The following is a 72,089-nucleotide window of genomic DNA, read 5'->3' on the forward strand; positions in this document are numbered from 1 at the left end:
GGTGTCATTGAGGTCTCATTTAAGTGTATCAGCTGTGATGCCACTGTGATGTGAACTGGACATGTGTGTCTACAGTATGTTCCCTGAGGTGTCTGGGAAAACGCGACCAGGCCAGCTGTGTCACAAACCATTCCTCAGCACCACTCCTGCCCTTCAATATGACCTTTTCATCTCTGCTGGCCTCTGCAAAGTCATCTGTGGTGATGTGCCATGGATGGAATTCAATGCCACACATGTTGCTGAGGTCATGAGAAGCTGAGTGGAGGACAGGGATTGACGAGGACAGGGATTGACGAGGACAGGGATTGATGAGAACAGTGCTGCTCAGCCTCATTTAGGAAATACGATAAATTGACAGATTAAAGTTGAAAAATTATGCTTGAGATGTTTACTTCAGTAAAGTTTTATTGACATGATATTTGTTTACAGTACACTGTCATTCAAGCGAATGTGTTTCGTAATAAAGTGAAACTTTGAGCTGAACATAATTCTATATGCTGTATTTTATGAAAATGTGATGAGATCCAGCTGTGAACATCATTAACAGCAGCACTGCTCTGTGCTCATATCCTCAGTGAGACATGTGTGTGCTTTTGTGTATGTGTGTGTGTGTGTGTGTGTGTGTGTGTGTGTGTGTGTGTGTATGTGCGTAATACCTGCCAGTCAACTTGTCACTTCATGTTTATCAAACTGTGTAGAACTGTTGAAACACTTTTGTTCTTGTTGGGTTGGGTGTGTTGTGGTTCTAGCGACAGTGCACTCCAGCATCCTCGTTGTGTTTACAGTTACTAATTCCAACTCCTGCGTGTCGGCAGTTAAAGATGTCAGACTCAGTTCCTAAACATTTTAGGTCATCCAGCCAGATCCTCCCAGAGCCTGCAGGAGAAGAGCAGGGTTACAGTGAGACCTGCATTTATCAGGTGCTCTTTTATATGTTATCATTGTGAATGCTTTACAATTGCATCAAGAAGTGATAGAAGCAGTAGTTTTTACTTAAAGTAATAGTAGTAATACAATATCACAGTACAGATGCCCATTCCGGTTGGCCGCTGAAGGTAGGTTTTGTTTCACGCTTCTACACCAAAAGCACCAACAGAGCTGTGCTATTTAATGAGTTAGAAGAGAGAGAGTAAAAAGCATGTCTCATTCATGTAGTTGCATGCTTGGTACTTCCCAAACACATGCATTTTTACTAAAATGTTATGGTTTCAAACACATTAGTATGCATGGCCCAGTAGTATGCCTGAGCACATGCATGCCTTTGAAGTCTGCTCAAGTGAAGCTCATACACATGCAGTTTCATATTGTACCACTTTAACATATTGCAACATCACATCATAACATTTGAAGGAACATGTGTGTGTTTGAAAAGCATATAACTGTTTACAAACTTGTGTGGAGTTTGTAAACATGGATTTTGGTGCAGTTTTGTTTGCAAGTTTTCTTCACAGATTGACAGTAATGTGGTGAGTTATTGTTATATAAATGGCCATTTTGCAGGTGAAGTATACTTTCAAGGGTTTTGTTAAACATTAGAGCAGATAACATGGTGCACAGAACATGATGTGATGGTGGCAGCAGACTTCTTACCCGCGCTGGCAGTGAAGGTGGAGATGACGCTTTGGAAGCCCAGCATCCTACAGATCACCTGTCCGTCCACAGTGTCAAAGCTGTCGTCACACACGGTGCCCCACACCCCATTGCGCCTCACCTCCACTCGTCCGCGGTATTTCCCCGGCACAAGACGAACGTTCACTGTGATGACACAAAGTTGCAGCTGTTGAAATTTCCTTTTTTTTGCTGAGATTTTGGACTGACATGTTAGACAGCGCTCTCTGGGCCATGGTTGACATTAGGGTTAATTGCATTGAAAATAAAGAAACAAATATTTTGTATCTCGGCTGTCAGGTCAGTCATGTGCCGACTTACACTCTGGTGCATTTCCTTGGTCCACCTTGTCTCCTTTGGCACCTGGTGGTCCGGCAGGACCTGTGGAGGAAAAATAGTCAAATCCATCAGCTTAGTGTGTCATACTGATTGTTTCACCATTATGGGTCACTTTAACTTGAGCTAACTACAAAACTAACTGGACTGAACTATCAGTGCAGCAGGCGGCTCTGTGGCTCATTGTCTTTATTTTGTTTAGCTCAGCAACAGGTGAGTGAGCTGGACACTCTGACAGATGTAAAAGAGGAAGCCATATCTACAGCTCTTTACTCAGTCTTCACTCACCTGGAGAATAATAACAGCTACATGAGGATGCTGTTTGTTGACTTCAGTTCAGGAATCATCCCAATCTCTCCCATGAAGCTGATTGAAAAACATATCACTCTGGGCTTCAGTACAACACTCTGCAAGTGGATACTGAATATCCTCACATGAAGACCCCAGAGAGTTCGGATTGGCAGTCACAACTCCTCTACATTAGTGCTCAACACCGGAGCCCCCCAGAGCTGTGTGCTCACCCCCCTCCTGTTCACACTGTACACCCATGACTGCACTCCCAGACATCAGGAGAACTCTATTGTGAAGTATGAGGACGACACCAGTATAATCATTGGCCGTATTATAAACAACAATGAGAGTTCATAACGGGGAAACCGACAATCTTGAAGAGTGGTGCACAAAGAACAACCTACTGCTCAACATCAGAAAAACCAAGGGGCTGACTGTTGATTTTAGAGATGAGGCAAAGACACACACCTCTGTCTACATCAGTGGAGCTGAGGTGGAGCAGGTGATAGGCTATAGGTTTTTGGAATTACTATCACTGAGAACCTGTCTTGGCCATCACACATCACCACCCAGGTTAAAAAAGCACAGAGAAGGCTCTATTTCCTATGGAAACTTAGGAAGGCTGAATTCCAGAGCAAGATCCTGGTTAACAGAGGAGCAATAGAAACTGGAAACATCACATAATGGCATGGTTCGTGCATGGCCCAGGACAGAAAGGCTCTACAGCGGGTGATTAAAACCACCCAGAACATCACTGCTTCCCATTTACAGAGCATCAGTAACCTCGGTGAAGTGAGGTGTCTGCACAGAGCCCAAAGGATACTGAAAGCCGGCAGCCACCCCAGCCACAGTCTGTTCACCCTGCCGCCATCTGGAAAAAGATACAGAAGTATCCGCTGCAGAACCACCAGACTACAAAGCAGCCTCTTTCCCCAGGCTGTGAGACTCCTCAACTCCTCCTTCGATGCCAAAAAGATGTAGCAGGATTTAGGATCACCTTTAAATTCATTTCTTTTTAAACCATTTATAAGAAAAATTACAATAAATCAACCGTATATCTTCAATTAAAAATAAAATAAAATAATTAGCACTATAGATACTGTATTTATAACCTTTTATCCACATAGTTTAACCTGCTATCACCAGCTTCCCTTGTTCAGGTCTCTGCTCAAAAATTGACTTTTTTCAATGTAGAGTATATCCATAATATGAATAATCAAGGTCTTTAACTCAGCACAACAAATGAGAGATGAACTTGAGAGCTGTAAGCATCAATACAGATGGTACTGGACCAGATGAAATGAAGGAACAAGACAGAATAAATGGAAAATTTTGTCCTCGTCTGAAAAGACGTTACAAATTGAAATAATGACGCATTTGCTCAAAGGCTATAGGAAACCATAAAACAGCATTCATATATTCATTCATTTTCTGTAACTGCCTATTCTGTTAGGGATCGTGGGGTGCTGCAGCCTATCTGAACTGACAATGGCCGATAGGTGGGGTATAACCTGGACAGGTTGCCAGGCTGTCACTGGGCTGATAAAACAACGTGATAGTCACCTGTGAAGCAATAGATGCTTTTAAAATGAAGCAGAACACAATGGTAGAGCGCGAAGTAAAGAAATTCTGAGGCGAGATATTGAAATTGGCAATTTATAGGTACATTTGTGCACCCTCTTTGGCTTCCAGGTAACAGTGAAACTCATCTTAAGTCACTTAGATGTCTTTATAAGTAAAAAACAACAGTTTGGGCTCTATTTAAAAAAAAAACCAATCTATCAGACCTATTGTGTAATGTATTTCCACTCACAGAAAATGATAAGTGCACTGAATGAGCCTTTAATGGGGTCAGTAGGCCACAATTTGCTGACGCATATCTTTGGGTATAATTGACTGACTCAGCCAGCAGATGGAGACATAGAGTTTGGAAAAACCATGGGGAAAAACAGCTTTCTCAGTACATTTCCATGATGTCACAGCCCCCATGCTTTCTCCTCTCAGCCATTAAAAACCCATTTAAACTTGTAGATGCTGTGTTTTGGGATTGTGTGAATACTGTGTGGTTTAGGTGGAAGTGGCTAATCAAACAATGTGTAGCGAGCTATATCCTTGAATGTTTAAATGCTCTTGGTATTATCATGAACTCATCCCTCTCTCTGTCTGAGTCATACACACACAGTGAAATACAGTCCTGTGGCAAGATGCACTAAACTCAACTATAATACTGTGCATGCACAAAAGCAGAAATATGCACACATATTCTATGTAAGATTGATAAAGCCACATGGACTATGCTGTTTTATTAATCTCACTTATTGTGGAACTGGGCCCGCATGCATGAGCTCATTTTCATCAGGTAGCTATAAATGAATGTAAAAAAGAAATTCCCTTAAACATGTGGTTACGTATCAATAATTATATATGCTCTGCCACTCATCACACCAAGCAGTGAGATATACCAACATGTTCTTGTCCCAAGTCATCACATGTTTCCGCTTTGTTGTGGACTTCAGTGTCCTCATATTATGCTCTAGGTATCCTTCTGTTTCTGCTGTGTTCTGGGATGCTGCCACCTTGATGTCAACATGACAAATGGACCTGCGCTTACAATTTGGGTTCAGTATCTTGCCCAAGGATACTTTTACACATTGATTGGAGGATTCGGGAATTGAATCACCAAGCACATGACCCGCTCTACCTCTGAGCAGTAGCCACCCTGAACACATGTCAACACATGCACATGGTGGAATGACACCGCAAGTAGTTATGTCTAGGCAACAACAGCACATGGACACCAATGCCTGAGCATCAACAAACAGACACGCTGGCACAGATGCTTAGGTTTAGGCAACAAAGTCACCGATGATTAGGACTGGGCAAAAGAGGCACATGGTAAGGTGTTAAAAAAAACATCACAATTAGACAGGATGTGAACACATGAAAGTCTGGGGCTTGTTAGATCCCTCCACCACCCCTCCTGCCCACCCTATATGGACTTTTGTGCTCCTTTTATTACATCATTATTGGCAGCGTTTCAAGCTGCCGCTACCCTGTGGTATATCATGCGGACACAACGGGGTCTGCCCAGCCGCGTTCTCATCTGACGCCGACTGTCCATGTATCATGATGCTGTGGCGGGTGCCGGCCTATCACAACAACAAGAACATTCTGTCCGGCCGCAGTCTCAGCTTGATTTGCAGCATATCATTCAGCCGCAAAAGGTGGGTTGTGGTATCAGGGTCTTATGCCAAAATCACTGAAGAAATTACAATATAACTAACTGTGTTGCAGCAGTGAGCTTTGCAACAGCGTAACAGAGTTCACTCATCACCCTAAAAAATGTTTAACTAACTTTTTAAATGTGCCTTTGATTGATATTTGATGTACACTGCAACCTGCACAATAATAAGTGAAATTAGCAAACACCCTTAAAACACGTTAAACATTTCTCACCTCATGTTTAAGCTCCTCTTATCATTCCAGCTGCAGCTATTCCAGCTGAAACTGTGTGTACACTGGTCTGAGTTCTCATCCAACTCATGAAACAAAGGTTGATACGTGGGAAATGGTGTCTCAATGGTTTTTGTGCATCCATATAATCATCACATATGGAAGAAACATAATTCTAAATCAAGATTTCTTTAAAACACACTCACCTTCAGTTCCATTGAAGCCTGGAGGTCCAGGTACACCTGATGATAACAAAATGACATCTTACTAAAAAGACATCACTGACATGTCTCCTTAGATCTTGTCTTCACACTAAATAAAAATGAGTGGATTAAGTCTACAGTTTAAAGTTCTTGCCATTTTAAAAAGCAAAATCAAAAATCAGAAAATCTTGTGAAGCTCTCTATAGCTAAGGAGCCCGGGAGGTGACATCAGTATGGTTTTACTTTTAAAAATGCATGCAAGCTTTCTGTTTCCCACACCCATTTACAAATTGCACATGTGTTTTAGTAACTTCCACATGCATCTTTATTTAAAAAGCATGCACAATTTAGTAATTAGTGCACGTGTTTTGTTTATCTAAGTAGCATGAAGAATAAACACAATCCTGACACACAAAAAGGCTCCATTCCTTAGGAGTTCTTTATGAAGAGAAAGCCAACAGGCTTATTCTGTGGTTGGAAACCATTTAAGTGAGAAAGAAAAAAACAGATTTCAGGATGCTTTTGTTTCCATGTATTGAGTCAGGTTTGATAGAATCGCCATAGTGTTTCTTATGCTTCAACCAATATTCAAAGCCTTACCTGGGACCCCAGGGTCTCCTTTTTCTCCCTTTGAACCTGGTCCTTGATCCCCTGGGAGCCCAGGTGGACCCATGGGACCTGCATCCAAACACACACACACACATATCAGATAATGGACAGTAGTTTCTATTATTTGGTGAACATATGTATTTCATAAATGCAAGCTGTGCAAATTTGATCCATCATCATGTGAAACAGTGCTGTGTCAGCAATATAACAGATAATCAGAGAAGTTAAAGGAGGAAGAGAAACTGGACTGTTTCATGTGCTAGCTGTAATCTGCTGATACATTTTCCAATCAGGAAGTGAGTTTCAGTAAATTCATTTGCTATCACTGTGAGTCAGTATGTGAGTCATCCAGCTGGCTCCAAACACAGTATGAGGAACATATTTTCAGATTTTTTTCCCCCTGAACACACATGCTCCCCTTCAGTACTACCTGTTTATTTGGATAGCGCATTTTTCAAAAATAGCTTTCTAATGTATTTATCTATCTAATATATACTAATTAAAAACAAGACTAATGAGCAATGTAAACAGCGTCCGCCTGCATCATGTTCCGGCTCTGTCCCAGCTGCAGGAGATTATCCATGCTATGCTATTTTTACACTCCAGTTCTGCTTTTACCCAAGCAACTCAAATCTCTGCTGAATAATAATAATAATAATAATAATAATAATAATAATAATAATAATAATAATAATAATAATAATAATAATAATAATAATTTAACAATAATGATAATAATCATAATAATAATTCTATTGCGCCTTTCATAAAAGAAAAGTGTAAGAAAATAACGCAATGAAAGCTTTACATGATAAGAGATAGAATAATCATACAAATGGGTAGAATGCCACAATTAAGGAAAATAGGATGGAAAATTAAACCCACATGATAATAATAGTAAAAACTAGCTTTAAAATAGATTTACACTTGAGCCTGTAATTGCCTCAAGCAACAATTATGGGTTCAAGGCAAAACAAACCATTAGAAGTTAAAAGCTTCAAAGTACATGAACTTTGACGATATATAGCCTGCATTAAAGATAACTAATAGGTTTTATGACAATCGGAAAGAGGCTCATTTATTTACGACCAAATCTCATTCATGTGAAACCCAAATAATCAAAACAAAACAAAACAAAAAAAACAAAAAAAACAAACAAACAAAAAAACAAATTTCCTCAAGGCCATGACTGCCCTATAATTCATCCATGTATGCTCCTTTTTGGAAACAACATCCCCTTATTGGTTGAGACCCTTCCTAAATCCCGTCCCCTTTTTCCTTGTGTTCCAATAACAGTTGAGCAAGCTTCAGCTTTTACCTTTCCTGCTGGATTTAGCTTTATGCTGCTCAAAAATACTGAAAAGACAATCAAAATCTACATGGACACATTACATTATTCACATCTGAAGTTAGTTCATTTTAGCTGAATGCTAGCTAACTAGCTAATTGATGTTTAGCTAAATAATCATGGTCAGCCAGGTTTGCTTCTCTCCTCATTTATGAGACATTAAAACAATTCTGGAAATAGACAGGTACTGCTGGTTAGTCAACAAACATTCCCTTGTGTATATTATCTTTATAAGGCTGCTTTCTACAGTAGAGATTATTGTCAGGTCAGCACCATGCTCTGAATAGAGTGCCCCAAGGATGATGTTTTTCTGTAGACACAAAAGTTCGCTCTCGTTCATTGATTTTTCCATTGGATTTTGGATTATTGCATTAAATAAACTCTGTGACAAACAAATGTTTATGGTGCTTGCACGTTTTGTTCAGCAAGATCATGACAAATGAGGATTGCTTTTATGATATTTAAAGCTTAATGTAATTGCCAGAAGCAAAAAGCTCACTGGCTGCCAATGTTGCCATTACAACAATGTTAAAAGGGAAACAGTTACATTTAAGGCTTAACCAGGGGTCAGGGTCACTGTATCAATCTCATAATTGACTGTATTCTACAACACTAACAAGCTATTGATTAGTATAAACCTTTTTTTCAAAGTAGGAAATGTACACTTCATTACATTGTATTATTGCATTCCTAATGCAAGGTATGAGCTGAGTCCAAATTAACTTGTAAATGTAAATGTTTAGCATATAGCCTTACATTAATCTTGATCTAATACATCAGTAAGCTAACATTTATTTAACACAAAAAGACAAAGTACAGCTGCAGTGATGGGAGAACCATATGTTTCGCAGTCATGTGTTGAAGAACCAAAGGTCCAGGTGGGCCAGAGTGCCCGACAGCATCTTATTAGCCAACTCATGACTGTCCAAAAACAACATAGTTTCAATGGAACTCCACTTTCTGTAGCAGTCTAATTTGTGTGTGTATTCTTTAAAAACTCATCATATTTAATACAGCTTTGAGTATAAATACATGTACATCATTCCACATATAATACAAATGAAACCCACCAGTTTGACCAGCAAATCCTGGCTCTCCAGCTTCTCCTTTGACTCCCATGTCCCCCTTTGGTCCTGGAAGGCCAACAGCACCAGTGTCACCTGTAGAGAAGCATACATACAGCTGTGTGATCTGCCGATGGACTGGATCTTGTGCTGTTCAGCTCATCAGCTCATACTGAATAATGCACACAAACAAACCAGTCAGGAGTCACTGACCAAGTCTACACTTTGAACTTGTTGAGACACAGGACACATGTGGCTGACGATACAACCTAATAATAGTGTGTTTACCTCTTTCTCAAGCCAAGATTTTAAAAATATAATAGTGGTTATGACTCCAAGTGCCCCTAAAGAATGTATTGTATTATATGTAATGTACATTTCCTTTGTGATTATTTGAGGAACTGTGTTGCTTTGATAACATCTTTGGCAAACTAAATCTACAGGCATGGAAGCTAAGCATTGTACTGCTTAAAATCCCTGTCAGTAAGTGCTGTCTTACAGCAAGGTAAAGTGGTGAAAATCTTCTAAATATAGTGTATATTTAACTATCATTATTTTTTTTAGGTAGCTTAAAACTAATTAATCAAGGTAGAGTTACAGCACTCAGCACTGTTTGATGTATGTGACACGGCGATTTTCTTGGGTCATTATCATAAATTGTAAATTTGATCAAGGAATTTTGTTTTTGTTGTTATTGTTTTGCAGGGGTAGTGTGTAGTGATGTGAATGTGTGTGTGTGTGTGTGTGTGTGTGTGTGTGTGTGTCAGGGGAGGGGGTGTCATACTGGAAAACATCTGCCTCAGTCTCTGGTAATTTGTTGGATTGAGTAAGTCCAGCCCTGATAGAGATTTCACACAGGAAATGTCAGGCTAAGTTGCAAGGGTATGTGAAATAATGGCTGCAGCCCATCCATCAGCTGCTTTTCATCAGCCGTCTGACAAGAGATGACAGGTCATCAACGCCGGATCATCGACAGACCTGCAGCTGAAAGCTAATGCCTCCTGCTGCTGCACACATATGCACCTTAGCTAAATAACTTGTAACCAAATGAACTTTTTACAGATAAACTTTTACTCTGCATGGTTTTGAGGCTCAGAGGTCAGTGTGAGGTTTGAACACTGCCAGAATTACACATTTAATTCTCTGTCAGAACCCCTCTGATATCACAGCATAAGCTGTAGTTAATGTTCAGACGGTGCTGAGAAAAATGTCATCCCAGTTACTCAGCGATCACAGCACCAGGAAATCTGTGGCTGCAACACACAACCACATTTCTTATATTTAATGACTCGTAACTTTCAGCCTCTAATTCAGTTTTGCTTAAGGCTGACTCACCTTTAAGGCCCCTGTCTCCTGGCTCACCTTTGGGCCCATTTGTACCCGGAGCACCAGGCAGTCCTGAGGACGAACACAGAAGAATTTTAAGGGTTGATAAACTCTGCTTCCACAATTCTTTTCATGTTGTTACAGTTTTATGCTTTGCTGTTCAACCCTAACAGTTAAACCTATAATATGTCCTGAGGCATGTCTATTGCACGTCTGTCCGTCCTGGAGGAGGGATCCCTCATCACCCTCTGGGACGAACCGTGTTTTGTGATAATGGGCTTTATAAATAAAATTGACTTGATTTGAGGTAACAGCCAGAAAATGCTCCTTGTGATCCATGCAAATTTTCCACGACTTCAAGCACATACACGCACACGTGTGGTACCTGCTGTGAGGCTGATGTTGGTCAGTTTGCCCTCCAGCTTGTGGGCGCTGTTGTTGAGCAGCTTCAGGTCGGACTTCAGATGGCCCAGCTGACCCTCCTCTCCACACAGGCTAGTGACCTGTTGTCATGGCAACCGACACAAACATGACTGTGATGGCTAAACTATACTGTGAGTCATGACCACATTAAATGAATTAAAATGAGCCTGACAGCGACACAATGTCATTTTTAAAAAGACGATTTAAATCAGTTTTAATCTTATTGATGAAAATGTTTAATTCATAAGCAATACATCACATCCCTCAATATGCTCAGGGGATTTACCACCATGGCCTTGGTCTAGTGTTACCAGTAGATTGCTGAGTTTGATATTTCTGAATCAGTTCATTTAATGTTTAGCTGCTAGTGCTGATTTTGTCCTGATTGCCAATACCAATCGAGGTATGAGCATGCTGTCACTTTGACAACTTCTGCATTTCTAAATAAATATATTCAAAGAATTTTCAACCTAACTCCCCAAATACTGAACAAACATCTAAAGAAACTAACAAATAAAGTGAGGGCACCAAGTATTGGCAGCTGAATAAAAAGAATGTTCATAAATTATGATATCAGCAAATCCTTATGCCAAACAGGTTTCTGCAGATTGCTCCCTCTGACTCCAGAAAAGATCTCATATCTTCCCAGAGGTCCCTCAATCATCATCAAGAGCAACAGAGTATGAGAGAGCCTCAAGCCAAATGTGAGGGCTCACTCTGTTAACCAATCCACAAACCTGGCTGTAGCATGTTGGACATGTTGATTTTTTCTTATCTGTGTTACGTAGTTTACAACTGCAGGAAAATGTCCTCTACCTAGACAGCTTGGACAATGGGACAGTTTTTTCCCCATTTATTAGATGGATAGGCTCTGAATGCAGGAATTTAATCCAGTAAACAAAGTTAGTGTTCCATACAATCACATTATCCATTTATACTGAGGCACGTTCAAACAGGTTATTATGGACTGTGTTTTCACAGAGATCCCTAGATAGTCAGCTGTGACTGTGTCATTTCTGTCATCATGTCACTCAGCACTTAACTTCTGCATTTTGTGTTGTGAGTCATGAGGTCAGATTTGAAAATAATAACTGAGTATCAGCCCAAACCAGGAGGTGGTTTCCAATCGACCACAGCAAATAGAGCCAGCAGAGAGACCGACTTCCAGATTAGCACCTCAGCTAACTTGAATGGCAGTCTAAAAATGTAATCTTGCTGGAGAAATAGTCTTTCTGGGCCAGTATGCATCACGAGACCGACTCAAATGGTGTAATTTCACTTTTGGCCACTATGTAAATTTTGCATCATTGCGTGGCGCACTTCCTTGGGGAAGCAGCTGTGTCTGGCTTATTTTAGCTTGATTTAAGCATAGTGAGGGTAAGTCAAGCTAAAATAAGCCAGACACAGCCGCTGCCATTTTGTGGTGTTGGAGTTCCCACCAACCCAATTTATTTATTTATGGTAAATATTTCAGGGTCTTACCCTTATTTTTTGTAAAAGTAATCTGCACTGAAGCTCTGTGTGTGTGTTTTTGTGTGTGTGTGTGTGTGTGTGTGTGTGTGTGTGTTCAGCAAAATGTTAGAAGGACCTGGCTCTTGAGGGCCCATAGGTGGCTCCTTAGGGTCTTGGCTTCTTGGCTGTTGTTGTAAACCAGGGTCTGGATGTTGACATCTTCCATCTCTCCGCCCTCAGGGATGTGATTGGACGTCAGCTTCTCCAGCCGGGGGTTAGACAGGAAAGACTGCAACGAGGAAACTGGGACAGAGAGGAGAAAATGGGGTTGATGCTAGAATGGATCGTCCGGAGGGAGGTGGGCGGGAACTCTGCTGCACGTCATCAAGTTCTCACAGCAGAATCAACCAATCACAGCAGCGCTTAGTTTCTGTCAGATTTTTTAAATATGGAGCGCACCAGCATACGAGAGTGCACTGATTCATACAGTAACCACATATGCTGAACTCACACAAATCAAATGTTTAATTAAAGCTGCAAGCAGTGATGAAAGGGCCCTCACAACCCCACATATGTCGGTTACTGGTGGTACTCCAGCTAAAGAGGTCGTTCATTTCTGTGAAAGTCAGATACATTATGAGAGTTTGGACCCTGGAGTGAGCTTTTTCATATGGTGTAGTACTTCCAGTGGCCACCAGGTGACAGTGGAGGAGATCCATCATTTGTAGACCAAACCATTTAAATATTATGTAAATCCAATGGTCATTGTCCCTCATGGTGGCACTATTACGACTAGTGAATATTGTCATACAGATGTGTTCAGGGTGGGACCCTGAGGTTTCAGGCAGATCGGACAATGTACAACAAAGTTACAACAATTTCCTGTTTTGTCGCAAAATCTTTGATCATAACTTTCAATCGGGAAGGTCTTAAGATCATACAGACAGAATTTCAACTGGATCCTATTAATTGTGTTGGCCAAGATCATAAAAGTATAAAAAAAAACGATATTTCCTGTGGCCACTAGGTGGCACTATCACAACTAGTGAATATTGTCATACAGATGTGTTCAGGGCGGGACCCTTATCAAACCAAAGTTACACCAAAGTTACAACAATTTCCTCTTTTATGGGAAGACATCAAAATTGTACACCACATCACAGGAAATCTAAAAGTTTTGCACAGACCTGTGATAACTTTTAATCACCAATGGGTTGAGAATGGACACACTACATTTGAAGTAGTCGGATTAATCCTGTAGGACAAGATGGCAAAAGTACGAGGCCTGAAAAAACCTGATAATACATAATACATAATGCATAATACATACCGAATTTCATAATTGTGAAACTGGTGAAACCGGCCATTGGAGATACACGTTAGGGAGCGTTGTGGAGCCATTTTGCCACAGCCATTACCGAAAGCACCAAAGTATAAAATTTTTCGCCAGGCCGAACATGCATAACAAGATTCATGAGTTTTTGAGCATGTTTAGACCTCCAGAAATGCGATTAATTTGCGGAAAAATAATAATTCCTTGCATTCCAAGAGGATCCTAGCACCATTTGGTGCTCAGGCCCTGAATGTCCAGACCTGACTTGACTTAAATCAGCTCAAATTTAGTGTCCCAAAACATTTTTTTAACCGCTTAAATGATTTGTTATGTTGAAGCTGAAAGAGATATCATATGAAGAGCAGAATGTGCTGTATATAAGAGGAGTTACTTAGAGCACAATGATGAGCATCGCTGCCTCAGAAATTCATGATACCAGTTGACATTTACTTGGGTATTTTAGCTAGTTGGTTACAATTTAAGGTAGCTTTACTTGGGTGATTCCATTAGACTATTTTATACTTGTATTTTATTACCTTTCAGTGGGTAATATTGTACTTTTACAATAGATTTATTTGACATTAATTTTAATCACTTTTAATGGAGATTTAACACGGCAGACTTATCAAATTTCTGAAAGAGAGTGCAGTCAGATAACCTAAAGTTGACCAACAACACTAGCTAATGTGATGTTACCCGGCTTATATAAAATGTTAGCTAGAAATCATATGTTTACTGGTAATTTCTCCACCTTTGTCAGTTAATGCTGCTCCACACTGTGAGTAATAAACTCTTTCTCCACCTAATAAACGAATTTAACTCTGCGGAGTAATAACATTTCTGAATGAGAATGATGCAGACAGATCATAGACTGTATGTAAAGACACAGATTAACAGTTATAGACAGTCTGTGAGTCACATAAACTGAAAAGTCTGCTAGAAACTACAGGCTGCTGTGATTGGTTAATTCTGCTGCGATCCATTCTAGCATCCTGAGCACACTTTATCACTAACTGCATTCACTTCACATCCATAATAGCATCAGATTGACATCTTGTTTGTGAAAATAAGTCCATAATACAAACTGGTATACAGATAGCTATGATTCTGCATTTTGCATTTAAAAATAAATCTGTGACAACAATAACAAAATCTGTGTGCAGTCATACCTTTATAGATGAGAAAGGCATTGAGTGCAGTCTGGAATATGAGGTAAACAACAACCACATACAAACACCACTGTCTTCTGGGCCTTGCTGGCTTCAGATCTAAAACACAAACATGAGAACAGGATCAGACTCCTGCAGCAAACTTACATTTTTAAAAGTCATGTCAGGAGACAAAGAGTAGCCGAGGTCATTCAGCTGATACAGAGGCTTTATAAATTTGCAAAGCTGCCAGCATGAAACATTTGGACAACTAGAGGGAAATGTCAGCTGTCAATCACAATAAAAAGCTGAAGGGGGATGGAGATGAGTTTCTGTTTGTTGGCAGAAAAGCCGAAAAATTGACACCAGACTAAAGTAGTTGTGACTGAGAGGCAAACTACTGTCCACTCTGAAGGGTTCTGAGGAGCCTGTGAGGATGAGAGGCGGCAGAAGTCTACAGGTTAGTTAGGAATATGTATCTTTATACAACAGTTAGTTCTGACCAAGCAATATGATTGGTCAAGAGGCATTCCATGAGTGCTGATAAATGAGTACAACATCACTGAGACTGTTCACCTTTAACTCTGCATGTATCACTCCGCTTCACAGCCATTAGAAACCTGTTACTTAGTGTAAGAATGAAAGTGGGATATGTTTTAAAAGTGGGATATATTTATAGTATGCTGTAAGCATAGGTTCAAAGAGCTAGTTGGCACTGTTCACATAGCTGTCAGTTGGTCATGTTTAGGGAGTAGTAGGGGGCGAGAAAGGATGGGAATTTTGAAGTGTGGTTTGAGCTGACAGTACATGCATTGAAGTTACTAAAAGTTATGAGGAAGCCAGGGAGGGAGCAGCTATGAAAGACGGGATTTGGTAAACCACCGTTCACTTGGAGAAAACCAGCTGTTACAGAGGTTACAAGGATGTGCAGTGAGACAGGGACACACTTGTCTGACACTATCCAAAGTCTGAGAGACACCGTCACACACGCACACGCTGCCTGATACGAGATCAAAGTGATACACACACTGGAGATGAACTGTCTGATCAAACTAACTCATGTGAATCTCACAGGCAGCCAAAGTGTCTGTTAACAGACTCTGATTTCACTGAAAACACAGACATAAATGTCCATGATACTAAGCAGCTGGTCTGTGCATAACATGAAGACCGAGCTAACACAGATTAGCAAGCAGCGTGCAGGAAAATGTTTTTGTGTTGCTAGTCAACAGCTGTCACGTCCAGCGGTTGCAGAACTGTTTGTGTGGCGGAGCCAAAAAAATGATTAATTAAACAAACAAAGCATAATCTTTCGCTTGTTACTATTTACAAATAAAAGACGCTTGTAGAACTGTTGTATAAAAGCAATATCACATTTGAAGTCGTGTGTTGTACTTGTACATCATCACAGCTGTGATTATCTTCTACCTATCTACGACCGATTCACAGCCGTGATGATATACAAGTACAACCTCACTCCCTCTCGAGTGATAGTCTATTGCTTAAACGAAGCAGTGAAAGAGGTAAGGATATTTTGTTGCTTAATTATACAACAGTTAGTTCCGACCGAGCCCAGTCATCCCCTTGTTTTTTTTTCTTTTCTTTTATAAAAACTAATTTCCCAGGTAATTTTTTGTACATTTTCAGGTTTCAAAGGGTTAAATGGAAGCAGAGAAAGAGTAGATGTTTTCACATCTTGAGCTGTTACACCCACCCTGTCCCATAAAAATTGAGTTTACATCTAACTCATTTACTTTTTTGTTGTTTTTTAATTACACAAATTGCATGTTCTATTAACAAGATTAGGAGATTCTATTCAGAGATGTGTTTTCTGTGCTCCTGATTGTTAAAAAACTGCTACTAAAAGTCGCTTCAGTGTCAAGAGACCTGTAGAGCAGATGCTCCTGCTGTGTCCAACAGGAGACATAAAACAGTGCTACCATCTACTGGTCACAGCTGACACTCTCAGCTATAGCTCGTTCTGCTAGCAGAGTGAATACTGGATTTAACATTCATCAGGTGGACACAGCACAACTCCAAGAAAATGCTATGGTTTGTCTCTGTCTACTGGATAGGGGACTATTTGTTAACACATTAGCACAATGCGTTTATAAGCTGAGGTCTAATCAATGTTAACCTAGTTGATTTACTTCCCATCACGTTTTAATAACATAGTTTGGTAAAAATGTTCTGAAAAATAGTGCACACCAAGAAATGTTAACTAACGCTTTGAGAGAGGTTTATCTGCTCCCGAGCCTAAAATGAACCAAAACCACAGATCAGTAACTTCAGCAAATTATAAAGTGTCCATGTCTCTGTCCAGCAGCTCTCGGTCTCTCTTCAAAGCGATCAGCTCTCTGTCAAATTTGACCTGCTCCCTCTCCAGACTCTGCCACTCCCTCCCTTGTGAGCAGCAAAAAAGAGTTTTAGACAGAGTGGTAGATGATCTGGATGGCCGGAGCCTTGGCAACATCAAGCAGTTGGCCAATCAGAGCGCTAGTTGCTGTTCAGTATGGCTTGAATTGTGTTTTAGTTGACAACAACAAGAGCTAGAAAATGGAAATCCTAAAAAGAAACTTTGAGTGTTAGAGCAAGAGCTAATGGATTTGTTTTGAACTACAGGGTTTCACAAGGATCTGTTCTCTCTCATTCTTCTTACTTTCTATATTTTTATGCTCCAGTTCTAATTCTGTGTTGTAATATCTTTCCACTTTTATGTGGACTGTAAAAGCTGACAAGTTTATTTTACTTAATATAATCTTGGGAACCAATTGTCTTGAGTAAGGAAAGAAAATATAGCTATTAATTTTAATTTAGGTTTACTTTATTTCAATTGTTAAGTTTACACAAAATTTAGCAGCATTTGTGAAGTTGTTGCAACTTAAAAATGACAAGTGAAATTACCTTGTTCCTTCTATGTGTTAGCAACTTCAGTAAATGTTAGAAAAGTTAGTCTGACTTAACTTGATCATCACAAAGAGAATTTAGCCAGTGATGAAGGTAGGATATCTGTCAGTTCTGTTTTCTTAACATGTTTAAGATAATACAGAATACAGATATAAAGCTCAGTAAACTTGGTTTACTGAAGTTGCTATAACTTGTAAAGATTGATTTAATTAAATTTGTTGTTTCTGAGTTTCAACAACTTTACAAATTAAGTAAATATAATAAATTGTAAGTCTACTTAACTATAGGATATGAAGTAAACATACATTAAGACTATTAATTACATTTACTTACATTTTCAAGGCAATTTTTTAAAGTAAAATCAACTTGTCAGATTTGATAGTGGACACTACTCTCAGACATGATAATCTAAGCAATAAACTAACCTAAATTACTGCCTGGACACTACAGGCTGGACATGGCCATGTGGTTAAGGTGTATACCAAGTACCTGTAGAAATAAAAATGAAAATAGAACCAGACAATTATGTTTTTACTGTTACCCCCAAGAGTCTTGAAAAACACGAGGTAATATTTCTAGAATTATACAGATCTGATCATTTGAAAGAGTTAAGAAATTAATCAATGCTTCTATTCATCTTGCTGCTGCTGAGGAGCTGAAGCCCGTCTGCAGATGCTTTAGAAATTCCAGCCTTTCAGGTACAACAGTGAAGAAAAAAGAACGGTCTGATATGTTCTCTCTCCCAAATCAGAGCCCAAACTGTATCTGTTTGCTTTGAAAGGTTTGATATTTCCTGCCTTACTACTTACCATCAGGCTGGAAACTGTAGAGATCCGACCTGCTGAATGACAGATCAAAGAGCGGGTTTGTCTGGGTGCAGGAGACGTGGTCCACAGAGGATTCCATGATCTCTAGAGTCCAGAATACCCTTCACTTCTTACTTCAGGAACTCTTATAACACACAGTTCACGATGTCAGGAAACACAATTCAACCCGTATTGCAAAAGAATGAAAGAACTCCCATGCACCCAGATTGAAGCAAAGGAAGGAACTACATCAGATTTGTAGCTGAGGTGGCCAAAATTAAGCAGCAGAGCAGCCAGTCAGAGCAGCTGCTCAGGAGAATGAGGAAGTTGTTCCTCTAACCACATATGCAAGAAGGCCTTGCAAAACAGTGACAGAAATAAAGTTCAGTATTTTTCATTGCAGTTAGAATGACTGGGGAAGTTAGTATGGACAATTTATTATTAATTCAGCACCCTAGATTTTCAACAAGTCCTAAAATTTACACAACTAAACATATTATGGATTACCTCCAAAATCCCCCATATGATTGTTAAATTAATCTCTGATTGAGGTATAGGGAACAAAAACGACTTGGTTGTGAAAGATTTTCACTGCTCCGTGAACACAACCTCATTGACTGTTGCAAAGAGACATTATCACTATGAAAATCAGACACTTTAAAGTGTTGTGTGACCTACCAACACTAGATGAGGTTCACTGACATTTAGATATTGTTTTATTAATAAGTAGCATTGTTTGATAATTCTTGCAGAGCTGCTGTGACTCCAAATTAAAAGACAAGCTGTGCAGATTTATACACAAGGAGCAGCACAACTTTATTATTTCAGAATTAAAGAGTTTAGTTCTATCTTCTCTGTCAAGTCTGACTGCATTAATCTCAGCAGAAAGCCACTTGCTGCTCTAATTTGCAGAATCTGCCATGTAAATACACTGCAAAATGTGATAAGTTAAATCTACTTTTAAAAAATCTAGGAAACTGATTGCCATGAAAATTGTAAGTAAGTACAACTATTATTCTTAATTGATATTTACTTTATGTCTAAGTGTTGAGTTAACATAGAATTTTGTTATATTTATTTAAATGAGAAGTTTATGAAATCAGTCTTTTTAATTGTTACCAACTTCAGTAGCCGTGATGTATCTGTGTTCTGCTGGTTTCAAATTTGTCAGTCATGTTTGTATTTTCTTAAACATGTTAACAAAACAGAACGCGCAGATCTCCCATCTTCATCACTGGCTAAATCCTCTTTGTGATGATCATGTTAAGTCAGGCTAACTTGGTTTGGTGAAGATGCTTACACTGAGAAAGAACAAGGTCACTTCACTTCACAAAATTAAATACAGCTAATTTCTGAATAAATGTAAAACTTTGATATAAAATAAACACAAATTAAGACAAGACAATTGGTGTACATGATAACTTAAAGTAAGGTCAACTTCAGACATTTTACAGTGTAGCAGTGCATTAGGTGCAGGCACATTGGGCTGGGAGATGACACTGATTGGTTGAATTCATGTTATATCCAAAAGACACCTGTGATTAATTAACCCTTTGTAACCTTGACTTCTTTCAAAATTATGGGAAGTAGGCAATGAGCAAAAAACAAAACAAAACAAAACAAAAAAAAAGAAACAAATTGGGAGGGGGGTGGGGGGCACATTATATGAAAATTAATAACAAGAAAGTTAAAATAAAGAAATAAAAAGTACAAGATAATGACCCATAAAAAATTCTTAAAATGTATAATTTTGTCACATGATCTTAAATATGCAATTATATTATTAATATACTTTTTCCATTTTCACAAGCTATTTTAATAATCATTTTCTTAATCTACTAGCTCATGCAGTTGTGAAACATTTCTTACAAAGTTGCTAATTGTCTTTTTTCCCACGTTTTTGAAAGAAATCACACCAATTTGCTCAGGGTTTAAATACAATGTAAAAGGTGTCTGAAAGAAAAAAAGTGATGTCACTCCAGGTTACAAAGGGTTAAAGGACTAAACACTACCCCTTTGCTCATTGCCCTGTACTTGATGCCCAGATTAAGCTCAGTTTAAGAAGCAAAAATAAAGTTAATCTTGCCCTAAATGCGCCTGTGCCATGCACTTTAGACCATGCAGACAAATCTTTATTCATGCAGTCTTACTGATCAAATGCCCTGTGCTGTGATACATTATGAGTTCATATGCAGATGGAAAAATGTCTTGTTTCAAAAAGAGGGGGAAAACAGAGAGAAGTCCTCTTTCCTCTTCTGAGCTTCCATTATTCCTGCTGTCTCAGCCCTAATTTCTGATTTAATGTCTTCTTTTTATTTTGTTTTCTTGTCATGCTCTCACGTTGTCTTTCGCAAAGTAGGAAGTGAAACTCATTCTGTTGCATTCCTTCCTTCAATCCTTCAGTTATTGTTGTGGATAAGTGAAGTGTGTTTGGACTGAAACTTGGAAAATATGTACAAAGTGTAAGTGTAGAAATGGTGTAAAAGTTTCAGATGATCCAGTGGACCGTCTCCTACAAGACATAACAGATGAAACAAATAACTCTTCACACTCCTTTATACACTTCCTTTGCAATATTTTACATCACGTCATAGACGTATGACAAGCAGCTAAGCTTCTCCAAATCAGTCTTTCAAATATTATCCTTTTTACAGCTGACACATGTCATATTTTTGACCTGTTCAAGGACTTTAGTCCCCTTGATGAAGACATGTAACTTGGTCATGAACAGTGTGCTCTTATTTTGAAATAAAAGCAAAATGAGTAAAATTGAAACATAACAATCAGCTTTTCTATGCTTGGCTGAGATGTGATGCTGTGATTCCATTAGGGAGAGGTTTACCGCTGTTTCTGGCAGAAATCTCTTCATTCAGTCTCTTCAACCCAAACCAAAATCTTTTTTCCCAACCCTTCCCAAGAACCCCCTCCTCTGACAAAAAACACTTGTTCAGTAAACTTGTCAGCCCAACGCCTATGGGGGAGGTGTGCTGGTATCATTCCCCGCATGCATGGGGCAATACACTTAACTGAGGTAAATCTCATTTTATGTATTCATGCATTGTTACAGGTGTTATTTTTTCCACATTGTGTGTTTCCTCCATTTATACTATTTAAAATCACCAGTTCACTTAAGTTTAGTTCAATTAAGCTTTATGGGCATAAATGTTCAAGTAATTGCTGAAGCAAAATGACATATTATTTAATAATTAATAAATAATTACAAGGTATCAAATACACTTTGAATAGACATAAACAAAAACATGTAGAGCTACAGGTGATTAAAAAAATACTAATACAACAACAGCAATAATAATAATAACTTTATATAGCACCTTTAAAAAAGAGTTTACAAAGTGCTTTGACAAACAAGGACAGAAAAAGCAAGAAGGGCTTCTTGACAATAATGCCGAAGTGAGGCCAGACAAAGTTTGAAGTAGAATTAAACAAGAGAGAAACAATTACAAAACAAGAATAACAATAACAACCCATACCAATATACAATTCAAAGAATAAAAGCAGTATACACAGAAATAATAGTTCTATTGATAAAATTAAACACGATCACCTTTGGATTTAAGCCTCATCCGTGGAACGGCCAGAAGGACCCCATCTGAGGATCTGAGGCTGTGAACTGGCTCATATGGGATCAACATTTCTCTTTTGTAGCTCCGGGCCAGACCCAGGCAAGCTTTAAAAGTAGTCACTAAAATGTTAAAATGAATTCTAAAATGAACAGGGAGCAAATGGAGGGAGGGTGATGTTGGTGTGTGACTGCTGGGTCTTGTCATGAACATGCTCTAAGGCAAAATCACACATTGTTACCAGGGTGAACTAATCCTGTTTATGCTCATACAGCTAGTTTAATTCTTAAAGGCATGTTTGAGGACTGATTTGTTCCTGGATGATGGTATCTTGAAAAAAAAGTGTACAGCTAAATTTTCATAACAAAGACTTATATACTTATACTTATATATATACTTATAATATAGTCTGAGGTAGGAAAAAGGTCTAGGGGAAAAAGAAAAAAATAGGGGAAAACTATATATATGATCATAATTACATATTTAAAAACATATTACAAAATTGTTATATTTTAAGCACTATTTTCTTAATATTTTTTAAACTTTCTTTTTCTTTACTTCATTTGTTAAATAAAAGAAAAATCAGGTAATTTTCTAACTTTTTATTTCATTTTTTTGTGCTAATTTTTGGGTAATTTCTTCATTTGTTGCTCATTGCCCTTTGTGTCATGAAGTTAATTCTGACTATTCTGACTGAGTATTACGGTTGGGGGATTTTTTTTTTTTTTTTTTTTAAATTCACGCGCTGCTCTTTCCGCGCGCTAGATGTCGCTCTGATACAATGTTCTCTCTCTCTGTGCTCCCTGCAGTATTTGGCTGTGGATCACTGACGGCCTAATGAAGCTGATGAGGAGTGTAGCTACAGTTGATGTTATGCAGCTTCTATGACGTAATTATGAATAAGTCATGCCTGGCAAAGTTGCTACATGTTCCTAAAATATGGACCTATATTTCACAGTAATTTGATTTTAATTACCTTCTGTTTCTCATATAATTCTCAGCCGTTGTGTCATCGGGTTACAGTCAGTGAAAAGGAGCAGACACTGATACCTTTTCATGTCCGGGCCTCTTCTATCACTTCACAGAACAGACACATATGATATCAGGCTGAAACAGGAAATGGAGTTTAAGATCTACGCTTAACTCTACAAATGGGATGCCCTAAATTATTTTCAAAGTAAAGCTATCCCTTTACAGTTACCTGCCTCGCCTTGCTGCTGCGATCTCTGATCTCTACGGGGAGTTTCCAGACTCTCCACAGACGTGTTGAACTGATTGCCTGCGTTTCAAACAGCAGCATCCTCAATAAAGCCTGCGCGCTGCAGACTGTCACATTAAGAATTTTAAAGATGATGACAGTGCAATGATTTTGAGTTTGGTGCGTTTAATTCCGTGATTTGTGGTGAAGTCAAAGTTTCACCTGCGCTGGAAGAGCTTTACTCACCCTTATTATTATTATTATTATTATTATTATTATTATTATTATTATTATTATTATTATTATTATTATTATTATTATTATTATTATTATTAGGCTATCATTACTATTATTATTATTATTATTATTAGTAGTAGTAGTAGTGGTATTTCCCTCAACAAAAAAAACATAAAAATGTATGCTTACATCATTCAATTCAAATTCACTTTTACAGCTGTAATATTAAGGCTGTTTTATAAAGACAATTTTATACAATTTGGATTTATTTATTTATTTTCACGACAATGGGTCTGTCCCAACAAATCTCCAATAGTAAAGTTAAGAGATGACACCATTCCACAACAAAAAAAATCTCGTGTTTACACGATGTAGCCTATTTATTTTAAAGGGATAATTGATAAATACTGTTTCTGGCTCCGTTTGGATCCATTAGCTCGTCTGTTGCTGCTCTGCTTGCAGTGACACAAAAGATGATCTCACATATTATCTTAATCTGCAGTAGAAATGGCAAAACCCTGTCTGAATCTCCAGCCTTCCATCAGAGGAGCTGACCCACTAACAAATCTCCATCTCCACACTGCTCTTATCAGCCTCACCTTGCAGTGTGCGTGTGCGCGCGCATGTGAGTGTGTTTGGTTTGCAAGGTTTTTAATCCCAGCAGCAGCTTTACGTAGGAAAACACTGTTTCCTTTTTAACTGACTGACACTTTGTGGTGTTTTGGCGGCTTATACATATAGGCCTATTGCACCTATTGCAAACTGTAATATATATATATATATATATATATATATGTGTGTGTGTGTGTGTGTGTGTGTGTGTGTGTGTGTGTGTCGAAAAAATAATCAGTCAGGAGTAAAATATACGGTAAACACCAATGGGATTAGAAAGATGATAGAATAATAACAAATAGCATGAAGTAGCCACTTTAGGCTATACAAAGCACAGAAAAAATGAAAAATGCCATACCACAGTTCGTTGTGTATAATGCAGAAAACAACCAAAACCAAATTAAAATCCTGCCAAGTCAAAGTAATATAAATAGTAATAGTAGTAGTAGTAGTAATTATAATAATCATAGACACATTGAGTCCCACATATAATAATTATAGAAATATTATAGTGACACCGTAGGTCTTAAAAGAGTTTAATAATTTGCGGAGGAATATTTAATCAGCGAACGCCAAACAGGTATTGATTGTTTTTTTTTTTTTTTTAAAAATGAACATGAAAATCTCTTTACAAAGACAGCAAAGGCGTTTGCCAGTCCTTGGTGTTGGAGGCGCATCACTCAGGCCTCCAGCTTCACATGAAAACAACAGAAATGAAACAAATAACAACAACAACAAAGGCCTTAATCTGAATTCCACGGATGAAGTTGTCCTCTCTGTGTCCCAGGCTGCGCAGACACTTTTCTATTAACACCTTGAAGCCGCGCCTGTGCAGCGCGGCAGTCTCTTCTGTTGCATTTATTATTCTATCGGCCACTTTGCGCGCACGTTGATGAAGTGTTTGGCGCGGTGACGGTGACAGAGCCTTTGAGCCGCTCTCCTCCCGCAGCCAGGTGATGAAGGTCCGGCTGATCAGGCGGAATACACGGTAATTAAAACCTATAAATTATCCGCCGCGCCTTCTCTCTCTCACGGAGAGATAAGAGCGGCTCTTCCGGAGCTCGGCCTGGAGAACAATACCGGCTGACAATGGTGGCTGCACCTCAGAGAAGAGCAGGGGAGGGCGGGCTGTGGATCAGACCTGGAGGCGCAACATGGATGTTAAATGGGCATATATGAAGATGCAGACAGGAGGTGCACTCTCTTTAGTTTGGATACAAACGGAGATGGTTTGTTCGCAGCTGTAGGCCTGTGTGTGTGTGTGTGTGTGTGTGTGTGTGTGTGTGTGTGTGTGTGTGTGTGTGTGTGTGTGTGTGTGTGTGTGTGTGTGTGCGATAAACCAAAATGCCCAGCACATCAGGTATGCACCGTGGGCTCCATAAAAGCTCCTCTCTCTAAGATGTTTGGAAACAGGATGTTTAAATTGATGGGAAATCTTTTTTACAAGAAAATTCGGGAATCAAAGCGAAATCTTGTTTCGCACGCGAGCGTTTCCCACAGTGTCTCTTCAGTTAAAGGCCTGGAGGTGAGCATCTGAAATTCATCCAAAAAACACCAGCAGACAGCCACGGGGATGATGTTTGTGTGTGTGTGTGTGTGTGTGTGTGTGTGTGTTGGGGGGGGGGTAAGATGTATCAGATACACCGTAACACGCACGAAGGCACGAAGGAGTGATAATCTCTTGTTTGGTTTCTGTGTGAAGTCTGCGCGCTGCTCCACAGCTCCCCTTTTGGCTCAGAGACGCCTGACATTATTGGACGTCGTCACCCCTTGTCCAAAAGTGTCCCAGTCGGTGATTGGCCCGCTGCGCTTTGGATGTTATTCATGTATCTCCGGTTGGTGTGTGAGAGTGTGTGTGTAAGTGTGTGTATATCCGCATGGTGATGTGATGTGAGGACTTTGAAGATCCGACTGTCATAGAGCGGTGAAAAGCTCTGGTTGTGTGAGAGCAGTGCGCAATTGCAACCGTAGCCGGTCTTATAGTAAGCCACCGACCATGACGCGCAGGAGCGCCTTTACGCAAGCAGGATGTCCACAGTTTGCGAATAATCACAGCAGCCAGCAATATTTCGGAAAGAAAATAACTATGTTTTAGTGCCTCCTGTTTTCATATATTGGATACAAAGCCAGGCCCACTCAGTGGATTGAGAGAACCGAAGCTACGTTCTTCAGAGCAGCCGCGATGGAGGAGCAGCGGGATCTGAACAGCACGGATAGCAGCGAGGGAGAGAGCGTGTCTCCGTCTCCCAGCCTGCCCTCTCCGCCCATACTGCCTCTGCAGGTCGGCCAGCAGGCCCACAGAACCACCAACTTTTTCATTGACAACATTTTGCGGCCGGACTTCGGCTGTAAGAAGGAGCACGGTCTGGGCCCGCGGGAGAGGGCGCACACCTCCGGCCGGGAGCGCGTCCACCCGGTGGTCATCAGGCCGAGCCTTCCCGGGACACCGTGCCAGGACTCCAACTGCAGCAGTGACAGCTCTTCGTCTTCCGCCTCCTCCGCCTCTTTGGCGAGTCCCAAAAAGAGTAACGGCGGCGGCGGAGGAGGCGCACCTGCCTCCACCGGGAGCGGCGGCGTGAAAGCCGAGGACAGGACTGGCGGCGGGGCCGCGGAGAATACGTCCTCCTCGCTGGTGGTGCTCAATGGTACCGGGGCGCCCACACCGGAGAGCCAGCCGCTTCTGTGGCCTGCCTGGGTCTACTGCACCCGGTACTCGGACAGGCCCTCATCTGGTAAGACCAGAGTTTCACGAAAAAAAACAGCTCCACAGCTTTAATTACACCACAGAAATTGTTATCTATTTTTATTCTGATACAAAGCAGCAGGAAACATTTATATATGGAGCCGTTTTCCCCTCAACAAATCAGGATAGTTCTAAGAAAGTAAAGCAGCAAATAATGTTTCAGAATTTTGGAGACCACAAACTATTATTATTACTATTATTTAACATTATCATTCATCTTTAAAACCAACATTTAAATATTTACTTCATCTTAATATCAAATAAGTCTGCCGAAATAGGCTGTTTTTTAAAGAACACGTGTGTAGTAAAATGTGTTTATGTTGTCAGAGTTAATCTTAAATTATATTTCTATGATTAATATAGCCTAGTATAATGTTTTTTTCTTAATCATTTTATTATTTAAATCCCGAACTTGACGTGTCGTTTAGCACACTGCAGATTTATATATATATATATATATATTAAACGTATAACACACGCCTCATCACCTCTGAGAATTTAATGCAAACTAAAATTTATATAATTTATAATTTACATTTTGATTTGACCTTAAGAACGCGTTGATAAACATTTGTAACATTAACAACAATCTTTCAGCAGCCTGTGCGATGCGTCAAATTTAACAGAATGAAAACAATGTCGTTTTTTCCCGCCCTCTTTGTACATGTATTCTTTTCTAACGCGTCTCTTAAACTGAATCCTTGTATTTAAAATATAGACTGACTGAATATACATATATATATATAATTATTTTTTTTAAAGAACTATTATATATGTGTCGAAACTTTCAAATAGAAAATAAAAACACGGCTGAGCTTCGGAGCATTATCCAGCAGGTTGAGTCAAACACGTGTTCTTCAGTTGTCTGATTTATGAATAATTTCACTCTCTTTGTGTTTTGTTACATCTCAACGCGCACAGTCCCAGCGCTGTGGATTCTGAGTGTAGAGATGACAGAGGAACAAGCCCGCAGCTTTGGGCCGTGTGTGACACGTGTTTTAGTTCAGGGACTTGTTTAGATCGACATGAGACATTTCCATTGATATAAAGTCATTTCCTGTCTGAGTGAAAATGTGTGATTGGATGTGAGTGTGTGAGAGTGTGTGGAAGTGTGTGAGAGTGTGAGAGTGTGTGGGACCTGTTGTCCGCTCCGTGCCGGCTCATGCAGGTGAATATATGAGGTGCTAACAGTAAAACATTGCGGAATAAAACACAATGGAATTAAATGTAGCTAAATAACGTCTCGGGGCCTCTCTGCATCCTGCAGGAGACATTTTGAATTCATTAGGCGCCTCTTTGATTTGGCTCTGACTTCAGCACAAATCAGGGTTAGTTTCAGCAAAACACAAAATAGAGTTCTAATGTGTAAAATACACCGCGACCCTTACGAGGACAAGCGGTTACAGAAAATGACTGACTGACTGTGTAAAACACACCGAGGCTTTTTCTCTCAGAAACGCTTCATTTGAATAACCTGACTGACTTTCTGTTACTAGATGAGCTCGTGTGTGTTATTATTAAGACACTCGCCTATAATGAATCACGTGTTTCAGTGTCGAATTTTGTTCATTTGCACGATAAAAAGAAGCCCATTTAATATATATCAAATACACATAGTAGAAACACACACTGAGTTGAATTTTAAACGAGTAGTGCACATACTCCAAATTCCAGACATGATAGTCTACTTATATTAGTAGAAACTGTTGTTTGAATGTGTTATAGGGCCGCGGCGCTATTGCGCATTATTTGCCTTTATTAGAAGTCCGCGTGATGTAGAGTATTTATTTAATTTTTTCACTCTGGATGATTTTTAACTTTTAGTTTTCAACATTTGCATTATGTCTAATTGTTTTCCAAATCTATAAAAATATACATTTGTAAGAAAATGCAATGAAGTGTTTGCGCTTTTCACTCTGGCAGTTTTCCCACTATGCGGCTGCCTCTCCGTTCAAAATTATACACACACACCGTATTTAGATTTACGTGTCTACACCTCTCAAAAATAATGCACAAATTGTGTTGCGGCTATTAATAATTGCTGAACACGTGTGTGCTGTATTCATCCATGCAGTGACAACAAGACAGTAATAAGGAGTGTGTTAACGGGCTGCTGCTCAGCTGGAGCTCACAGCCTGCAGCATCACTCACTGCTCTGTTGCTCTGACGCACATCAACACTTAGTGCACTGTGTTGTTGTTATTATTATTATTATTATTGTTATTATTATTATTATTACTATGTCCACTACCACAGTTAGTAATATATATATATATATATATATATATATATATATATATATATATATGTATGTGTGTATATATATATAGATAGATAGATAGATAGATAGATAGATAGATAGATAGATAGATAGATGTCCGACAATTCAGTATAATTAAATTGACCTGAGAGTTGTGTGTGTGTGTGTGTGTGTGTGTGTGTGTGTGTGTGTGTGTGTGTGTGTGCAGGCTACACTGCAGGCAGGCTGATATGAATGATTGTTGATGTCCAGGGCCCGTTTGCTCGTATCTGTGTCCCTCAGTAACAGTAGTTTTTCAGTATGCGCTGAATATTTATATTTCCGCTGTCCCGTCCTTTCGCTCTTACTGCAGGCCCAAGGACACGGAAACTTAAAAAGTCGAAAAGTGGCAAAGAGGACAAGCGGCCGCGCACGGCCTTCACGGCCGAGCAGCTGCAGAGACTCAAGACGGAGTTCCAGGTGAACCGGTACATCACGGAGCAGCGGCGGCAGTCTCTGGCCCAGGAGCTCAACCTCAATGAGTCCCAGATCAAGATCTGGTTCCAGAATAAGCGGGCCAAGATCAAAAAGGCCAGCGGCTTTAAGAACGGCCTGGCGCTGCAACTCATGGCGCAGGGACTCTACAACCATTCCACCACCACCATCCAGGAGGACAAGGAGGACAGCGACTGAGGAGCCCCGGCCCCGGCCCCCGGCCGCCGACCCTAAGTCCTGGGCCCTGGGACCTGGACAAGACAGTGCGCGCTCCTCCACACACTCTGTACATTGTAAATACATATGATCTAATTTAATGATGAGGATGGGGAGGGAGAGCTGAGCGGATCTTCATCAGCGGCTCTCCTCCTCTTCTCCTCCGTGTCCTCCTCTTCAGAGGTGACTGTCCAGCAGAACAGACTGCACCCTTGGACTGACCTGCCACCGCCAAACCAAAGATTTTATTGGAAACAGAGCCTGGACACTTTCAAAGACAATAAAGAGAAAAAAAGCAACATCCCTCATTTATTTCTGTGTCCCTTGAGCTGAGAGTCCAACGGACCCCCCAATCCCCCCTCCTCTTCCTCCTCCACCTCCCGCCACAGCCCACCCCGGCTGTTTATGGGCTGTTTCCCCTTCTCTCAGCTCGTGTTGCTCACTGCGCTGCTGCTGCACACACCGGCCCTTACACAACCAAATACACCCAAACCCCGCGAGAACTGCACGGCCTCCATCACACTTTAATTTGTTTGTTTCTCTCAAACATCAGACTCCTAAGAACTGTAATAATCCTGCAGCACATTTTACAGAGATGTCACACACATTTCTATTGACACGCAGATAGCAACAATGAGACAGCGGATATTTTCAAATCACTGCTGAGCGCGAGACACACACAGGAAGTCCCCCAGGATTATTACATGAATATTACAATGTCAGGGCACTTAGCATTGTGAACTTTTATTATTATTATTATTATTATTATTATTATTATTATTATTATTATTATTATTATTATTATTATTATATCCACTACAATTGTACAGTAATAATTATGCCTTTGCGCATGTATTTGGGAAGAGAGAGGCTTTAAAAAATGGGAGTTTACATTCTACAATTTACAGTCAGATTGGTTGATGCTGATTCCGGTTCGATGCCAAATATTTTCATTTGACAATTTCTGTCCGATCAGTATATTAAACAAATAAAGGATTCTGTATCCTTACCAGAATCTTTGAAACAAAATATAGACCGTTCAGAAATTAAAAATTCGTGAATAACAGGACAAATGAAATGTGATGTGTAATTAGAAAAAAATGCAGATTGTTTTGTTTAGAGGGCTTTGGATCATGAATTTAAATATCCTATAATAATGCTGAAAGACACAAATCAAAAGAAGATACACTGTAAAACAAATGGTTTCTTCTTACAGTGTATATCGGCGTTTAAATTCTTTAAACTAATAAGACATTGTTCACTTTTCTGTAGATTCCTGTATATGTGTCAGAAAGTCTCGTGACTTTATGTTTAGTCTTTATCTGACACTCATGCAGCTCCATCATTGTCTTGTAATGATGTTCGAGTCCACGGTGAATTTGGACTGAATCTTTTGTTTCCACATTTTCTCCGGATGTCTATGATCCCTCTGATGGTGGCCTCAGGATTAACACAGTTCTTACAGAGGGTTGTATCCTCTACAGAAGGCTCACACTGCACTGTGCAACAAATCACACATTTGGACCGCGCGCGTGTGTATGCATCGTGTCGTGTGGTGCTGGCTGTTTTTGGGCAGGTGAGGCTGCAGCGGCCTGCAGGAGCAGCACAGCAGCAGATCTGTGATATATGTTAGCGGGGGAATATATTCTGTACATTTAAACCATGTTTCCAAATAAACACTTTTATATTGGAAAAAAAAACATTAGGAAACACACTGACCCATTTTTTTTTTGGGCGGGTGACAACGAATATTCAATTAATAAATACGGCGGTGTGTGTGTGTGTGTGTGGGGGGGGGGGGTCGCAGCTCATTGGTTCAAGTGAGTGGGACAACTGAATCCATATTCATAGGTCTTTAGAAGGGAGGTGAATTTACACTGCGAGACGCGCCGCTATCAGCGCTGTTCAAAGCGTTGCAGAGCATGAAATTGCCTCTCCGTCTCTGTGTTCACTCATTTCATCAGCCAGCCCTCTGCAGGCCGCAAACACAAATATAGAAGATGTGAAGGTGCAGGACAGGGAGGCTTCCTTTGTGTGTGTTTTTGAGACACATGTCCACGGCCTGCACCTGTCCACTGACTGCGGCGTAAAATAACAAAGCAGTGATGGACAGAAATGAATCAAGCCGGCTAAGAGTTGCTCTGTATTTTGAAAATTCTTTTATTTTTAAAAGGTAACACCGCAAATGAATATAAACACAAAATATTCGATCCTATTTTCTCCTTTTTTTTTGAAAAATGTGTTTTCACATATCCGACTTTTCCTCCTCAATTTACAACTGTCTTGCCTCCTCGAATGATACTAAATAAAACTCAGTTATCTGTCGGATATCGTTATATACACTTACTTTCTAAAAATCACATGTTTAAATGCATCACAAATGATTGAAACCGTTTAAATACAGATTCAGATAATCATCACATTCATTCGTTTCTTTTGTTACTTGGTGCAAGACACAAAAGCCTCATTCTGCATTTAAACAGTGGATATTTGGAGGATCTGATGTTCACAAAGATGTACCAAAAAGAAGCACAAATATTTAACATATAACATGTTTATCTGAAACGGTAGTTCACCGGTAGATCTCTGTCAATGCCACTCTCCTTATGCAGAAATAATAATACGCGTGTGTGTGTAGGAAAAAAAAAAAAACTTAAAAATGAAAGAAAAGCAGCAACCTGCAGCCAAAATAATCCCTCCCTGTTTTTTTAAAATTATTATTATTTTTCATTTCTCAGCTGTTTTGATCTGAATTAATTTATTGCTCTCGTCCTGTTACTCGGCTAAATTACAGGAGGAGGCTTCAGAACATGTCTTTACTTTAGAGCAGATCATTATTTACTGAGAGAGAGATGAACACGTGATTTTAAGGTGCCAATAAGGAAAAGATATTTGGAATAGTGAAAAGCCCTCCAGTTACTTGGACAAGTAAATGAATCATCACTCTTAACTTCCTCACACTGTTTGCCTTAACACAGACCGAAGCTAGCAGTGTTTGCCATGCAGCACACTGACATGTTTGTGTTTCTGATGATGTGATTTTTGTATAAGGAAACTTTATTTATTCTGCACTAACTGAAAATTGCTTTTATAATTTGCCAAGATAGATAGATAGATAGACTGTAAAATCTGACAAGTTGATCTTACTTTTCACAAAAATCTAGGAAACCATTTGCCTTGAAAAAAAAGAAAGAAAATCTAACATTTTTTTAGTTATGTTTATAAAACTTCTGTATGTAAGATTAACTTAAAATGTTGTTGTTTATACTTCATTTTGTGAAGTCATCTTCAAAATGACAAGTGAAATTAACTTGTTTTTTTTCCTAAGTGACTGCAACTTAATGCCAGTCTGACTGAACTGAGGAGTTGTGTTTACTTGCAAGTATTTAAGAAACTGATTGCATTTGATAAAGTAGCAAACTGTCAATCACACTTTTACATTCTAAAACAGAACTTGCTAAATTTACAGATATCCTAACTCCACGTGCAAAATCCTCTTAGTCATTGCACAAAATACATAAAACAGTTAAGGCCGACTAACTTGATTTACCAATAAACTTTAGTTGCTATCATTTAATGAACAAGTTAATTTCACTCATCATTTTTTAGTTGCAACAACTTCGTTAAAAAAAGTAAATACAATTAAATTTAACTTAACAGTTAGATATTAAATAAACAGAGATTAAAACTAGTAGTTATAATTTACTTACCTTTATTAAGGCAATCAGTGTCCTATTTTTTCAAGTAAGATCAGCTTGTAGTGACGGAGTAGATAGATAGATAGATAGATAGATAGATAGATAGAGAGAGAGAGAGAGAGAGAGAGAGAGATAGAACAGTGTGGTGTCCTGTATGAAGCAGCTTAGAGCGTCTCAGATGGTAAACTGAGAGCCGTGTTGCTGACAGCACTGTGTAATTATTTTGGCCCAAATTACTTATCGAGTGAACATCTTCCTGATGAAACCCGGCTATTTCCTCCAGCCTGCAGGTCATCTGTCATCCGGAGCTTCATACTTCCCTTATAGGAAGAGTTTGTCTCTTCTGTAATCACTCTGGAGCCAGTCCAAACAAAGTATAGCCCCCTCTCTTTCTTTTTCTTTAAAAAAGAAAGAAAGAAAACAGAGGGTAAGAGTAGGCTGAGATCAATTTGTCAAATTCAAAGGTAAATGTTGTGACAGGCTGACTGGATCTTTGCCTCTACCTGTTTTCTTGCACTCTGCTGCGGCTGGCCTCAGATCTACAGGGGAGAGAAGGAGAGTTTGCTTTGCGGGCCTCTGTAATTATCCAATAGAAACAGAGAGAGGATAATATAATTTATTCACATGCTCCAGCCCTGCTTCTTCATTCCATGCATGCATAATTGCATATAAAAGCATGTGTGTGCATGTATGTGAAAGCACAGAGTGGGATGCAAATTTCGAAACAATTAGACAAAGTAACATTTCCCTACCAATTACACAGCACAGGACTGTGTGTGTGTGTGTGTGTGTGTGTGTGTGTGTGTGTGTGTGTGTGTGTGTGTGTGTGTGTGTGTGTGCAGCAGTGGACTGTGTTTATACATGTGAAGCAGAGGGACTGCAGACAGTGGCCACGCAGCCGGCCCTGCGGCTACAAAGCAGCTTTAATTTACATGCAAATGAAGGTAATAAACAGAGTGAGTGCTGCTGTCCTCCCTGCTGATCAACAACTGTGTGCATGTACAATATCAAAACACACACTGATCTATTCACCACAAATCAGACAAAAAACTCTGAGATGAGGTGTCTCTGCCTGCGTGGGTCAGAGATTACAGAGGTTTACAGAACGGTAGGACTGCGTTGTTTTCGTTGTACCAGTGATTTTTCTGGTTAAAACAAGAGATGATTAACCCCTCAAAACCTGGATTGATATCAGTTTTCTTGTGCTGTGTTCAGATGACTTTTATAAGCTATGTCAGTCTTCGAAACCTTAACAAATTGGTTTGATTTCTCTCAGAAAAATTGAAAAAAAAAGGCAATGATCAATGTGGCAAGAAATGTACCACAAGAAATTAGTAAAAGGTGACAAGAAAATTACCTAAAAATTAGGGTTGCTCGAAAATTATCCAAAAAAGAAAAAACGTTTATAACCATAGCTAAAATTGTCTTTACCAAAATATATTAAATAAATGTATCATTATAGGTCATTTTCTTGATTGTTTTTGTTATTTAAGTTATTTAAGGGTTAAAGTACAGCTCTCCTCATGTTTTCTCACCAAATCATAAAAAAACAAGCCAAACAGGATTCAAACAGAATAAATATCAAATCTGGTTTTAGAATTCAATTCAACATTTACATTATTCTAATTATTCTGCTCACCACACTGCTGTTTTATTTATTTTTTTTAGTCAAAGGCTAAAACCTTACACTTTGATGTCAAGTTGGAATTTGTCCTACACTCGCATATATCCATTACATGTTCAAATTTGTGAAGTCAAAAGGTTTAATTTTTAAAAGTCAAAAAGTCAAAGTCAACTTTATTATCAGTTCTGCCATATGTACAGGTAATAGGCGGGATTAAAATGGTCTTTCCCCTAGACCCCCAGTGTAAGCATGCAAGTAAACAAAGTAAACAAACAATCAAAAGAATATAAAGTATAAAAAGTAAATAAGTACCACATAAAAAGTAATAAATTACAGTTAAAACTTTGAGTATAGATCAGTAACTTCAAATGGGATGAATAGTGCAAATAAATTAATTAATTATATATTCAAATGTTTTATAAAATATAAAATAATTATAAAAACATGTTTTTGTCAACATCTTCAAGTACTAGTAGAAGGTTCTTGGTAAAAATCGAATAATAATAATACAATTTATTTGTATAGCACTGATCAAAACCAACATTACAAAGTGCTTTATACGTAAATTCACAGCAATAAAACATACACACACACACACACATACACACACACACACACACACACACGTGCACACACACACAGGAATGTACCTACAAAAACAAATAAATATGTTTAAAAAAAAACAAAAAACTACAAACCATGGCATTATGAAAATGACATCATGTTTTCCTGCAGTTAAGCAGAGATCAGCAGCAGGGTCATGCTGCCTCTTTCAGTTATGACTCATTTGGGGATTTACATCAAAGCTGCATGTGGTCAATATTTTGTTCTAAAATGCAACATCTTTTTATTGGAAATATTGCCAACAGATATCAGTGTAACAGAGCCACAGAAGATTCTGTACCCTGAAGAGGTGCGTGTTTACATGCTTGATCAAAGGAACACACTCATCTGTGTAGCACTGATCACTGCAGCATACAGTGGATCATATCATAAACACCACTGTCTGATTTCTGCTCATCCACTTTGTATATGGCTCTGACCTTAGTTCAGTCCGGTGTTAACATCCTGCACCCATCGACTCATCCGTCCTCTGTGATCCTCAACACACACACGTGTAAAGGCAATGAGGTGATCGGATGCACACACAAGGAAAGACTATATACTCATAGAGGCTTGTGTGCATGTGTTGCACACACACACACACACACACACACACACACACACACACACACACACACACACACACAGTAGCTGGCAGTGGTGGGTGGTGCAGGAGCAGGCAGACCAAAACTCCACATGTCTCCCTCTGTCTACCAGCCTGTCAACAAGTGAGCTGTGAGGGCCAGCAGAGCAGTTGTGGCACAAATGGCGGCCGTTGTATTATCATGGGTGAGTAACAAAAGTGGCATTGAGATGTACAGGCCTCCCACACTGCTGCTAAACACTGTGTGTGTGTGTGTGTGTGTGTGTGTGTGTCTATGTGTGTGTCACTAAGCTGTGTAAATCATACATGGATTATCTGGTAGATGGTTTTATATGTATGTGTGCATGTGTGTGTGTGTGTCCATCTGTCTGCCTGTCTGCTAGACAGCATGCATTCAAAGTGGATTACACTGATCTATCATTTTTTACCTCAATATCACATGTTTTGATGAGTCACCTGATAAGTCTGCTTCAATAAAACAGGCAGAAAAAGTGATGTGACACATTGCGTCCTCTACATTCCTGTTTTACGTGTGTTAGTTATGTTTCCCGTAGTTTACTTGACTGCTGAGTGCTGGGTCAGTCTGCATTTTAAGAGCTGGTAAGAGTAAAATCATTTTATTAATCTGGGTTTTTATTTGTGAGTTTTAATGCCACAATGATGGTGTAAAAGCTTCCTCAGAGGCTTTGATTCAGGAGGAAACGTAAAAAATGCACAAATTTACAGACACAATAGCTGCTTCAGGCTGCAGATATCATTAACTGTATGAGTCTCAAAAAATACAGAGTGGTTGGACCCCGGCGCAGAGACACACTGGCGTTTTGGGGTAGTAATGCTCCCGCTGGCCCACCTCCGCTCAGCCCTCGTTTCCTCCCAGACAAACCATGCAAACAGGATTAGCTCATCCTCACATGAGGGCGTTTCAAGGAGCCTGGCGTTACATGGTTTGATTCCACCGCTCTTCAACAGGATCGCCATTCAAAGGTTTGAGTTGGGCGTCCCCCGCTGAGGCGACGCCATTTTGATTCAAGCCAGCAGGTAGGTGAGCAGCACCCAAAACCCACAGTCTGCCTGAAATGCCTCTGATCTCAGCTGTGGAATCGAGTCACATGTGCGAGCTGTTTCAGAGTCGGAGCTGCCGCAAATGATTGAACAAAGCTGGATTTATCATGTTTGTGAATGTGGATGAATGTCACCAGTGGGGTCATTAGGCCTGGGTGTCCGAGACTTAAGCCCTGAATGTTTTATAAATAGTCCCAAATAAGAGTGGGCCTAAGGGACTGTTATTTATTTATCAGGGGAGGGGGTTGACTGTTATTTTGTTTTTTGTCCCTCCCAAAACTACAAATATTTTTCCTTGAGTCTCCCTGAGTGACTCAGGAAAAGTGCACGAAGTGCTGGTCCCACATGATGTGTTCAATGACCATCAGAATTGTGAAAATCCAATGATAATTCCTGTTTTCACAGTTTCTGGCTGTGATAAATGGCGATATATTATGACAATTTTCATTTTGGCAGGCCCGTGTGTTTGGAAGACATGTTTTCTTTTTAAAATCACCCCAAATTTTAAAAGAAAAAAAAGATCAAAAAGTTTTAAAGAAAAAATAGAATAACCATTTTTTTAAAAAAGAAATCATCAAAACTTTTAAAATGAAAAAAAAACATTGTCTAATTTAAAAAAAAAAAAAATCAAAAACAAAACAAACAAACAAAAACAACACCTTCCAAACCCGTGGGGTCCCTAATAATGATAAAAAAAACTTTGGATCTCTACTTAAAAAATAGAATAACCATTTCTTTTTTTAAAAAAAGAAATCATCAAAACTTTTAAAATGAAAAAAAAAACATTGTCTAATTTAAAAAAAAAAAAAAAATCAAAAACAAAACAAACAAACAAACAAAAACAACACCTTCCAAACCCGTGGGGTCCCTAATAATGATAAAAAAAACTTTGGATCTCTACTTAAAACAAAAAGGTAAATAAAGTGACCGAGTGAATTCAAAAAAAGCATCAAAATAGTGCTTATACATCAAAAAGGAAGATCCCCCAACAGAGGTCCAGGCTGAGCCCCTGAATGTCATAGTACAGTGTCCCTGAAGTGACGACTTTTCCTTTAAGTTCTGAAAAAAAAACCCAACAAAAAACATTACAGTGTTTTGAAAATGTTTTTTTTTAGGTGCATGATTTATAAATAATTCTTGGTAAAACAGAGACATGTTTGTCTGTCTCTGGTGTCACTGATGTTTTTACAATCTTTAATTACTTGAGGCTCCAAATTAAGCACATCCCATCATCCAAAATACACTCCCATACCATTCCACAAGACACGAAGAATACCAAAACACACTAGCGTTTTATCTGTTTTCCAAGCAGCACTGTAAAACTGTCTCTTTGGCTCCTCTGGGCGTCCACTATGAAAGGTTAAAGAAGTAATAAAAGTGACAGCGTTGGCATTTCCTCAAATCGTCTGTTTGCTCTTGCCTTTACCAAAGATTGTCAAACAAAGCTCACTGTGTGTGTGTGTGTGTGTGTGTGTGTGTGTGTGTGTGTGTGTGTGTGTGTGTGTGTGTGTGTGTGCCTGAAGGAAAACGCTTTCTGCACTAGTATAAGTGTTCAAATGTACAGCAGGAATTCATTTGCTACTATGTCTAAATATGATGACAAAGATGAAAAAAAACAAAACAATGTAGGGTAATAAAAAACATATCAGAGAATCTGCCTCTTATCATATCACACTTATCATACTGTATAACTACCTGTCACAAGCCTCAAAATCAACATAAAACTCATCATATCATTGTATAACCAGACAATACAAAATGTTGAATATTGAATATTGAAAAAAAAGAGGTTGATATGTTAAGCTTTGAAAAGCTGATCAACCGAATTAAAAAAGGCCACACAGTTTTATTGTTTTTAATAGGGGTATCAAATCATGGCTAAAAGAGAAACAACACTGTTCTCAAACTTAATACCACAGACGACACACCTGTATTTTATAAACTGTGTGGTTGTATGTTTGTGTATGGATTTGGGGATGTATTTTATTTATGAAAGTATCTTTGGGGATTATGAAAGTGTCTTTGAGGATGTATTCTGTGTCTAGATTAATAGATTCTTTTTTTGTGTGTATATATTTGTAAATGCATTTTCTTTTCTTTTTAAAATTCTATTTCTTCTTCTTTTTTTATTTTTAAAAAAGCCTCCGGTCAGCTGTTGCACATTAGTGTTTCACTATAAAAACTAAACACAGGCAATCTGGTTCTTGAGCATAAATGTGATGTTAATATCAAATAAACTATAACTAACTAACTAACTAACTAACTAACTAACTGCATATCAGAGCTGTGAGACCTTTAATAAGACAACTGCCGAGGTGTTTTCATTCCTCCCTTTCAGGCCTCACATGTTAAAAACTTCTGCTATTGTGAGGCACTTTAGATAAAATAAGACACTAAATATATTTAATGTTTATTGTAATGTGCTAGGTAGAGTAGGTAGAAAAAAAACAGATTTATAAAATGTTTCCTGAAAACATTGTCCAATTGTAGGGGAAATAAACATGTACATTTATAAATGATAGTTAAAGCAATGCAGGAAAAATCAGTATAAAAGTTATACTGATTTTAAATGAAACAATAACTTCTATTAGCAAGCTTGAATTGGAGTTCAACTTATTCTGCCTTTATGTATATGAGCCTCAATGGTTGTATTTGTCTCACAAAGATCATTTTTTGTGTGTGTGAAAGGCCCTGCTTTTCTGTATCATATGCTCCATAAATATGTATGAGTGACTGGGGGGAGGTTTTCCATCGCCACAGAAGCGCAGACATTTATAGAGGTGTCAGAGATAGATAATCGAGGCGAGGGCTTCTCCGCATGAAATGAAAATAGTGTTGCAGGAGCCTGTGTGCTCCTCCTTTGGGCAATAATAGACTCGCACTGTGTTGTGATATTGAATCTTATCATATTGTTGCCTGATAAAAGGTTACACAGTGTTTACACTGGAGAAGAGATGGACAGTAGCACCACTACTGCAGTTATTAATGAGCAACACACGGCAGGACCCAGGATCGCTATCTGCAGTATGTCACTGACAAGGTTTAACACAAGAATACACACACACACACACACACACACACACACACACACACACACACACACGGTGCTCACATGAATAGTATTCACTGAAGCCATGAAAAAGGACATATTAATACATAGTAAGAACTATAATATATATCACAATATCACAATACAGCAATCAGCTAATATTAGAGGTCTACAGTGTGTGTGTGTGTGTGTGTGTGTGTGTGTGTGTGTGTGTGTGTGTGTGCGTGTGAGTTTCAGTGTGTCTTCCTGTAGAACACTGTATGTAAGGATCATGAATATGCTAAACTTGTAACACTCAAACACACGTGAGAAGTAATAAAAGAATAAGATTTGTCCCTTCTATTCTCAAATCCTTTAATAATTCTGTTTTTGAATTTAATTGAATTTTTTGAGGTACCGATTTTTTTGTAACACACATACATATTCGTCTTACATTCCATCTGTATCATGTGTTTATAACGGGGTTATAAGTAAATCTGTCAAATGATTCATTTTCAAATCCACGATTAATTGCTGCATTTCAACAGTAAGGCACAATAAATCACATTTTTCATCATGTTTACAATTCCATTATTTTACATTTTGAAACAGCTTTGAAGTCCATATTGACAAGGTAAAGCATTTCTTACCACATTGCTTTAATTGTAAATCTAATGACAGCATTTGCCCTTCTTAGGAATTCCAGTTTAGTGTCTTTCTCTGATTCATGCAGGTCCTGTATGCATTAAACAATTGTTCCCTGTGATGTATAGATCATTTCAAAAATGTTAAAGGACTCCAATATGCAGATATTTTCAAATACAATAGGCAAAATAACACATTTTAAGTGCATGGGACTGGCATGAAGTGTATATAAAGTGTGTGTCTCATGGGTACCCATTGAACCCACTTTCATTTAGATATCTTGAGGTCAGAGATCAAGTGAGATGGCCATGGCTGTTCTCCTTGCTGAAATTTTGCAGAAATTTGCAGCATCATTTAGCCCCCTCCCTGAAAAACTAGCTGGCACCGCTGGATTACTCAGGTCCTCTACTTTTGAATGATACTATTATAGTGAGCTGAACTTTGAAAAACCAGCCAACTTCTTAAAGACAGGAACATCAGCCAAGATCGCCCGCGGTCAACACAATTTAAAAATAAAAAATCCATTATGTGCGAACTTTAATCGCATTATGTACAAGTATAAGAAAATGTAAAGAACGTGGAGGAGTTTCATATTTCAATGACTTATTGTATTTGACTTGCTCAAAGAATCTAAGCCTTCAACCTGACAGCAACAATAAAACTTCCAGGCTGAATTAAAGCACACAGCTGCAAATAAAATGATTTTAACGCTTCACTAATTCATATGTTTATATTTAGAAATGGGTTGAATGAGAGTAAAAAAGTAAAGGGGGTCTCTGATGAAGACTAAACCTACAGAAGATGATCACCAACTCTGCAGTTCCACTCAGTTCCACAGGGCTCTTTTGCCTCTGTTTGCTTGCTGTTTTGGAGTCAACTTTATTTTATGCGTTCACTCTCTCTGCTTTCACCAGTGTTTGTTTCCAGCTACAGCAGCCAGCTGTTTCCAGTGAGAAAGCTCCGATAAACTCATTGCACACTACCTGTTTAGTAGCACACAGCAGACAGTCAGAGAAGAGCCAGGCATCACAATGAAGGATTTAGCAGCTAAAAAGACAGACAGAAAAAAAAGCTGAATGGAGAGCGAGTGTTTGACTTAAATCCAGTTAGTGGACAGGGACACTGCTCCAGATGCCAACATGATAAATATGTTTCCCACAATAACAATAAAATAAAAGGTGATTATTGTCAGTATTGTTTTCAGAACTTGTTCCCAAATGTATCAAATTTATTTCTTTACTTTTACAAATGGCTATTAAAAAAGCTTTCTATGACTGTGCTCTGATCTGTCTCCTCTATGGTGGTCAGGGTCCAGCGCAAAAAGAACTTGTCAAAAATGTATATGTTCCTTCTTGTGTGTAGCGCTATTTATTGATGTGGATTTTTGAGTGTTTGAGTGTTGGAGTATTGTCCATCAAGAAAAACTCAACAGCAATGTCTCTTTCCAGAAGTCATGACGTGGTTACTCAAGATAATCTACAGACCTCGCTGTGAGCAGTAGGAACTACTTTCTCTCTATGGAACCGTATCACAGCACAGAAGCAAGCATGCGTCTACTCATGGATGAGAGGCTCGTGTTCGTGTCAGCATGAGATCTAAACATTAATGGCGTCCTCATTGGCTGAGCTGTAATGTTAGCTAGCTTAGTGTTGCAAGGTGAGCTAGCAGTAGATGGACCCTTCCTTCTGCATGGTGATGTAACTGGCAGGAGCATGAATAGAAACAAAATAGTTTCTACATGAAACAAAGTCTGTGGATTATCTTTAGTAACTGTGTCATACTTTCTGTAGAGAGACAATTCTGTTTAGTTTTTCTACGTTTTTATTTTATTGTATTTATTTATTATTTTATTTGTTATTTTTATTTTTGGGTGCTTAGAGCAATGAACGCCAAGTGCTATCTAGTTCCATTTTTTTGGAAAAGACAGACCCCTCCACGGCTTATAGGTCCAAAACTCTGCAGCTAACACTAAAACTATCTAGACTGTTAAATGGCTCCACAGATGAGAGGAAAAATACGTATTTTTGATTTTGGGACAAACAGCACCTCAGCATTCGTTGCAATGTCACAATTGCAAAACAAATTCAACCACTCCTCGTGCATTTGGTGTACCTTGATGTTTTGTCTGGTCGCTGCAACTTATCCACAAATTAGACCAATTGTTGTAGTTTACTGTGAGTGTGCCAAGCAGTCTCAATATAATGTCACCTCACTTTCTTCACCTCACATGTTCAATATCTCACATTTACCAACTAAAATTTCTGGTTAAGATCATGAAAGGCGATTCCCTGATGTTCTTCTCAAAAGTGGGATGTAAGCTGTTTTGCACTGTGTGCAACGCTGTGGTGGAACACGAATGGAAGTCATCAACTGATTTTCTACTGCAAAAAAACATCCAGAGATGACTGAAACCTGTGGACAACATAAAAAAGAAATCACCATGACAGGGGGTGCAGCATCCAAATGCTGAAAGTATCAAGGTGAGTTGATTAAGTACACACAGTTAGCAGTAATATTAATGTAGCATAAATTACAATCTCATAACTGTGTGATTTTTATCCTCAGCGGAAAAAGCTGCCTTTTATTTTTAATAAATTAGACACACAAAAAATTCACTTTTCTTTTTTTGCCATTTTCACTTGCTGTTGCTAAACAAATACCTAAAAACATCACAACATGCATGGCATTTCTTTTTTAAATTTATTTTAATAAAGCTGACATATTAGGCCACAACAATCCCCTCCAAAGCCTACAAATTCCTGGAGGGACTGCTTTAAGGTCAGGAAAGGTTTGTGGTCATTTTCCATGTTAAAATGGGAGGATTCTGCCAAAGTCAGCACTATGTATTATTCTTAACATTTTTGAACTTTCAATGCCAGCATTAAAAAATGATTTCTGCCCACACTGCCTGAGCATGGAAGCTGAAGAATTGTTAGGATTCCTAACAGATTGTGATGAAAAAGAAGACACTGTAAAGACTCCACACCCATACACACCCTCACTTTAATTAGTCTGTGTGAGGAGCGCACTACTTCCTGCACTGCAAGACAAGCATTTGCAATGAGCAGATCAGACTTTGCAGAATTGTCCGATACAAAGGTAAGAGGGTTGCTACAATCTGTCCTGGGCCCGAGGGGCCTGTGGCTACTGACAGATGGTGTGAGGAAGATTTTCACAGCACTAGCTAGAGTTTGAGTAATAATCAATCGATTGGGTGAGGTTTAAGGTGAGATGTTCATCATCATTAGTGAAAAACTAATAGTGTTTAAAGTCCAGAGAGTGAGACAGACAGAGATGGAGAGGTGCAGTGACTATGCTCATCCCATGTGTTCCTCAAAGAGTTCAAGTTACAACTGGGAGGCATTTTGGGAATGGAGCAGAGCGCAGACCGTGGCTAACAGCTTTAACACCAGTAAGCGTCATGTGTGGTCCCTATGGAATTCTGTGTGTGTGTGTGTGTGTGTGTGTGTGTGTGTACGTACGTGTGTAACAGAGAAATAGATGGCATGTGTGTCTCAACCTGTACCTGTGTATTGAACCGAGGGAGTTGAAGTCAACAAGTGCGGTGTTGGTGTACGCTGAGCATTCAAGGTTAGAGTCGACCTCAGTGCAGAGTAGTACAGCCACAGCAGGCATCCAGTGCTAACAGCTGGAGAGTCTGGAGAGCAGATAAAGTGCAGTGTGAAGCAGAGCAGCACAGTTACCGAGTTTTTTATTTGGTACAGTTGGTGTTGTTAAACGATGCTGAGTTGACAGGCACAGTGGAGATCATAGCTTTCATTGCTGCTCATATGGATGTCATGATGTCATTGGCAATATTTTTGGACACGAATGTATTCTTGTAGGCGTGAAGTGTGTGTGTGTGTGTGTGTGTGTGTGTGTGTGTGTGTGCGTGTGTGTGTGTAATAGTAGTAATAGTAGTAGTAGTAGCTTTTTTTACATTCAAATGACAAATGATAAAGCAATTAAAAGATCTCTGCTTTATTTATAAACCATATTATATCATCCCCGTATTGTACAATTATATGGCATTAATTACCAGAAGCTGATTTTTGCCTGCACCTCTATATTCTGCATGTTAACAAAGAGTTTGAACGTCCTGATATTTGTAATTTGCTGAAGGATACTTTTGTCATTAAAGACACACACACCCTCCCATCTAGGTTTATCAAAATAACCAAAATAGGATAATAACAACAACAGCAACAACAACAACAACAACAACAACAACAACAACAACAATAATAATAATAATAATAACAAACAAAATTAATAAATAAATAAACCAGAGAAAGAGAGATAATCAGTCTTGGCTTATGCGTATTCAGTACATAAGTGAACCAAATCACAAAGTTTTAAAATAGCTAAGGAAAGGCGACCAGGTGTCATGAAACCTCAGGTGTGACCCACGAACAGTATATCAGATCTCCTCTGCACTTTTAACTACATGAATCGGGTTGTCACTGTATCTTCTATGTTTTTCTTGTTTGTTCTACGTTGTCTTTGTAAAGCAAGGGACGTATGTCTCTGAAAAGTGCAATATAAATAGAATTTCTCACTTGTTTAAGAGTTATGAGGAACAAAGTGTCAACATGGTGGTTCATTTGCACCTACATGTTAGATGAGGTGGTTGTGCCTACAGATATCTCCTCTGTAGTCTCCTCTGTCAGGTCTCCCCTGAGCCTGCGCTCTGATTCAGTACAATGTAGAGCATCGAGTCCAGGTTCACACCGTGGGCCGACAGAAACATCTCAACCAAAACCGTTTGAACTTTTTTCAAACTTGATAGCTTAGTGCACATGAAGCAATGCATAAAGGCTTGATCCATCTCTGTGTTTACATTTGTGCCGACTGTTTTATGCAGTCTGCTGAAAGTTAGCCGTCAATATAATTTAAGCATACTTTGCTACTTAGTTTTTGTTTTTTTGTTTTTTTTCCAATAAATGCTTGAATTTAGAAATTCAAGTGAAGCTTTTAAAAATATTTCAAAGAATGCAATATGTGCTTATTTAAAAAAGTGTACAGAACTAATCACCCAAAAAGTCAATGGCAAGATTTTCTTTTTTTTGTATTCAAAAATTCAATTTCTATTTTTAGCAATTTTTATGCAATTCCATTTGCATATCAGAAAACACTGAGGTTGGAAAAGCCATGTATTATATTGCAGTAGTGAATTTTCATATTTACTACTGTTATATATGGCTGACTGTGCACCTTAGAAGAAAGCCTGCTTTGTATAAAGAGATTTTGTGATGCCCATCAATGACGTCTGGACACTTACACAAGACAAATCATCCATCCAGCAGAGGCTGAGACAACCATACATTTAAGAATTTGTATTTTTAAAGAAAATCTTGGATTTCCCATGATGCAACCAAAAGTATTTTTGCAAAGTCTTCCTTGCTTGTGTGCATGCCTATTTACAAACTTCATACCCCAACAATGGCAATACAAGCTTTCTGTTTTTTAAATATTTTTTAATAATTTATATTCTCCAAACACAAGCTGAGCTCAATCAAATGACATCACACAGAGTTATTACTGTTTTCTATTTCTCTTTAGTTTTTTAAAATTTCTATTGCATTTTTGAAATTTTTACTTTCGAAGCAGTTTAGTATAAGATAGTTCACAGAGTAGGTTTGTTTGTTTCTGTCAAATTTGTATCAGTTTCAGTACTGGTTTTATTTATTTATTTTTTTACAGTATAGGGATATTTGTCAGTAGAAAAACTTTAAAAGCTCAGTATAAATATTAAAATACAAACACAGAACTTTATGAAGACAGTTAGTTGACTCAGTCCTTGAGAATTCCAGTTAGTATAAACATTTGCACCAACACTTCCTCATAATGCTGTGTTGACAAATTTGAATAAAGAATAAAACCGAAGGCATTTAGTTATGTGAGAAGCCAATATTGAAACCTAGTTACTGCACAAAGTGTACTGTCACTAATTTATGTATTGCAGTATGCTGTAGAAGGATAAATATTTTAGCAGTAATAATTCCTCATTGTTAATTCAGACTTACAGAGATAATTTGTATAATTATATGCAATAGTCATTACTTTATCATTAAAAGCTCTTGAGCTATTGTTTTATTGACAAACTTTTATGTGTACCTTTAAGTTGCTATTTTATGTTCCCTTAGCCTCAAGTGAGAGTGAGAGTAACTATGGTTCCTACCTGCTGTTGTTTTCAGGGGACAGGTATTAGAGTAACAGACTCAGGTTAGCATGTGCTGTCATTGAGGAAACAGAGAAGCTGAAAACTGCTGTCTTGCTGTATTGTTGTGAATTTACCCTCTCAAACCTGAGCAAATTAGCTTGATCTCTTTTAAAAATGCAGGAGGAGGGTAATGAGTAACTTAATGAGAAATGCCCCAAAAATTAGTCATAAATTAGTAAAAAGTTACAAGAAAATTATCTGAAATAAGCAAAACAAAAAACAACAAATAAACAAACAAACACAAAAAAACAACAGTTGATTTTTTAAAAATCCTCCTTTTTTCTGTAAATATTTTTAAATAAAAGTAATTTTAAACATAGTTTTCTGGACATTTTCCCCTCGTTTTTTGTTCATATCTAATTATCTCCCCACCGATTTAATTTTCAGATAACTTCCTTGTCACCTTTTACTGTTTTTTTTTTAAGTGTGAGATGTTTATTTCTTGCCACGTTGCTCATTACCTTTTCAACCAAATCAAACCAATTTTCCTCCTTTCCTTTTTTTAGAGGTTTAAATGCTTGTGAAAGGCTGAATGCAGCACAAGAAAACTGATGTTCCAGGTGTTAAGGGGTTAAATAATACAGAACAAAAGAAACTGTGGCCTGCTTATTACCCACAAATCTGACGTTAGTTTTCTATTTTTCTAAAGTGTAGTTTTTATTTCTGTTAACAAGAGAAAAATGTTCACAGCTATCTTTAGTTTCTTGTCTAGTTTTAGTAAAGACCTATAGTATCATCAGGGTATTTTCACTAAAATGACAAAGGTCCTCAAGAACCACTGCAAACCTGATACAAAGCAGTACTCTCATGGGAAGAAATCGGTATCAGTGTGTAAAACCGGTGGAATGTCCCTTTAACAGACAAAGCTGTATCCCTGAGCTGTTTGTGAGTCATCTCATGGCATGGCTCCTCTCCTCACAGGTATTGTCCTTTAGGTAGATTACAGCTTGCTGTGATCGAATTGAAGTAGTGCCTTAATTAATTGGGCAGTGTGTGTAACCAACTGAGGGCAGTACCCTGAAATAAAAAAGGCTAATTAATCACCGATAGCTGCCGTTGCCACACGTCACAGAGGCACAAATTAGCTAAAGGACACCCCACAATTAATGACAAGAATTAGACGGAACTACCTTGATGTATGAGTTGCAATCTGCTAAAACACCATATTTATAAGTAGAGCTGCTGCATTGCGTTGCATTACTTTTATAGTGAGTTACTGTATCATTTTTACAGAAAGTTATTGTGAAATATTTCAGTGACATCCTGTAAAATCATAGAAGCAATTAACATTGTGCAAGGGTGCTTATTTCCAGGGTTTTACAGTCATTGTGTCATTGATATATTATAGAGTGATATGAATATGAAGATGTTGTGATTATTTCCAGTGATTTTTATTATGAAGCTGTAATACTTCAAAATAAATTTCTGTAAAAATGATGGTGATATAAATATGAAGATGCTGTGATTATTTCCAAGGTTTTTAGAGTATGTAACTGTCATATTTCACAATAAATTTCTTCAAAATATAGTGTGATATAAATATTAAGATTCTGTGATTATTTCCAGGGTTTTACAGGATGTACATGTCATACTTTACAATAAATTATAGTAAAAAAATATAGTGATATGAATATAAAAATGCTGTATTATTTACAGGGTTTTACAGTATGTAAGTGTAATATTTCACAGTAAATTACTTTAAAAATGATACAGTGATAAGATGCACTGTATCATACTGAAAATGTATTTCTGTACATTAATAATAAATTTCTGGCGACTAGTTGCATTACTTTCACAGCAAGTTATAACAACAATTTAACAGTACTGTCTTGTGAAACACAGTTACATCCTGTAAAATCCTGGAAATACTCAACAGTGTGCAAGGATGCTGTGAATGTTCAGGGTTTTTACAAGATGTAACTGTAATATTTCACAATAAATTACTTTTAAAATGATACAGTGATATAGATACACTGCAAAATGTTTGTCAGTACATTTACGATACATTACTGGCTATTAGTTGCATTGTTTCTCAAGTAAGTACCCGTATCATTTTAACAGTAATTTATTGTGAATTATTACAGATACAGATACATCCTGTAAAAAACAGTGCAGGTTCAGGCAGCTTAAATACAGGTCGGGTTTAATCTGAGCTGAGCAGCAAATCTGGCGTTTCTGTGGGCGACTGCTGTAGGCGGAGGGTGAGGAATACATAAAATTGTGGGGCATAATTCTTGCTCATCGCTCATCCACAAGCAATTGGTTATATGCTTTTTAGCGAGGCTGAATGGCCGCCTTTGTTGGATCCCAATTTATCATCTGCCTGATTCCAGCATGAGGGGAAATGTGCTGCTTTTCCAGGGGACCCTCCAGAGTGCAGAGCTGCACAGCTGGTCTGTATAAGCTGCCCGAGACACTGACTGATTAACTTACTGCAGGTGCATTTGCCAGCCTGCGCAAATCCGATTCAGCAGCAGTTGCTCTTCATCACCAGCGTGTTTGAGAGCCTCGTAAAGGTGTTAACCACTGAGTTTATGTTGATATATGCAGGAGCACACTGTCTGTAATACATACAGAATATGATAAATGGGAATGTCAAAGGTTTTTGGTGAAGAGTTGTATAGTTATCATGTTCTTTGTATCGTTGATACTGTGAGGAGTACCTTACCCTGTGTGAGGAGGTTTGTGTTAATATTTGACCTAATTCCAGCCACCTATGTCCTCTGCCTTGCCTGCCAAATCATAATCTTCCAAAACGCTGGAAGCAGCCCATAAAAGCTCCATCATTGTCCCATGATCCCCACTTGTTCCCAGAGTTGAACTTTGGAAACCGCTGCATGTGCACCTCAAAGCTTTATAGACTCTGTTAGTGGTAGACTTGAAGCCGAGGACTCGCATATGGAAACCATTACACAGTTGCAAGAAACAGATTTGCTTTCAGCTCCCCGTTTGGTGTGGAGGCGAGAGAAAATGGAGGGAGAGGTCAATCGCGTTTTCCCATAAACATAGCGACGGCATGGCGATTGTGTAACACACCTATTCCTGGAGGCTTCCTGGTGTCTGCAGATGAGGAGGATCGTACCATCAGTAAATGGAAGCAGTGACCCAGCAGAGGTCAAGATGAGCCTCTGTGTGGTCTCTTTCCAGCACCTTACATCTGGATCGTATGAGACACTTCTCACACACAATTACTAACTAAAAATACCACAAGAGAGCCTGAGAACGTACACTCGGTCCTTAATTCACAAAAGATCTGACTTTACTTAACATTACAGTAATGATCAGCACATCCAACCTACTTGCTGATATATATAATATAGGAATAACACACTACGATAACCAGCTCACTGTATCTATATCTGTTTGATGTCAGTAATAACAGGTATAGTATACCTGTGTATACACACACCTCTGGGCAGGGGGATTCACAGTCTTGCTCATAACTTGACTCACCCAGGCAGGATTTTCAAGATGTGTGCTATTCTTTAATGATCAGACAAAACAAATTTTAATTATTTTTTATGGGATTCAAATTAAACTTTAAAGCATCACAGAATAGCATTATCATTAACAAATACAGCAATAACAAAAATACTAAGATGGTCCCCGTTCAAACTTTTGTCTACCCTTAGTTCTTAATAGTGTGTATTACTGGTCCATTCTCACTCCAAACTCATCAAATACATCTGCTCTGTCAGTGCTTTCAGCGTACGATGGTGATGCCAAAAGCTGCCTTCCCTGTCCAATTGGACCTGGCTGGACAGCGTCACATGAAAATGGGCTTGGCCAGAACCGGTGGCATTGTGCTAGAGAGCACCAGGCATGTCCACATGTAACGCACATGTGCAGCATCACTTGAGAACCCGGACGGATGGAACTGGTTGCTTATGCATGAAACATTGAAGGGCAGCGTCAGGTAATAACTCTGCCTGTAGCCACGTGATATAAGGAGAAAAAGTGTGATTAAACAGTGGGCAGGTGGGAAGGTGTATGGGTCCCAGAAACCACCGATCGTTGTGCGGGAGTCTGTAGTTCACTTCCTGTCTGGATGTGTGTGTTTTTTTTTATCTACAACTTAACATGTGCCTCTTTTTCCTAAATCTAACCGTCCGTGACTTTGTTGCCCAATTCCAACCATCATGAACATCAGAAATATCAACCATTTAATGAGCTGGTACAAGAATGTGTTGGTATTGCACCCATAAAGCAACATGATGTAGCTTTACCACCTAAAAATAGCAGTTTGAAATTCAACAGTACACTAACTTTCAACAGGGAGAATGACATCTTACACATAGAACACAGTGACTTTCAGGACAAAAGAACTGAAGAGAGTTAAAAAGAATAAAAAGCCAGTTAGCTGATCTTGGTGCTGCTATTATAAAGAGACGGAGAAGGACTGTGATGATAGAAGCTAGGAATAGAAAAAGAGAGACTGACCAAGCAAGTAGCAGTGGGATGCAAGTTGGACACTGAGCTGGCTATGTTGCTCTTGGACAGGTGAGTGATCTGCTCGCAAGCTTTAAGTCTTATTTGTTGTACTTTATTGTTGTTGTCTCTGTTGTTTTTTTTAATCATAAACCCATTCAACCTATCTGGACAGAGATTTAGCAGGTTGCATGTTTCAAACTGATGTTACTGTCCCCTGATACATTAGCTGAGCTAATTGTCAGAATTTAGTGTCGCAGTTGTGCAGACTTTGACAGTAGATATGTCAACAACCAGTCAGCATGGCTCTTTGGCCCCTGGATCCGCATCTCTCAGCTTGTCAACAAATTCCTGTTTTCTGTGAGGCGTGACATGACAGTGGCGTTGCAGATCAGAGATCGCACAGAACTGAATTGCTACATGATGTTGCTTTAAGCATCAATGATGGCTTGCACACTGTTGTAGCTAATATTTGTGGAAAAGGCCCATTTTTCTTGGAAAAAAGCCTCTAGGTCCTAGAAATTTTGGGGTATTCTGGCACAAAGTGGATGTTTGAGACCTTCTTAAAGTAGCTCAATAATTTAATTTTGGATCATTATTCTGTGACTGGTGATAACATTCCAAGAAGCATGGTGATGGAGGTTCAAAACATTAGCAGCTTTATTTCTGTTGAAGTCATCGCACTAGCCGTCATTATTTCCAATCTAAGGCCACTTAGGCATGTTATGGAGCCACAATGGAAGCAAGCCTCCTATACATCCTGACATCTCACTTCCACTGTCTATACAACAGCCAACATCAAAAAGTTTAGATGTTACAGGTACATTTAGATCATAGATGAGATGGTAGCAGACTGAAAAACAAAAATAGCTCATGATAAAGCGAGTTATTATCAGTTGCATTTTGGCTACATTTCTGACTTCAGCTTGCAAAAGGGTTTGAAAAAAGTTTGTTACAGGTGATGTTCTGTTAATTCTTTCAAGACAAATGTTTATCAGTCTGCCAGTTGCTGTATGGTATATCAGCAGTATGGTATCTGCCAAAGCGCATAGGGCCATATGTGCTTCCATGCTGTTAACGACAGGGCTGCTGTTACAACTTAGTGGAAGTGTGCAGATGAGAGCTTGCGATTCCCACAGGTAAACCTGTGATACTTTGTCTCTTCTGAGTGGGACTCTTGTGATCATTATTGTGCTTTTTTCACACAAATGAAAGGGACATTGTCCTCTTTAGAGAGCAAGCCATCCTACCTATTGCTGTTTAACAGCGCACTGAGTGTCTGATTTCTCGTGCGGCTGCAGAAAGAAAGAAAGCAAGGCTTCACAATGCTGTACACCTCAACCTTAACAATCGACCTTAACCTTCTCCTGCGCTATGATAGTGGCAAAGGTCACACAGAGATGGAATGAGTTTTAGGCTTTAGAATCAGGGCACGTCGGACTATGTCTAATATGGTTCAAGCTGGGGTAATGGCCTTTACCTGTCTGCCCGGCCGCCGCTGCAGTGCAAAAACAAGATGAGATGCCGTCCTGCTCTTCCTCACCTTGAGCACCAGTAGACACCACACACACTTAATCGCCCAACACCCATACCCGCAGACACACATGCTCTACAGCATCTTCTTATATTCTTCCACGTCTGATATAAGTACACACACTCTTCCATGCATTTGTATGAATAAAAGCAAACACAGTATGTATTTGTTGATTGACATACACACACCTGCCAGCTGTCACTAAGTGTACATGACCACACAGAGACATGCCGATCCACATTCATGAGCAATATGTATTTTACAGAAAATCAGTATTTTGTGCTCATATAAGCAAACACATACGCTACAGCTTACACACACATTTGTAATTTACGAGGTTAGATATCAATACACACACACACACACACACACACACACAAAAGCATTCTCACATATTCAGCATATTTACACATACAAAAGACCAAAAAAAAAAAAACAGACACTAGCATTTACTGTAATTAAGCATAGGCAGCTGCTCTGCACACACTCTGCACTCAAACATCAGCCCAGGTTGTAATGGTGAAGAAACAAGGTATGTCAGTGGCTGTAAGATAACATACAATACTGACCTAACACAGAAGACCAAGATCTTTTCCTCAGATGTTTGAGGCCACAGTGAAATTAATTACAGTTGCCGATTGATGAGAAGAACCATAGCTTATGCCCAAGATGCTCTTTATTAAATATCCTTTTCTACTGCACAAAAAATCTATTTTGGCTTTTTTAATGTACTGGGAAAGGTTACAATCACCACGCACAACCATGTCTAATGACTCTACAGTAGTCATAGATATTTACTGGCTCCAGCTCTGATGGGCAGAGATGGAAAGACAACACCTGGGTGAATGCTAAAACTTATTTTAGCCCCTTAACCGGCGAGATGCAATGACACACCACCACAAAACACTGTCTGTCTCCAAGCAGCGCTCAAAAATCAATCCAGGAGAGAGACTGAATAAGTCAGAGAAATAAAAAGAAGTATTCACTGTAAAGTTGTCATTGCCCTCTATCTATGTTGCTGTCTAATGGTTACTAACCGGTTTTCTGGCCTGTCTGTGATGTCCAACCTGACACACCAAAAAAAAAAAAAAAAAAACACACACACACACACACATACAGAGAAAGGCAAACTCATCTGCTGCAGAGCAGAGTACACAGCTCTGCTATACTGGCAATGGGAAAGCAGTCTATACCCTGTTTTAGGTGGGTTTAGCCATGTTTATAAAACCTCTGTGCATGTGGTAATGTGGAAAAGGGGTAAATGCAAGTTTGTTGTCACACATTTTTTTTAGTGCAGCTTTAGACTCACAGTAGTTGTTTAATGCAAATGACTTGCTTTACTTAGGTCACATAATGATTACTGATCCATCTCCAACGAAACAAACTCCATGTGTTGATGGATTGTGGCAGAAACTCCAGAAAATTTCTCTAATAATAACAGGCAAGGCAGCTTTATTTTTAGCATGTTTTATACATCAGGGCAATTCGAAGTACTTTACAAGGCAAAAAATCTATAATATAATAAAGGATGAATATATATAATAAAAGATATCAGAAAATTTTTTTTTTAAATGCATAAATAATAATGAATAATGAACTAATACTGAAGGTTCTGTGAAAATTTTCTTTTTTTTGTCATTTTTTTTCAACAGGAGCGTTTTGCTTTAAACTGTAGAGGAATTTTATAATCTAATAAAACCACACACACATGTAGACTGATGAGACATTATTATGACTTTACCCATGCACATTCACAACATGCATCAACATGCAAACAATACACACAAACACACACACACACGCTCTGTGGGTTACACAGCTTACCTAAACTCTTCCACACACAGCAAGCAGCAACATGTTTGCTAACAGTGCTGCAGTCGCTGATCTACAGCTGGTGAAGATGATACTGCCCAGGTTCAGCTCTGACTTCACCTGAAGGGCTTCAACATTCCTGTGCCATCAGTCACTTCAGCTACCTGTATGTCTCAATCCAGCCGCTCCGACAAACTGCAGCCACTCAGAATCGATCACAATCTAGTGAGTGCTTGAGGCAACAACCAGGCAGTTACAGATGAATAAGAACTGTTTACACAGATAACATCTCAAGACATATTTCTCTTTGTGTCTTTTCATAAGCAATAACAATTTGATGTATTATTAATCAAATGGTCATTGGACTTCTGGTACACCTTTGGCTCGGATATTTCAGCCTGCACTATCACAGCTTAAATAAATTTAGAGGTCTTAAATATCCAACACAATGACGCTCTGTTGTATATCATGTCTTTATGTTCACTCATTTCCTGAGACACTGGATAGCTGCTTTCACCTCTGCCAATAAACTGTACAATATCAATACCAAGAATGTTTCACATTCTAGCAGTGAGTCATTTCTCGCCCACTCCTACTGACATCGCTCTTACTTTACCACTATATCTGATGTTACATCTGCACTTAGAACCAGAACCTTCTCTATGACGACTGCAGTTGGAAGGGAATGTAGTATTTTTCTTCATTAAAAGTATTATACTATGATGTATATTAAAGGTTAATAATAATACTAATATTGATAATATTAAAAACAATAATGATAAAATGCATAGAGTGCTTTTCAAAATACTTAACAAAAGTAAATAAAAGGAGAGATCATAAAATAGAATACACTAAAACACACAATAAATTGCACATTAAATTCACATTAAAAGCAGTTTAGAACAGGTGGTTTTGATAAGTATTTTTAAATGACAGAAGGCCAGTGTTTGAAGCATAGTGTACAATATGTAGGCATATATATATGTATATATGTATATATGTATATGTATATGTATATGTATATGTGTATATGTGTGTATATATATATATATATATATATATATATATATATATATATATGTATATATGTATATATATATATAAAAACCTTAAATGTTCATATTAACACTATTGGTTCTAGTATTATGTTGTTCTGCAGTTCTATGTGCGAAGTTTGTCCAAGTCGTGTTGCCTTACAACTACAGAAGCCGTTGCTCAACAGCTGTGGGTCTAATCCATGTCAAAAACTGTATTGTCTCTATTTCTCTATTTCACTACTTTCAAATGTATTAAAAAGTGGGAAACTATAATGTAATATGAGTGTTATGTAGGCATGTCCCTGCCAACTGCTCGTCTTTGTAAAGTGTTAGTTTGTTATAAATAAGTCATTAAAATGACATTAAAATAATTATAGTAAGTTAAAGTAAGTCATAAAAATGGAAGTAATTTAAGCAGTCATAGTATAATATGTCAAAGAAAAGTCACTTTTCCTGTGTTGCCCTGAGTTACATGTTGGTTCCCTACAATGGCAGGCAGTCTTTAAATCATTGAGAACCCCTAATTTAGAGTTTATGTTTCACAATGTTCAAAAATTGTGAATTTGGGATTTGAGTTTCTAAAAATGTCTTCAGGGGAAATTCCTAGACTGCTCTAGAGGTTGCTTGGCAGAGACTTTCAATAGGTACGGCCCTGTACTATACATACCAGCGCACAGACTAACAATGGAAACTCTCACCCTAAAAACCTTCACCTTTGAAAATTAGTATTTTTGCACATATCTATCAAATAAAACCTGTTTTAGTTGGAGTTATAATATACTGAGGAACAGATGTATGTAAAAGATGTAATTTTATTGATATTGATCATTCAAAATGCCAAGGATTAATTGATCAAATGATCAGATCTTTGATAAGTATTTGATAAGAAAGATTTCACTTCGTGATTCATGTTTTAATGTCAGCAAGTGACGAGCTGTAGTGTGAGGACTGTTTGAGAATGGAGGCCAGTACCTTTTACATGCTGGATATTTCATGTGAGAATGAAGAGCAGAGCGTGCTCGGGGTGGACAGTGTGTGTGTTCTGTGGGTCTTTATGCTCGGCTCAGGCCTGACCCGTTGGAGGCCATCAGAGGCTGAGGTTCAGCCAGAGTTCACCAGGCTACTGCCACCACAAGCACCCCGGGAGCCTCGTTTCCATGTGTCACTCTAATGTGGCGGAGACATCAAGAGCTGCTCACATCCAACCTTCTGTCTGCTGAGGCCAGACGCCCGCTCTGACAGGGACTCGACAGACTTGTGTGTGTGTGTCTGTCTTATGATGTTTATGTCACATCTGGAGGAAAACAGATTGAATATTCGTCTGATGTTTTCTAATCACTGTAAACACTGTAAAACTGCATGGAGTCCCATTTCTTCAGTGGTGTTAGGACATCTGTGCTACAGAATTAGTTCCTGCGCTACATGACTTGTATTTGAAAGTATACTCTGTACAGGTGCTAGAATTGTTTGTATATAAAGGCTGTTCCGGGTCAAATTCGACCCATATCGATTCAAAAGGATTTTATATCCTTCAGTGACTCAGACTATAAAGATACCTGAGTTGCAATTTCAGTGACTAAAGGACTGCAAAACTGTGACAACTCACTGCAAATGTGGGAGACATATATCCACAGGTCACACATGGAAAGTTTCTTACCACTGCTTAGAATCCAAAGACTTGATTGCAGTTAGCAAGTTTTTTGTTGTTGTTGTTTTTTTGTTTGTTGCTAAAATGTTTGTCATTACTTAATTAATATTTATTAGTTACAATTAGATCTTTTTATGATAGCTATACAGTAGCATGATGCTATGGCTATGTGCTTGTCAGTAGGAACTGGCTCCCTCATGATGCAGCAGGAGCTACAAGAGGTGTTATTGCTTCACATAACTCTTCAAAAGTTAAGCAGATTACCCAGAAGTTTTGAATCCACAATTCCTCTGCTTATCACCTCCTAGAAATCCCTCATACGTGGTCACTCAATAAGGAGCTCACCTTTCCCTTACGCCTCCAAACACGCATACATGGCCTTGAGACTGTGAGATGTAGTTGAAAGCTCCAGTTTCACTTCCCCCAGAACAGCTATATATATATATATACACACACACACACACACACACACACACACACACACACATATATATATATATATATATATATATATATATATAACCAAAATACAAAGGAGAAAATCTATCTATGAACTGATTATCACTTGTGTCAGATTAAAAATATATTAAATAGAGTGATAATATGCCTTAGAGCTATAAGGATGCTTCACTTATTGCATAGCTGAAAAGAAACAAAAATAATATAAATGCAGCTCTCTGAGATATAAATGAAGTGTGGTTTTGTCTTTCATTTCCAGAATTTGTTCAGAGTTCATTGTTGTAGCCTCCATAATACTGTCATGTTTGCTGCATGCTCCTATCATGCAGCTGTGTATTGATACAGGTTAAAGATAAGCCTTGATACATTATAGGGCTATTTTCCCTTTCCCCCTGCAGCCAGATCATCTTTAAACACTACATTCCACAGCTAAAATCGGACTGTCTGTGTTCCTGTGGTCTGCCAGTCGATCCAGCACACCACACCTCATTGCTCAATCTCAGAGGCTGCGTTCCATTTTCTCCCAAATCAAATGCACAGTTTTTCTTAGGAGTAAAAAAACATATCAAAGGAGAGAAAGAGACCATAAGAATGTCCTGATACTGTATATTGAACTGCTGGGTGTGCAAAGCACAGGACTCTGATGGTACTAAATAGGCTGATGTGCTGAGTTCAATGTGTTTAGTTTTCCTGATATCATGAGAAGTACATTGAATCACACACAGCTGTCAATGATATTCAACATTTATTTAAGCCGTGGAAAAGGAGAATGTGGTATTACCAACACATTTATGAAGTTTAAATTGTTATTAGTAAATGTCCTTATTCTCAGTCCCAACTCAACAAAAACTAATGCTTGGTCAGTGGCCCTACACATCAAAGTATGATGGCCTTGATGTCTCTCCAGTATCAATTTTGGATGCTCATTTTGTATGCTACACACACTTGTTTGACTCTTGGTCATGGTTGTGCTGGTGCTGTGGTCCTGTCTGTGGCTGCGCCTCTGTCCTGTTTGCGCTGAAGCCGTGATCCTGCTCAACGCCAACTTCTAATGCCATTATTATTAGTCATGCTACCATTAATTACATTTATTATTTATTTTGTCTATTACTATTGTTATGTTATTGTTACTATTATTGTTGATGTGCATCTTTCCCTTTCTCTCCCTCTCGCCTCCCACCCCTTTCGTCTCTCTGTCTCTTTCTTATATATAACATTTAGTTATCTACTGTAATCTAATTGTTCTTTACAACATCTATTGCATTCCTGGCTGTCCTGGAAGAAGGATCCCTCCTTAGTCGCTCTTCCTGAGGTTTCTACCATTTTCCCTCCATTTTATTCCCTGTTATAGGGTTTTTTTAGAAAGCCCTCTGAGGCAAATTGTGATTTGTGATAGTAGGCTTTATAAAAGGTCTAGCAGGCACTGAAGTTCTACTTTGATGCTGTTTAATGCACTCTGGCACCTTATGTATACTAAAAGTACAAAAAAAATTGTATGAATCACTTTTTTTTAAAAATTGTGAATCAGAAAATGGTTGGGGTGACACCCAGCACCCTATGGGGGCCTGCAGACCACAAGTTGAGTATCACTGCTCTAAAGGCTGTTAGGAAATATGGGTGAAATGATAAGGATTGAGGTATTGATTCTTTAGGTTTCTTTCCTAGACTTTAGGAACTTCAAGATTTCAAGGGATTCAAAGACTTCAAGGGATTTCAAGATAAGACATTTCTAGGATTTTAGGACATTTCTAGGACTTTAAGCCATTTCTAGGACTTTTTTGGCCATTTTTGGGATTTCATGACATTAGGGGCTTAGCCAAGACCTCTGTCGGGTGATGTGGGAGATCCTCCACTGTCACTTTTTTTGATAAACAAGCCATTTGTTGCTGCTTAATGCACTCTGACACCTTGTGGATACTGAAAGTACAAGAGCAATTCTCAGTGTGAATTACTTATTTTTATTATTTTAATTTTAATTATTTTTTAAAATTTTGTAATGTACAATGACAAACCTGAATGACTAAAATAATAAATACTTGGTTAGGGAACGACTGTGGTTATGGTCACTCGGATCATAAAAGACTATGTTTTGCAACATCAGCTGTGTGGAATTAGTAAGCTCTGGATAAATTCAACGTGTTTGCTTCACAGATGAGGCCTGAAGTCCACAGCCTGACTGCTTCTCACAGTCTGTTCTAAGTTATCTGGCACCATAATGGCCTGTCATGTTCTACACAGAGGCTCGGGCACCAACATATGGCATTCTCTGACTAATGCTGTGTCAAAGTTGCACAGCCTTTTTGGATGCTCAGACCTCATTGACAAACTAATCCATCACTAGAGTTGAGTGTTTCACTCCGTCAGAGATGAATACCAGCAGAGTAAGAGGAAATTATTGAGACTGTGAGACTTGTCCAAAGGTTTTTATATGTGGGGAACGGATTGCATACAAATCCTAACCCCTGGAACCACATTATAGCTTTGCTGGCACGAGACTGAATCAAGCTCAGGTCTTCTCTGCTCTCTATCCAAAGCTTCACTGCATCTTTATCCACTGCCTTGATGAAGATGGAGAGAGCTGTGGGACTGGAAGGCTGAAACAACATGTAACATTGTGAGGAAGCCTCAACTCCCTCGCTATTTGTAAAACCCCTGTTTTTGTTAAGTAAGGTGAACAGATACTCTCACACAATTTCTTTGTTTTCTTTATTAAATTTTTAGTTCAATAAATTAATTGAGAAATACAAACTTTGTAGACTGGTACTCAGCATTAGAAGCACATGTTTCTTAAGAATCTATTAATGTCATGTGGTAATCAAAGTTTTAACCTGTCAGAGTGTGAGTCCTTGTGGAGGCCATCTTGTGCTGGTGTTCATAGAGGAAGCACGCCTGAACAATAGCTCTTTTATGTGCTGTAGGAGTAGGTGGATTCTCAGATGTGATTGGTCAAAGGATGAGTGATGAAATGACAGGTAATTAAGACAAATACTCTTTGATAGTTAAATGATTTTCTTATTTTGAATATATGGTTTATGATAACACATTGTAGAATGAAATGAGGCTTTGTTGTATGAGCAAGCTAAGAAAGATAATCTGTATTTGTGGATAATCTTGTCAACCCTCTTTCCTGCTGTGCTGACCTGATAGGTCAGTTTGAACTGGCAAGGTGGGCTCCTATGCTATATATGTGACAGCACTGGGAGTGAGACTGGACTGGTTTAAGAAGAGCAGCACCAGATTTGCTCTAAGCTGAGTAATGGAAGCTAAAGTGTATTGTTAAGTTTTCTTTGTTGTTTTTTTTTTTGTTGTTGTTGTTTTTTTTGTTAGAGACTGACAATAAAAGTCTGCCTAAATTTCTCAGCTTAACTCCCTGCCTGCAAGATGTTTTTGTCCTCTGCACATCACTTTGCAACAAACATGTAGATCTCCAATTCACTTTACTGCAATGCTGTGAGGAAGACTTAAGCACATATTATTTCAAACCAGCGTGCAGTTTGATTTATGCCAACTGGAGGTCATGGTTGGTAGGCATAATCATGTATTAAACTTTATAGGCATGACACAAAGAGAAGTAATCAGTGTAACATTATATAACAGCACGTTTAAATGGCCACCCAGCGATTTTGTATTGTCCTTCCCAAAAGTTGTGGGATGTGTGAGAAAAGAAATTGAGGCAGCAGAGATCCACATGTCTTGACTTTTAGTTCATAGTATGGATCAAAACTCTGTATCCTACACTTCCCATAATGGAACTCAAAAGCGTCTCTGCATTATGACCTCCTTTATTGCAAATGTCCTCTCCATATCCCCACGTTTTTACACAGACTGCCTTTTAAGGATCTGTAGTCTTCAAACCCAAATCGAGATTAAGAACCTTGATGCTATGACATCATTGGGGGTTATTTTCTCAGAGTAACAAAGAACAATATACCAGCCCGTTCTCATTCCAAAGTTGTGAAATACTGCTGCTTTGTTAGTGATTTTGGCATCAGACACTAATGACAAAAGCCGCGCTGCACATTACATCTGGACGCACCTGGTGGCATCCTCTGGGGTATAATAACAATGCCACCAGTTCTGTCAGAGCTTTTTTTCTTCTGATGCCATCCAGCCACATAATGGCTTGATGTGGAAGGTGGCTTTTGGCATCATGTTTCAGAGTGAGAACAGGCTGTGGTACTGGGGAGGGTGTGGATTAGCGGCTTCCTGTCCCCTGTCCATAAGACCCAATGGCTAAGCTGACCATCACTGCCCTGCCTCTCTCTTTATTCCTGCCGTATTTGCAACAATCTTTGGCTTCACATAACACACAGTATCTCTCCAGCATTTTGCTTTGGATAGGAGGATATTGGGGTCTTGGTGGTGCCGTTCGTCTGAAGTCAATGTTTCTTTTTCAACTGATCAAAAGTTCATCTGATCAGAATAGAAGTAACCTGATAGCCACAAATCAATTGAAAGCTGACATATACAAAGAGAAAGGAGACATCCAGCTGACCAAGAAGTACATTAGTATAAAGTGTAATGTCACCATAGAGTGTGGAGGTGATGACAAGTCCATGCACGCCAAGTGCTGTATATTGTACTGTTATCTACAATCTGTTGAGGGTCTGTCACCAATTTCGGTTTTGCTTTACATTCTGTGAGTTCTTTAGAAAGTGTGGTTTCCAGGCCCTTTCTGCAGCCGCTGAATCAGGTCCATAGTGGCAGGATTTCTCAATCACATCTACATTTCACATAATGAAAAACTGCAGTGCCTGTGTTAGTTCATATGTGCTCAATGTGAGGAGAGGCAGGGGCTCTGTCAGACCGTGCTCAGGATCAATAAACGCTCTGGCATAGGATTCCCGTGCCCCTGGCTCATGCAGAGAGAAAATATATGAAAAACAAAAAGAAAAGGCTCGCCAGCAAGCCTTTGGGGACTCTGTGTGTGTATTTAGTCTAGCTCCCGATGTCCTTCAGTGGTTTCGGTTCAAAGCCCATAGAGTCTGAGCCAAAAGCAACTGTGAAACCAGCCCCTTGATCACAGTGGCGTTGCCTTTAATTGAATTTTGCATTAAGTGGTGGGTCCAAATCCCAACAAAAAGGTGTGTGAGGTAGAACACACAGAGGTCGAAGTAGTCATATCCAATTTTCCAATTCTGTGAGGCACGGTGTGGAGTGAGAGAGTAAGAGTCAGTAGAGATAGAGCTGGTATAAGTGCGAGACTAACCCTCCTTGGACCAAGAGCTGTTCCTCTAAAAGCCTTCTTCTAGCTAATGTAGAGAATAAAATGGAGATGCGACTGAGGCTCACTCAGCAACGGGGAGATCAGAGACTGCTCGGCGCACATCTTCACAGAGACATGATTAACCCCTGACATCCTGGATCAAGCTGTTGCACTGGATGGGCGGACTTTATTCAGAACAGACGGGTCACAAGACTCCAGTAAAAGGAGAGGAGGAGGACTTTGAGTTTATATAAATGGTGCTTGGTGCTCAAACGTAGTTAAAGTGGATAGACTGTTTCACCAGATGTTATATTTTTAGTGCTAAGATGTCGTCCATATTATCTGCCCAGAGAATTAACCAGCGTTTGTATTGTTGCTGTATACATACCCCCAGATGCAAATTCAAAAAATGCAGGAATTGTACGATGCCATCAGCAGCAACATCACCAAGCAACCGGATGGAATCTTCATAGTAGCTGGTGATTCTAATCAAACAGACCTCAAATCTGTTTTACCTAAATTCCACCAGCATGTCCAGATCCCCACCAGAGAAAGAAACATCCTGGACCATGTGTATACAAATATTCCTGACAGCTACAAAGCCCTCCCACAACTTAACTTTGGCCTATCAGATCTCTGCTCTTTGCTTTGGTAAATGTTCAAAGATGCTGCTACTCAAGATAACGAGATCAAACTTGAAGAATATGCATCTTCTGTGACATCATATGTCAGTAAATGTGTTGATGTGGTGATCACAAAGACGGTGAGATCATTCCCCAACCAGAAAGCCTGGATGAATGAGGAGTTGAAGGCTCTTCTCAGTGCAAAAAAAGCTGCCTTTCAGTCAGGGGACAAGGAGGCATACATCATTGCCAGAGCACAACTGAGAGCTGGCATCAAGGAGGCTAAGAGGAGACACAAGCAGAGACTGGAAAAAGACAGCAGCAGCACTAAAGATATGTGGCAGGTGATTCAAAATGTCACAGGCTACAAAAGCAGGAGCGCCCCCATCATATGTGAGGCCAAGCTGCTGCACCAGCTGAACACATTTTACGCTCGCTTTGACCTCCTCAATAAGGACTCAGCTGTGAAGTCTACTCCGCCTCCAGAGGACCGGCCACTCTCAGTGACCACAGCAGATGTGAGAAAACTCCTACTTAGAGTGAATATAAACAAAGTCCACAGGTCCAGACAATATTCCAGTGTACTAAAAACTTGTGCTGATCAGCTTGTTAATGTTATAACTGACGTTTTTAACATCTCACTCTCACAAGAGACTATTACCTCCTGCCTCAAGACAGCCATCATCACTCCTGTACTCAAAAAGTCTGCTGTGTCTAGTCTTAATAACTACCGCCCTGTGGCTCTTTCCCCCATCCTGATGAAGTGCTTTGAGAAATTGGTTCTCCAGCACATCAAAGACAACATCCCTGCCAGCCTGGACCCTCACCAGTATGCTTTCAAAACCAACAGATCCACAGAGGATGCCATGTCTACTGCTCTTCAGTCAGTCACTCACCTGGAGAATAAGAACAGGTACATCAGGATGCTGTTTGTTGACTTCAGATCAGCATTCAGCACAGTCTCTCCCATGAAGCTGATTGGAAAACCTATCGCTCTGGCCTTCAGTACAACACTCTGCAAGTGGATACTGGACTTCCTCACATGCAGACGCCAGAGATTTCGGATTGGCAGTCACACCTCCTCTACATTAGTGCTCAAAACCGGAGCCCCCCAGGGCTGTGTGCTCAGCCCCCTCCTGTTCACACTGTACACCCATGACTGGTGTAAAGTGTGAACAGGAGGGGGCTGTTATGCAGATAACACCAACATAATCATTGGCCGTATTACAAACAACGATGAGAGTTTATCCAGGAGGAAATCAACAATCTTGCAGAGTGGACAGAGAACAACCTACTGCTTAACGTTAGTAAAACCAAGGAGCTGATTGCTGATTTTAGAAAGAAGGAGGCAAAGACACACACCCACCAGAGCTGAGGTGGAGCAGGTAAATAGCTATAGGTTCCTTGGAATCTATAGAGAACCTGTCTTAGTCATCGCACATCACCACGCAGGTTAAAAAAAGCACAGAAAAGGCTCTACTTTCTACGGAAACTTAGGAAGGCTAAATTCCAGAGCAAGATCCTGGTTAACTTATTCAGAGGAGTAATAGAAATCATGCCGACTGGAAACATCATCAACTGGCATGGCTCTTGCATGGCCCAGGATAAGAAGGCTCAACAGCAGATGATTAAAACCACCCAGAACATCACTGGTTCCCATCTACAGAGAATCAGTGACCTCAGTGAAGTGAGGTGTCTGCACAGAGCCCAAAGGATACTGAAAGACAGCAGCCACCCCAGCCACAGTCTGTTCACCCTCCTGCCAACTGGAAAAAGATACAGAAGTATCCGCTGCAGAACCACTAGACTACAGAGCAGCTTCTTTCCTGAGGCTGTGAGATGCCTCAACTCCTCCTTTGACGCCAAAAGATGCAGCAGGATTTAGGATCACCTTTAAATTTAATTTCTTCTTAAACTACGTTTAAGAAAAATGACAATAAACTCACCTTGTACCTTGTACCTTATTATACACTGAGGAAAACATAATTATTATATTTGTTTATTCCATGTAATCATGTATTTTTAGCTTGACCCTGTAGCAGCCCTGTGTGTACAGGACTGGTTAATGTTTCCAAACTGTGGGCTGGCTGCTGTTCACAGTAGATGCTGAAGCATCCCAATATGTTAATTGTCGTGCAGCTGCCCTTAAGCAGTCACCAGGCTGTTCACACCCAGAACGCATCTCTGCGCTTGTCAGCAATAATTCTCTGCTCCTTTTCTGATCACAGAGAGCTGTGTTCCTGCTTGCTTGTGTGTCTCTGGCTGTGTGCATGTCTGCTCTTCTCTGTCCCTCTCTGTTTAGAAGCAACTGACAAGCATTGTGGAAGCACTGGATACATATTTAATCATTTATCACGACCACATCATGCATATCATATCTAATATATCCTTTATATTGTTCTTTATAGAGTATTTAGTGTGTTTGCTTCCTGTGCGATTGTGTATGTGTGTGTGTGTGTGTTTTTTTTCTTTTTCTACACAACCATGTGCCTCTTTTGTCTAAACATAACCATCACCACCATGACTTTGTTGGGTAATTCTAACCATTGTGACGTCGTGTAAACATAAGGACCATGCTGCTTCATCCCACCACATGCATTTTTTGACATCACGTAACAGCATCCTGGAGGGTAAACAGCTGAAGCAGAAGGATACCTAAAACATTATAAGTAGATGTGGAAGGCCACTGACAGAGCGGCACTATAGTCTGTATATAAAGATGGATGACATAATGCGCCTCCAAAGTGAAGTCATTCAATCTACATTGCCCCCTGGTCTCTGACTGCAGTACAGGTCCTAAGACTTGCCCCACCATGTTAGTGAATGGTCATAGTCTGAACTAAAAAGTCAAAGTACATGCCAAATAAATGTTTCCTATGCCTCCCAATGACATCATCCTTGCAAAATGGCAACACTCGTATCCGGGATATTTGAACCTCACTTCAGCATAGCAGGGGTAAGTGGGGGTGCATCATCCATATTTATTTGCAGTCTATGAGCGGCACCATGTGACGAGTTGGGATGAGAACATTTTAGAAGTGGTTGCCACTTGATGCCCCTGGCCGACCCTTGTCTTACCAATATTACATCATATCGTTTGATAAGGAGGCTGTTAATTAGGTGACATGGTTTTCTTGCAAGATCTCATTGTACACAGAAGCAGCTCTAAATGTCTGAAAAGAGGAGTTTATTTTCTGTCGAATAACATTTTTTCACCCCCCTGCCTCTGTAATATGAAACACATCTGAGTTGGCTGCATGGTCTACTTAGTTGTTTAATGTATTTTTCATCGTTTTTTTTTTTTTTTTTTGTGGTAAAACCTTGAATACATGACAATGCAGAAATGGCTGCCATTCAGGAAGTAATCCATCATAGGAGCAAAGAGACCATGTTTTACACCAACTCTCTACACCCACACTTAGAACCCAAAACATTTGGCTTTATGTAACAGTGAAGCCAGAATTCTGATGACAGGTATTTTCGGAGGTCACTTTAAACAGAGTCGTATTAAAGAAAAGTAGATACATTCTTTGGAAGTACATGACGACATCTCATTACACAACATTCCTGAAATGTACTGAGCATCAGACGCAGCAATAAACACAAAGATGAGGTGGCACTATAACAGAACCTCCTCAGGTACAGAGACAAGAGACTCAATAATGTTTCTCCTCCGTCTCTCTCTCACCTGATGAATGACTAATTATCCTCAGGAAGCCTCATCAGGATCGAAGTGGGGGGGTTCATGGGCGACGGAGCATTCAGACATAGAGAGGAGGCAGACGGTGGGTGTCTGTCTCCTCCCTGGGCGTGAATGTTGCACCACTGCCTGGCTGCTCACAGCACACTAGCCAGCCAGAGAGGAGGCGCTCTGAAGGGAGGCATCAGGAGCCATCATTGGATGGTATGATTACAGTGCCCCCCCACCATGCCATTCTCCATGTTGGCCTGTTTGTCTTGCATCACTTCCCCTTATGTGTTATATACATCTGTCGCTGCTGAGAGTGAATCACTTACTGTTTGAGCTTCCAATGCTCTAGCTTCCTCATCTATGTTGAGAACAGTATATCATTAGCAAAAAATACCAAAGAAATATAACTTAAGCTTCAATAAGGATAAGTCTTTCTTTCTGTTTATTCTGAAAATAAATTCTTAATCTAAAGGAACACTCCAATGACTCAATATTGCACTTAGTGTTGTGTGAAAGACACTGTAAAAAAAAAAAAGAATGATCAGAATCAAATCAGCAGAGGCTGACTTATCCAGACTTTCAATTCACTGTATGGTTCAAGCCACGGACTGTACAAAATGACCAACTGGCCCTTCGCGAGGCCCCACCCCTTTGTGATGATCAGTCAAGATGTAAGAGTTAGCATGTAGCCCACACTGTAACTAACTGCACTGCCTGAAGAAATATCTTTTTTGGAAAAATGAAAATGTGATGTCAGAAAGGAGCAGACAGACAGTTCTAGAATATGTACATGAAGGATATATAGAGGATGCCAAACTGACTGTGAACTACTACATCACCAAGACAATGAAAGTAAATGCCTTTCGTAGCTAGCTACATTTTTCAGGGTTTAATTTTGTTTTAAATTCGGAAAGAAACGATGGTGTGTAAGTCTATGGAGCACAGACATGTAGTTGGAGCCTGTTGGAGTGTACTTATGCAACACTGCAATGGCCAGTCTGTGTTTGACATGGTGGCAGACAGTGGAGGGTCAGTAAACCGAATACACATCAAAACAGTGTCAACGACAACCTTACTTATATGAAATTATCGTCAGCCTGTTCTCATTCTGAAGTCATCAAATACTTGATGAGAACGTGGCTGGATGGAACCTGTCACGGCCATGTGATATGCCACTGGACACTGTCATGTTAAAAACCTGCCGGTAACAACATTATATAAGAAGCATGAAGGTCCCTATGGAGTGGACGGGAGGGGTGGTGGATTGATCTAACAATCCCGGGCCCTCATCGGTCAACCGTGTGGTATTTATCAACTTGCATGTATAGGAATGTGTGTAAATGCAAGTACAGCTCTGACCACGCTTATGCATATAATCTAGTAATGAAACAATGAAACTACAAATAGAAAGCATTACAAGTGTCACATTAAGCAATCTTAACATCAACAGATGTTTCAGTGTCCTTTAATGAAAAACATTAAATTAGTAATGTTGACTAATTACAGGTATGTGAAAGTTAGTGCCAAAGCTCAACTTCAAACCATGCACTCCCTGCAGAGCAAATGTGCGTGTATTTTCCTGAATAAATGCAAAAAATGACCAAAAATATCTTTACATCAGCCCCAGTTCATCTGCCCTAGAAAATAAAAACCTGTTATGATGGCACATTTTGGGATTTTGCCCCACAAACCCTGTTACCTTATACATCATGATGTGTTCCCACAGCTGAAATCCAATCATTTGAAATTATACAGAAATATGAAGTTCACAAAGCCTTTTAGCCAGAAATCCCACTTTACTGTACATTATTTCCAGTGCCAACAATGTCTGCAAACTGAACATATAGTATGTTGAGACCAGCTAGCACAGACAAATGTACACCTCCCTGTGTTGTTTAAGACACAATACTATACAAGTGGATGTAGCAAACATACCTACAACTGCTTCATGAGGAAATAACTGCCTGTTTCCAGAGGACTGTTTCAAATACTCAGGACGAAATCCTCAACTGAGCGGAAAAATGCAGCAGGTCAGAGAAGACATTCTTTGTCCTGCCAATGGTTCCAGAGATAGAGTGGTGATTCTTCATCGCTTATCTGAGCAGTATCTGTGTAGGTCACAGAGGCGGGGTAATGTCTTCCTGGTACCTTGCTAATGACAGGCCTTTCACTCCTCCTCCTTAAAGGTCATGACTAATTCCCTCCATCAGCCACCTTGACACTGTGCAGGCACAAAGAGGCCATAAAGCAGTCAAATATAAAACTCCAAAACTTTATGAGGAGCTGCTCGCTGGTTTAAAATGGATTATTGCAAAGGACCAGCCAAAAAATGACATGGCTTATTAAAAAATTACCTTCAGTGCTCTTCTCTAAAGGTCAAGACTAACAGCTTCCCCCAGGCTGGCTCCATGGCACACAGGTGGATGCTCAGGTAAAATATTTGATATCCTAGCAGGTGCTGGCAAATATCTCCCTGCTTAAGTGTCTTTGAGCAAGGCATTGATTCTACCAACTAAGTGTCTGACACTGACATTTTCATGGGAGGAAGCCTCATCTCTCCCGAGGTGCTGCTGGGAAGTGTTTCTGAAATAGGAAAGGGTGACATTATTCTCTAGACAGACAAAAAAAAATACTTGTTTCTAATTGGCTGGCAGGTGTCTTTACAACTGCATAACACTTAAAACAGTAAACTAATATAAAAACAGATACTAAATTGTATCAGGCGGGGGGGTTGCGACATTGCTGCATTTCGTACTGGAATTTCCATCTCGTTCTCATTTCGAAGTTATAAAATACCATCGTTTTCTCAGTAGTTTGGTGGAAGAAAATGCCACAAAAAGGCACCTTTTGCAGCGGTCTGATATACAGGTATGATATACCGCTGGAGGTGATCAGGTTGAAATGCTGCAACATAATACAAGGAGAAAAATGGTACACATAGGAGACACTCGAGATCTTGTGGTTATACATTATGGCTGTGATCATCTTTGGTGTGAGGATGCAGGCTGTGTGCCTGTGACTGAATCACAGCCATTATGATATACAGTATAACAGCATGACCTTTTGTGTGACATTGCTTGAATATTGTCTTTTCCTCTTTTCTGGGGCCTAAACCTAACCACAAGTTAACCACAGCATTGTTGAAATGGAACAAGTGTCCAAATGTGTTGTATCCGTGGTTTATATAAATATAAAATGCCAAAAATTTTTTTTGGTCATTGCTTTGCTACACAGCCAGAACACATTCGGCTGTGTTCCATGCTCTCAACAGTGAAGGAAGATAAGCATGTGGTGTCGAGCATCTTGAGGCAGTTTGGTGTTGTCCTGAGCAGGCCTGAGGGCCACACCTCACCCTGTTATCAGACAGACGGGGGGAATATTAAAGGACAGCACGGTCACAGCGGGGCTCTGCGTCCTCCTCTTTCCGTCCAGACAGCAGCAGACGCCTGTTGCTGTCTGCAGGCAGGCGACGCCACATCCTCTGTCTCCCATAAATCACCCAAAGATCAGCTGTGTCAGGACGCTGATTCTATCAGTGAGATGACTTCTGAGCAAGTGATGACGTGAGGCTAAGTACTTATGATGAACCCAGATTATGACAGCAGTCACAATTAGACACACCCATTCAACACTGAGACAGGGGCTGACGGAATAATAGCTGTGACTATCATCATAATTTATTGCATTATAATGCCACTGCCAATATAATGTATGTAGGAGACCGCTGTCCAGTCCGCTGCATCAGGACGTTCCTCCTCTGATCTTTTCTTATCTGCACCGTGAGCTGTATTTGTTTAAAGAGGCCTCTCTGCCCCTGTTGATTCATTACAGTCTTCTCTCTTCATGTAGCAGTGCGCCATTATCTAATACACTGCAGCCGGGCTGATTTACACTGACACTATCATCTGTATGTCAATACTGGGCCACAACAGAAGCAGGCAGCCTGCGACAATAGCCTAAGGCTGCTTTCATTTTCTCACTGCTGAGGCTCAGCTCAACAGTCGCATGTTGTCAGCCATCGGTAAGACAAAAACACGGAGCCGAGAACAGACTTAGGAGCTGGCAGTATTCAAAACCTATTCCTTTAACCATTTTTCCCTCAGTTATATATATAAATTTAAAAAATACACATACAAAGTTTACATAAACAGAAACACAACCAGGGCACAAAAACTCCTTTAACCATTTTAAACCAATGTCAGCTAACCAACCCTGTCAATATCTAAATGAGCATAGACATAACAGGGGAAAACTGGGAGCGGAAATGTCAGGAAACAAAAAGGTCACAGGTTCAATCTCTTCAACAACAACCAGATATACTGAATCTACATGCCCCTGGGCTGCAGGCCAATTCAATTTAATTCAGCTGAATTCAATTTTATTTTATTTATAAAGCCCATTGTCACAAATCACAATTTGCTTCAGAGGGCTTTACAGCATACGACATCCCTCTGTCTTTAGACCCTCTCAGGGACTAAAGAAAAACTTGCTAATAAAACCCTTAAACAGAGAAAAAACAATGGTAGAAACCTTGCT

General features: G+C 39.3%; 2 protein-coding genes across 3 annotated transcripts; one reads left to right on the forward strand and one right to left on the reverse strand.

The window, feature by feature from the left end:
- Positions 1 to 387: 387 nt before the first annotated feature.
- On the reverse strand, positions 388 to 18,540 carry marco (macrophage receptor with collagenous structure). 2 transcript variants are annotated; one of them, XM_042495167.2, is made up of 11 exons: positions 18,311 to 18,539; positions 14,616 to 14,714; positions 12,250 to 12,416; positions 10,624 to 10,741; positions 10,248 to 10,310; positions 8,919 to 9,008; positions 6,492 to 6,569; positions 5,895 to 5,930; positions 1,930 to 1,989; positions 1,591 to 1,755; positions 388 to 876 (listed from the first exon to the last, which is right to left on the reverse strand). In XM_042495167.2, the coding sequence occupies exons 1-11, from the start codon at positions 18,405 to 18,407 to the stop codon at positions 746 to 748; spliced, it is 1,104 nt and encodes a 367-aa protein (XP_042351101.2). In that variant the 5' UTR covers positions 18,408 to 18,539; the 3' UTR covers positions 388 to 745. The 2 variants fall into 2 exon arrangements, with proteins under 2 accessions (XP_042351101.2, XP_042351103.2); XM_042495169.2 differs by lacking the exon at positions 14,616 to 14,714 and having other exon boundaries at positions 18,311 to 18,540.
- Positions 18,541 to 25,735: 7,195 nt separating this feature from the next.
- On the forward strand, positions 25,736 to 31,322 carry en1a (engrailed homeobox 1a). Its single transcript, XM_088083860.1, has 2 exons — positions 25,736 to 26,667; positions 29,291 to 31,322. Exons 1-2 carry the CDS (start codon positions 26,118 to 26,120, stop codon positions 29,608 to 29,610), a joined length of 870 nt encoding a protein of 289 aa, XP_087939986.1. The 5' UTR covers positions 25,736 to 26,117; the 3' UTR covers positions 29,611 to 31,322.
- The last annotated feature ends 40,767 nt before the right edge of the window (positions 31,323 to 72,089 follow it).

The sequence above is a fragment of the Plectropomus leopardus genome, chromosome 10, assembly GCF_026936395.1.
Source record: "Plectropomus leopardus strain MGB_pleo_1.0 chromosome 10, ASM2693639v1, whole genome shotgun sequence".
In the NCBI taxonomy this organism is placed as follows: Eukaryota; Metazoa; Chordata; class Actinopteri; order Perciformes; family Serranidae; genus Plectropomus; species Plectropomus leopardus.

Bases quoted from the DNA above. Each gene is read 5' to 3' on its own strand.
- marco (XM_042495167.2), bottom strand. From the start codon at position 18,407: ATGGAATCCTCTGTGGACCACGTCTCCTGCACCCAGACAAACCCGCTC. The intron at 9,009-10,247 runs GTGAGTCAGCCT...GCTTCTCTACAG, and splicing joins AGGAGACAGGGGCCTTAAAG to GTGACACTGGTGCTGTTGGC. The intron at 5,931-6,491 runs GTAAGGCTTTGA...TGTTATCATCAG, and splicing joins AGGAGACCCTGGGGTCCCAG to GTGTACCTGGACCTCCAGGC.
- en1a (XM_088083860.1), top strand. From the start codon at position 26,118: ATGGAGGAGCAGCGGGATCTGAACAGCACGGATAGCAGCGAGGGAGAG. The intron at 26,668-29,290 runs GTAAGACCAGAG...CTCTTACTGCAG, and splicing joins CTCGGACAGGCCCTCATCTG to GCCCAAGGACACGGAAACTT.